The 72089-nt window shown below is 40.2% G+C and overlaps 1 protein-coding gene across 2 annotated transcripts; it reads right to left on the bottom strand.

Annotated features, from left to right (window-relative positions):
* Positions 1 to 20241: 20241 nt before the first annotated feature.
* Positions 20242 to 67496, bottom strand: LANCL1 (LanC like glutathione S-transferase 1). 2 transcript variants are annotated; one of them, XM_065930649.1, is made up of 10 exons: positions 67465 to 67496; positions 67058 to 67154; positions 63551 to 63668; positions 45820 to 46027; positions 35096 to 35231; positions 34404 to 34550; positions 31185 to 31367; positions 24313 to 24489; positions 23817 to 23889; positions 20242 to 23232 (listed from the first exon to the last, which is right to left on the bottom strand). In XM_065930649.1, exons 2-10 carry the CDS (start codon positions 67136 to 67138, stop codon positions 23156 to 23158), a joined length of 1200 nt encoding a protein of 399 aa, XP_065786721.1. In that variant the 5' UTR covers positions 67139 to 67154; positions 67465 to 67496; the 3' UTR covers positions 20242 to 23155. The 2 variants fall into 2 exon arrangements, with proteins under 2 accessions (XP_065786721.1, XP_065786720.1); XM_065930648.1 differs by having other exon boundaries at positions 67363 to 67466.
* Between the last annotated feature and the right edge of the window lie 4593 nt (positions 67497 to 72089).

The raw sequence follows: 72089 nt of genomic DNA, 5'->3' as shown, positions 1-72089 counted from the left end.
AATTGTTTCAGCATATGGCCCTTAGGGTTTGTGACTTCTGTGTCATGTCAGTGTTCCCACGACCTTTTTTCAAGCATTTCTTTGCTTTGTGGCATCAAAGGATGTTCCAGGATCTTCTTCTATTTCTTTTCCCCAACCCTGGAATTGATCACTTCCACAAGAAGCCCAATGTCAGGTCTTTTTGATTAGTATGTTATTTTTGTTCTTATGGTCCTGGGTCTTGGATAGGCTGTTTCCTAAAGCAGCACAAATACATGCATTATTGATCGCTGAGACTGGGCTTGCATAATCCTTTTCTAAATTGTAATTGCAAAATAAAAGAAACTGGGATGTGAGTTCTGGCCACACTATCAAAAACCAAGTGTGCTAGCCTCCACACAAGGTTCTCAAGGAAGTTAAAGAAACAGATTCTCCTTGACATTTTCCTTCCTTCCTTTCCCATGTCTGACTGGCCACGACCCATCCTCACAAATTCATTTCCTTCACTCATCTTGCATGTGGATGCATAAGTCTTCCATTTGCAAATCTAGCCTTATCTTTCACTCTGCTGAAGAAAAAAAGAGGATGGTTTTTCTACATTTTGATGGTTTTTCTGAAAACCTATGATTGGTGTTATGGCCCCCTAATATAGATCACAATGGTTCTCAAATTATTGTAAATTGGAATCAGCTGAAGGGCTTGTTAAACCACAGATTGATAGATTTCCCCCCCACCCCCAACTCCCCACTAGATTTTGGAGTTCATAGGTCTTTGATGGGGGCTTCCCTGGTAGCTCAGCTGGTAAAGAATCCACCTGCAATGCAGGAGACCCTGGTTTGACTCCTGGCTTGGGAAGACCCCCTGGAGAAAAGATAGGCTACCCACTCCAGTATTCCTGGGCTTCGCTGGCAGCTCAGACAATAAAGAATCTGTTTGCAATTCAGGAGACCCGGGTTGGGAAGATACTCTGGAGGAGGACATGGCAACCCACTCCAGTATTCTTGCCTGGAGAATCCCCATGGACAGAGGAACCTGGGGGGATAGTCCATGGGGTCACAAAGAATTGGATACGACAGAGTGACTAAGTACAGCATAGCAGAGGTCTGTGATGGGGTCCTAGAACGTGTACTTCCAACAAATTCCCAGGTAATACTGATGATACTGGTTCAGATAACCACTGGCAGACAAAATAATATCCAGATTCCTTAAGAAGAAACCTAAGACCCTTTTACAATTACGTCCTTGGACTCACCTCCCACCTGCTCCCTTTCCTCAAACATGCCATCTTTTTTCACATCTTTTATTGATTTATTTATGGCTGTACTGGGTCTTCATTGCTGCACACGGGTTTTCCCCAGTTGCAGTGAATGGGGGCTACTCTTCGTGTGGTGCACAGGCTTCTCTTTTTTCAGGGCGAGCACAAGCTCTAAAGTGATGGCTGAGTAGTCATGACACACAGGCTTAGTTACCCCATGGCATGTGGGATCCTAGTTCCGTGACCAGGGACTGAACCACTGTCCTCTACATGGGCAGGCAGATTCTTAACCCCTGGATCACCAGGGAAATCCTTTTTTTTACATATTTGCATGGCCCCTGAATGTCCTAACCCCCTTGACTGCTCTGTCCATCCCTCCTTGTCTTCCACATTTCTCTACATTTGTGATAACTATCCTGGCTTTCTTTTCTGCAGTCATCCTTATTCCTCCAGCCTCAGAAGGACTGTGTCTCTTATACTTAGTATTATTAGTACAATAGTACCAGTAGTAAAATAGTACGATCGTGTTTAATAATATTTACTAGAGAATTACAAATTAGTGTTGGATTTGTTTGCTTATAAATTTGATTCTTCCAGTAATTTATGAGCTCTCTAAAGGCAGGGTAGCACCAAAGTCAGCTTTCACTCCTTAGCACTCAGCCCTCACAGCATCAGCATAGAATAGGGACTGAATTAATGTGGTTGAATGAAATACCACCTTTTCTAGGATGGTATTATGCTGTTTACACTAAAGAAGGTAATAAAGAGTTTATAAGAACACTTCCAGATTTATTACTGCTTCATTACAGGTGAAAAGGATATTTTAAATAAGAGACTACCCTAAAATATAGAATTAGCTAAATGACTTAGGGATTCTGATCAGTTCTTTAAAACAGGTAATTAGCATCAGTCTGGGTTGGACTACATGACACAAAGTGAAATAGAGATTTCGCAATTCTGTGATCAAGATGGGTAATTTAGCCCTCATATCTGTCCAGCTTGTTAATTAGCTAACTAAGAAATTGCCAGTCCACATTTGCATCCTAATTTTGCTGTCAACATGTGCCAGCAAGCATCCCTTAGTCCTCTTAACTGCCTCATACCCATTTGCTTTACTATAGAATCAGAGTTCTTGACCAACCCTTAAAAGTGTTAGTGGCTCAGTCCTGTCTGACTCTTTGTGATCCCATGGACTGTAGCCTGCCAGGCTCCTCTGTCCATGGAATTCTCCAGGCAAGAATACTAGAGTGGGTAGCCACTCCGTTCTTCAGGGGATCTTCCCAACCCAGGGATCGAATCTGGGTCTCCTGTATTGCTGGCAGATTCTTTTCCACATGAGCCACAAAGGTAGGAGACAGGTTTGATTCCTGGGTTGCGAACCCCTGGAGAAGGAAATGGCAACCTACTCCAGTAGTCTTGCCTAGGAAATCCCATGGACAGAGGAGACTGGTGGGCTACAGTCCATGGGGTCAGAGTCAGATACAACGGAGTGACTAACACTTTTACTGACCAACCTTTGGTGGTCATTAAATAGATTTGTTGATCTGCAAACATGGATTGAAAAGATGCATTAATTTTCATGCATTAATTTTCACCAAGTTCTAACTGAAATTAAGCATTTCTTTCAGTTGTTAATGTAGACAACAGACACAATTGTCTTCGTACTACCTGAGGTCTTATAATTGATCAAAATCACCCATATTTTTATAGCATATGATAGCAGTTATTTCTATTCATCCATGCTTCAATATTACAATAGTTTTTAGATGTATCACCAGATTTTGTTATTAGATATCTTAATGTAGAAGCACATGTACTACATCACATTTAAAACTCTTGTTATCTATATTTTGGTGTAGTCCATTTCCTTTGTAATCCTATATATTAAAATGTTACTTACATATGTTTTAAAAACCTATATTTTTTATTTTATATATTTAAAATGTTATTCTGAGAAGGAATCCATAGCCTTCAATAGACTGTGAAGAGCATCCATGACATCTGAAAGGTCAAGGCCTCTGATGCAGGAGGTAAGGTTAGGATTGAATTCTGTCAACGTTTACTTTGCAGCATAAATCTGGTAGAAGAATTTTTAAAAAGCAGCAGAAAAAAATTCGAGTTTACTGGATGCTCACATTTCCATTTAAGGACTTCATAAGAGAAGAGAACATTTAATGCATTGTAGCGGAACGTTTTCTTCTATTATTGTGTACAAACTGCAAGTGAAACATTCTTTGATTTCTTGGGTTGCATGGTCACAGAACAGTAATAGTTGGATTAATTTCTAATATGTCTCATCTCATTATAGACCTATGCAATTGTCTCTTTCAATTTAAATTGAGCTTCAGGGAAGATTAAATACTTAGGTATTTATTTCAGTTTGTATAAAATTTCTGGACCCATACAAATTAAACTTCCTCTGTCTAAATGACCCTAATCATTCTAATTTAACTAGATAGAGCTTATTTCCTTTTGACAGAGCTTGTCATGTTGAATCTTATCCCTGGAGATGAACAGCATGCCAAATAGGTAATAAGTATTCCAGATGTCGCCTTGCCTCTTTTCAGCAAAGTTATTAATAAAAGTCAGTTGCTTCCTGCCTTTTAAAAAATCTTCTAATATTGCTGAGAGTACAAACTTCCTTTCTCCTTATTAAAATACAGTAATTTAAAAGTACAGGAACTGGGCTGCTGCAGAGGAAGGTGATTTTTATAAAGTTGCCTATCTATCGTGCATGGTACGTCAGGGACTCAGGGCAATCTGAGGGACTGAGGGCGGGAGAGAGTGAAGGAGGGAATGAAGACAACTGTGATAGAGCTCTGAGTGTGACACTGCGTGTGTATTGGAGGGCTCTGAGTAGCATCAGGAAAACTGTTTCATTTACTTTTGGCTGGAAATAAGCCAGTGAAATAGGAACAGCTACCATAACAGCCACTGGGTTAGAATGGACCTGCCTAATCAAAGGGCTTCCCCGGTGGCTCAGAAATAAAGAACCCACCAGCAATTCAGGAGCCTCAGGAGACTCGGGTTCAATCCCTGGGTCAGGAAGATTCTCTGGCAGAGGAAATGGCAATCCACTCCAGTATTCTTGCCTGGAAAGCATTTCCCATGGAGAGAGGAGCCTGGCAGGCTACAGTCCATGGGTCACAAAGAGTCAGACATGACTGGGCAACTAAGCACAAGCATGCCCTTTAGTTAAAGTGAGGCAGGATGCCTGAAAGACATTTTCTTTTTAAATTAAAAAAAAAAAATCTGTGTATTTATTTTTGGTTGCATTGGGCCTTGGTTGCTGCTTGTGGTTTTTCTCAAGTAGCAGCGAGCAAGGGCTACTCTCTAGCTGTGGTGCATGGGCTTCTCATTATGGTGGCCTCTCTTGTTGCAGAGCAGCTTCTAAAGTGTGCAGGCTTTGGTAGTTGTGACAGGTGGGCTTGGTTGCTCCCCAGCATGTGAAATCTTCTCTGAGTGAGGATCAAATCTATGTTTCCTGCAATGGCAGGCCGATTCTTAACCACCGGACTGCCAGAGAAGTCCCTGAAGGTCTCTTAATCCACCTTCTAACTATTGATGCTTCCTAAGGCCCACTTGACTTTGCACTCCAAAATGTCTGGCTGTAGGTGAGTGATCACACCTATTGTTGTTCAGTTGCTAAGCCTTGTCTGGCTCTTTGTCACCCCATGGACTGCAGAATGCCAGGTGGCTCTGTCCTCTACTCTCTCTCAGAGTTTGCTCAAATTCATGCCCATTATGTTGGGATGCTACCTAACCATCTTCTGCTGCTCTCTACTCCTCTGCCTTCAGTCTTTCTCAGCATGAGGGTCTTTTTCAGTGAGTTGTCTCTTCACATCAGGTGGCCAAAGAGCTTCAGCTTCAGTTTCAGCTTCAGCATCAGTCCTTCCAGTGAATATTCAGGGTTGATTTCCTTTAGGAGTGACTGGTTTGGTCTCCTTGCCTTCTACCTATACCTCTGCCATGTCCCCGAGGCAGTCCTGATAGATATCTATGTAATGACCACCATGTTGATGAGATTTCACGTAGTATCTGTCCTCAAGGCTCTGAAAGAAAGGTGTAGTTGGAGTGGGGAGAGAACCCTGGAGGATGGTAGGGAATAGGAGCCTGAAAGAGTCAGAGGCCAAAAGATAGAGGCCTGATTCCAGGACACAGTGTTAGATAAAGGTAGGCTTTTCATGCTCACTAGAAAGATCTAACTTTCTTAGGCATGAACAAATTAGATATTCAGAACTAAGGAATGTATAATAATGCAAAGGATACAATAATTTTTCCTTGTGATGGCTTTATAAGTCTCTTTTGGGTTTGATGAATTTTCCTTCAATTAAAAAAATGGTATTTAGGGCTCCCTTTTACCTTGCCCTCTCTCCTTTTAAGTAAAGTCATGGAAAAACCTTTGGATTTCTTAAAGTATAAGAGTATGGCTTAATATTACTCTCAAGAAAGAAGAATGATCCAAATAAGTGAAAGTGAAAGTCAGTTGCTCAGTCGTGTACCACTCTTTGTGATCCCATGGACTATACATATACAGTCCATGGAATTCTCCAGGTCAGAATACTGGAGTGGGTAGCCCCTTCTCCAGGGGATCTTCCCAACCCAGGGATCGAACCCAGGTCTCCCACATTACAGGTGGTTTTTTACCAGCTGAGTCACGAGGGAAGCCCAAGAATACTGGAGTGGGTAGCCTATTCCTTCTCCAGCAGAAGTGAAATAAAGTCTGATCTATAGAACCTTAACCAGCATCATAACCCACATTATATAATCTTCTATATACTGCCCTGCACTCCCTCACCTCTCACAATTTTGGCTGTGCTTAACAATAAGTTAATGCCCAATTTAAACTGCTTTGAACTTTGAGGTGGAAGAAATTCAACACTGAGGCAATATTTGTTTTAAAGTCAATACTTGCAGCACTTCCAAGATGCCTGAATGGTTGTATGGGTTTTTTGATGTAAAAGTCATCTCCTCAAATGTCAACAGAAAAAATGCTACTCTGCATGTATTTTCTCCCTCCCATCATCTTCATTAATTTTTCAAGTTCATTAACAAGTGAAATTATTAAACTGAGCTCTACTGACATCTGCTGGACAAAATCTGTTTTTCATTATATTAGTAACTCATTACTGCTTACTATTTAATAGTTATTAATAGATGATTTCTTGTGCTTAGTCGCTCACTTGTGTCTGACTCTTTGTCACCCCATGGACAGTAGCATGCCAGGCTCCTCTGTCCATGGGATTCTCTAGGCAGGAATATTGGAGTGGGTTGCAGTGCCCTCCACCAGGATATCTTCCCAACCCAAGGATCAAACTCACATCTCTTCTGTCTCTTGCATTGGTAGGTGGGTTCTTAACCACTGGGAAGCCCAACTAGATGGTTACTACCAATCAAACAAAGCTGTGTTAAACAAAATAGAAAACAGAACTCAGCTAAACACAAATCATTCATCAACAAGCAATAAATCTAAGTAAAGTTTTCTAAGTCCATTTCTCCAGTCGGTTGAACCAAGTTCAGTTTGGTGGTTTAATACACACTTTCTGAGGGCCCTCTATACGTTGCCTTCTCTATATACACAGTGAGTTCAGTACTTGGACAGGAACTTTTGCAAGAAGTGGAGAGTCTGGTGGGGAAAAACACATCTAAACAGATGATTTCAGAATGTGTTTTATCCAGAAGGCTTCCTTTTTTTGCAGCAGGGCATTCACATGGTACACATTATTCCAAGATCATCTTTGCAGAAAGATTAAACCAGAGCAGTATCATTTTTCCCATTAGGCAATACATAGTTCCTTGGGCCTAGGTATTTCCCCCTTTTTATTTGTTTGTGCCCCTTTCACCCAGGCCTTTTAAATTTTTTTTTAAATTATTTTAATTAGTGGCTAATTACTTTATAATATTGTGGTGGTTTTTGCCCACTTCGACATGAATCAGTCACGGGTATACATGTGTCTCCCTGTCCCAAACCCCTCTTCCACCTGCCTCCCCATCCCATCTCTCTGGATTGTCCCAGTGCACAGGCTTTGAGTGCCTTTTCATGCATCAAACTTGAACTGGTCATCTATTTCACATATGGTAATATACATGTTTCAATGCTATTCTCTCAAATCATCCCACTCTCACCTTCTCCCACAGAGTCCAAAAGTCTGTTCTTTACTCTGTGTCTCTTTTGCTGTCTTGCACATGGGGTCGTGGTTACCATCTTCCTAAATTCCATATGTATATGCATTAATATACTGTATTTGGTGTTTTTCTTTATGACTTACTTCACTGTGTGTAATAGACTCCAGTTTCATCCACCTCATTAGAACTGACTCAAATGCGTTCTTATTTATAGCTGAGTAATATTCCATTGTGTTTATGTACTACAACTTTCTTATCCATTCATCTGTCGATGGACATCTTGGTTGCTTCCATGTCCTAGCTATTGTAAATGTGCTGCAGTGAATATTGGGATACATGTGTCTCTTTCAATTCTGGTCTACTTGCTGTGTATGCCCAGCAGTGAGATTACTGGGTCATATGGCAGTTCTATTTCCAATTTTTAAAGGAATCTCCACTCTGTTGTCTATAGTGGTTGTACTATTTTTCATTCCCACCAACAGTGTAAGAGGGTTCCCTTTTTCCCACACCCTCTCCAGTATTTATTGTTTGTAGACTTTTTGATGGCAGCCATTCTGACTGATATGAGGTGGTACCTCACTGTGGTTTTGATTTGCATTTCTCTGATAATGAGTGATGTTGAGCGTCTTTTCATGTGCTCATTAGCCATATATATGTCTTCTTTGGAGAAATGTCTGTTTAGTTCCTTGGCCCATTTTTTGATTGAGTCATTTATTTTTCTGGTATTGAGCTGCATGAGTTGCTTGTATATTTTGCAGATTAATTATTTGTCAGTTGTTTTGTTTGCTATTATTTCCTCCCATACTGAAGACTGTCTTTTCACCATGCTTATAGTTTTCTTTGTTGTGCAAAAGATTTCAAGTTTAACTAGGTCCTATTTGTTTATTTTTGTTTTTTACTTCCATTACTCTGGGAGGTGGGTTATAGGGGATCTTGCTGTGATTTATGTCAGTGAGTGTTCTGCCTATGTTTTCCTCTAGGAGTTTTATAGTTTCTGGTCCTACATTTAGATCTTTAATCCATTTTGAGTTTATTTTTATGTATGGTGTTAGAAAATGTTCTAGTTTCATTCTTTTACAAGTGGTTGACCAGTTTTCCCAGCACCACTTGTTAAAGAGATTATCTTTTCTCCATTGTATATTTTTGCCTCCTTTGTCAAAGATAAGGTGTCCATAGGTGTGTGGATTCATCTCTGGGCTTTCTATTTTGTTCCATTGATCTATATTTCTGTCTTTGTGCCAGTACCATACTGTCTTGATGACTGTAGCTTTGTAGTATAGTCTGAAGTCAGGCAGGTTGGTTCCTCCAGTTCCATTCTTCTTTCTCAAAAATGTTTTGGCTATTCAAAGTGTTTTGTGTTTCCATGCAAATTGTGAAATTATTTGTTCTAGTTCTGTGCAAAAATACCATTGGTAGCTTGATAGGGATTGCATTGAATCTATAGATTGCTTTGGATACTATACTCATTTTCACTATATTGATTCTTCCAAGCCATGAACATCGTATATTTCTCCATCTATTTGTGTCATCTTTGATTTCTTTTTATCAGTGTTTTATAGTTTTCTATATATAGGTCTTTTGTTTCTTTAGGTAAATTTATTCCTAAGTATTTTATTCTTTTAATTGCAATGGTGAATGGTATTGTTTCCTTAATTTCTACTTCTGTTTTCTCATCATTAGTGTATTGGAATGCAAAGGATTTCTGTGCATTAATTTTATATCCTGCAACTTCATTATATTCATTGATTAGCTGTAGTAATTTTCTGGTGGAGTATTTAGGGTTTTCTCTGTAAAGGATCATGTCATCTGCAAACAGTGAGAGTTTTGCTTTTTTTTTTTTTTTCCCCCAAATCTGGATTCCTGTTATTTCTTTTTCTTCTCGATTGCTGTGGCTAAACTTCCAAAACTATGTTGAACAGTAGTGGTGAGAGTGGGCACCCTTGTCTTGTTCCTGACTTTAGGGGAAATGCTTTCAATTTTTTACCATTGAGGATAATGTTTGCTGTGGTTTTTATTGTAGATGACTTTAATTATGTTGAGGTATGTTCCTTCCATGCCGACTTTCTGGAGAATTTTGTTTTTTAAATAATAAATGGGTATTGAATTTTGTCAAAGGCTTTCTCTGCATCTACTGAGATAACCATATGGTTTTTATCTTTCAATTTGTTAATGCGGTGTATCACATTAACTGATTTGAGAATACTGAAGAATCTTTGCCTCCCTGGGATAAAACCCACTTAGTTATTATGTATGATCTTTTAAATATATTGTTGGATTCTGTTTGCTAGAATTGTGTTGAGTATTTTTGCATCTATGTACATCAGTGATATTGGCCTGTAGTTTTCTTTTCTTGTGGCATCTTTCTTTGGTTTTTGTATTAGGGTGATAGTGGCCTCATAGAATGAATTTGAGAGTTTACCTTCCTTTGCAATTTTCTGGAAGAGATTGAGTAGGATAGGTGTTAGCTCCTCTCTAAAGTTTTGGTAAAATTCATCTTTGAAGCCATCTGGTCCTGAGCTTTTGTTTGTTGGAAGATTTTTGATTACAGTTTCAACTTCCATGCTTGTGATGGGTCTGTTAAGATTTTCCATTTCTTCCTGGTTCAGTTTTGGAAGGTTATGCTTTTCAAAGAATTCATCCATTTCTTCCAAGTTGTCCATTTTATTGGCATATAGTTGCTGATAGTAGTCTCTTATGATTCTATTTCAGTGTTGTTTTTCCATTTTCATTTCTAATTTTATTGATTTGATTCTTCTCCCTTTTTTCCCGTGATGAGTCTGGCTAATGGTTTATCTATTTCACTTATCTTCTCAAAGAACCAGCTTTTAGTTTTGCTGACTTTTGCTATAGTCTCCTTCATTTCTTTTTTATTTATTTCTACTCTGATTTTTACAATTTCTTTCCTTCTACTAACTTTGGGGTTCTTCACTTCTTCTTTTTCTAGTTGCTTTAGGTGTAAGGTTTGGTTATTTATTTGATACTTCTCTTGTTTCTTGAGATAAGCCTGTATTGCTGTGAACCTTCTCTTAGCACTGCTTTTACTGAATCCCATAGGTTTTGGGTTGTAGTGTTTTCATTTTCATTTGTTTCTATGCATATTTTTATTTCCTTTTTGATTTCTTCAGTGATATGCTGGTTATTCAGAAGCATGTTGTTTAGCCTCCATATGTTTGTATTTTTGATAGTTTTTTTTTTTTTTCCTGTAGTTGACATCTAATCTCACTGCATTGTGATCAGAAAAGTTGCTTGAAGTGATTTCAATTTTTTTGAACTTACCAAGGCTAGATTTATGGCCTGGGATGTGATCTATCCTGGAGAATGTTCTGTGTGGACTTGAGAAAAAGGTGAATTTCAATGTTTTGGGGTGAAATGTCCTATAGATATCAGTTAGGTCTAACTGGTCCATTGTATCATTTAAAGCTTGTGTTTCCTTGCTAATTTTCTGTTTGGTTGATTTAACCATTGGTGTGAGCAGGGTATTAAAGTCTTCCATTATTATTGTGTTACTGTTAATTTCCCCTTTCATACTTGTTAGCATTTGCCTATGTATTGAAATGTTCCTATGCTGGCTGCATATATATTTATATTTGCTATATCTTCTTGGATTGATCCTTTGGCCATTATGTAGTGTTCTTTGTTTCTTTTCACAGTCTTTATTTCAAAATCTGTTTTGTCTGAGTATTGCTACTCCTGCTTTCTTTTGGTCTCCATTTGCATGAAATATCTTTTTCCAGCCCTTAACTTTGAGTCTGTATATGTCCCTTGGTTTGATTTGGGTCTGTTATAGACAGCATATATAGGAGTCTTGTTTTTGTATGCATTCAGTCAGTCTTTGTTTTTTGGTGGGGGCATTCAACCCATTTACATTTAAGGTAATTATTGATCATTGTTTTGGGTTCAATTTTATAAACGTTTTCTGTGTTTCCTGTCTAGAGAAGATCCTTTAGCATTTGTTCAAGAGCTGGTTTGAACACCAACCCCAAAAGCTGGAATTCTCTCAGCTTTTGTTCGTCTGTAAAACTTTTGATTTCTCCTTCATATCTGAATGAGATCCTTTCTGGGTACAATATTCTTGGTTGTAGGTTTTTCTCTTTCATCACTTTAAGTATGTCCAGTCATTCCCTTCTGGCCTGAAGAGTTTCTATTGAAAGATCAGTTGTTATTCTTATGGTGATCTGCTTGTCTGTTGTTTGTTGCTTTTCCCTGGCTGCTTTTAATATTTGCTCTTTGTGTTTGATCTTCATTAGTTTGATTAATATGTGTCTTGGGTGTTTTGACACCCAATGATGACAGAGGATGAGATGGTTGGATGGCATCACTAACTCAATGGACATGAGTTTGAGTAAGCTCCAGGAGTTGGTGATGGACAGGGAAGCCTGGCGTGCTGCAGTCCATGGGGTTGCAAATAGTTGGATATGACAGAGCAACTGAACTGAACTGGGGTGTTTTGCCTTGGTTTTATCCTGTTTGGGACTCTCTGGGTTTCTTGGACTTGGGTGGCTATTTCCTTCCCCATTTTAGGGAAGTTTTCAACTATTATCTCCTCAAGTATTTTCTCATGCCCTTTCTTTTAGTCTTATTCTTCTGAGACATTCATGATTTGAATGTAGAGGTATTAAACATTGTCCCAGAAGTCTCTGAGATTGTCCTCATTTTTTTTTTTAATTCCTTTTTTTTTTTTTTGCCTCTCTGCTTCATTTATTTCCACCATTCTATCTTCCACCTCATTTATCCTCTCTTCTGCCTGGGTTATTCTACTGTTGGTTCTCTCTAGAATGCTTTTGATCTCAATGATTCCATTATTCATTATTGATTGACTCTTCTTTATTTGTTCTAGGTCCTTGTTAAACATTTCTTGCATCTTCTCAGTCCTTGTCTCTATCTGTAGCCCATTTTGTTTTCAAGATTTTGGATCATCTTTACTATCATTATTCTGAACTCTTTTTCAGGTAGACTCCCTATCTCCTCCTCTTTTGTTTGGTTTGGTGGGTATTTAAAATGTTCCTTTACCTACTGAATACTTCTCTGCCTTTTCATTTTGTTTATATTGCTGTGTTTGGGGTATCCTTTCTGTAGGCTAGATGTTCATGACTCCTCTTTACTGTGGAGTCTGCTCCCTGTGGGTGGGGTTGGATTGGTGGCTTGTCAAGATTTCCTGGTTAGGGGAACTTGTTTCTCTGTTCTGGTGGGTGGAGCTGGATCCCTTCTTTCTGGAGTGCAATGAAGTGTCCAGTAGTGAGTTTTGGGGTGTCTGTGGGTTTGGCATGGCTTTGGGCAGCCTGTCTTTTAATGCTCAGGGCTGTGTTCCTGCTTTGCTGGAAAATTAGCCTGGTATGTCTTGCTCTGGAACTTGTTGGTTCTTTGGTGGAGCTTGGTTTCAGTGTAGATATGGAGATTTTGGGTGAACTCTTGTCTATTGATGTTCCCTGGAGTCAGGGGTTCTCTGATGTTCTCAATTTTTGGAGTTAAGCTTCCTGCTTCTGGCTTTCAGTCCTTCTCTTACAGTAGCCTCAAGACTTCTCCCATACACACAGCACAGATGATAAAACTTCTAGGTTAATGGTGAAACAATTCCCCACAGCAAGGGACACCCAGAGAGATTCACGGAGTTACATAGAGAAGAGAAGAGGGAAGAGAGAGATAGAGGTGACCAGGAGGAGAAGAGAGGGAGTCAAAAGGGGAGAGAGAAATCTAGCCAGTAATCAATTCCCTAAGTGCTCTCCACAGCCTGGAACACCCAGAGAGATTTGTAGAGTTATACAGAGAAGAGAAGAGGGGGAAAGGAGATAGAAGTGACCTGGTGGGAAAATCAGTTGAGTCACTCAGTCATGTCCTGACTCTTTGTGACCCCATGGACTGCAGCATGCTAGGCCTCTCTGTCCAACACCAACTCCTAGAGTTTATTCAAACTCATGTCCTTTGAGTCAGTGATGCTGTCCAACCATCTCATCCTCTATCATCCCCTTCTCCTCCCACCTTCAATTTTCCCAGCATCATGGTCTTTTCACATGAGTCAGTTCTTCACATCAGGTGGCCAAAGTATTGGAGTTTCAGCTTCAACATCAGTCCTTCCAATGAATATTCAGGACTGACTTCCTTTAGAATTGACTGGTTGGATCTCCTTGCAGTCCAAGGGACTCTCAAGAGTCTTCTCCAACACCACAGTTCAAAAGCATCAGTTCTTTGGTGCTCAGCTTTCTTTATAGTCCAACTCTCATATCCACACATGACTACTGGAAAAAACATAGCTTTGACTAGACGGACCTTTGTTGGCAAAGTAATGTCTCTGCTTTTTAATGTGCTGTCTAGGTTGATCATAACTTTTCTTTCAAGAAGCAAGTGTCTTAATTTCATCGGTGCAGTCACCATCTGCAGTGATTTTTGAGCCCAAAATAATATTTGTCACTGCTTCCATTGTTTCCCCATCTATTTGCCATGAAGTGATGGGGCCGGATGCCACAATCTTAGTTTTCTGAATGTTGAGCTTTAAGCCAACTTTTTCACTCTCCTCTTTCACTCTCATCAAGAGGCTCTTTAGCTTTTCTTCACTTTCTGCCATAAGAGTGGTGTCATCTGCATATCTGAGGTTATTGATATTTCTCCCGGCAATCTTGATTCCAGCTTCTGCTTCACCCAGCCCAGCGTTTCTCATGATGTACCCTGCATAGAAGTTAAATAAGCAGGGTGATGATATACAGCCTTGACGTACTCCTCTCACAGTCTATTGTTCCATGTCCAGTTCTAATTGTTGCTTCCTGACCTGCATACAGATTTCTCAAGAGGCAAGTCAGGTGATCTGGTATTCCCATCTCTCTAAGAATTTTCCACAGTTTGTTGTGATCCACACAATTAGGATTTGACATAGTCAATAAAGCAAAAATAGATTTTTTGGGGAACTCTCTTGCTTTTTTGATGATCCAACTGATGTTGGGAGAGAAAAGGGAGAGTCAAAAGGGGAGAGAGCACTCAAGCCAGTAATCAAATCCCTAAGTGAAAAATGGATACTTGAAGATTAGATTTTTAAAAGTTCTAAATTGATAACAAATATCAAAAAGCAAAGATTAAAAATCTAGAATAGAGTTTAGACTTTCAAAAAATACAATATAAAAACACAAAACAAAATCACAAAAATTAAATATATATATATGAAATTTGCTTTAAAAATAGGGTCCTTTTTGGCAAGGTAATAGTAGGTTATAAAAATGAAAATTGAAGGAGTAATAAAGAACTTAAATTAAAAAAAATTAAAAGTGACAATGGTAAAAACATATTTAGGAATTTCTCTCGAGCTGTTGTGGGCAGTGTGGTGTCAGTTCAGTTTCAGATAGTTCCTTGTTCCAGCCTGTACTTGTTCTCAAGGACTATAGGCCCCCTGCAATGCACAGTGTCAACTACAGGATCTTAGTCTGCTGCACCTGTTGCTTCCAGAGCAGTTCCTTCTTCTTTATTTTGGCTTCCTCTGTCTGCCAGTCTCTTCAGTGTCAGATTTCTGCCCTGACACAATGGGGCGAAGGTGGTCACTTATTTAGGATCAGTTGTGCTGTGGGGAGGGAGGGGCACCGCAAACAAATGTTGCTGCCCTGTGTGGAGAGTGCTTGCAGTGTATGGACCACACTGGGTTTGTCTGCCACATGCCAAGGCGGCGTGTGCGTCCCACGTCTACACTGCTCAGGCTTCAGGGTGCTCTGCAAGGGCACTGTCGCAAGTGGGCCCTGCATTTTGTGCCCTTCCCAGGTCAAAGCCGCTCAGGGTCTTGGGTACTCTGCAAGGGCTCAGACGCGGTTGGGGTGTGCATTTTGTGCCCTTCCCGGGTCTGAGCAGCTCAGGTGACCGGGTGCTTGGCAAGTGCACTGCCCCAGGTAGGCCACGCGTCTCAATCACCTCCCTGGTCCAGCCGCTTGGTTTCCCAAGTGCGCCATGAGAGCTGCCTCAGGTGTGCCACGTGTCTCCTCTGGGGAGCTGATCTCAGGCTGCGACCCTCCTGGCAGATGTCAACCATCCAGGACCCAGGAAGACATGGTTGGCAACTTGGAGCCTGCTCACTGGTGGAGGATGGCTTTTCTGGGGCCGAGATTGCAGCAGCCCTTGTCTTCTGGCGCTGGCTTTCGCAAGCCTGCCTCTCTGCCTCTAGCTGGAGAGGGGCCTATATGCAGCCAGCTAGCTCTCTTTTGGTATTCGCTCAATCCTTTGTTCTGTGAGCAGGCCAGGCTGCGCCTTAGAACCTTTTGTGGCAAAGAAGTTTTTTTTTTTTTTCTCTCTGGATCCCATGCTTTGGGTTGCTATCTCACGTTAGCTCCCTCAGATTGTCCTCAGGGAAGTCAGGCCCGGGTCTTACCCTAAGGACTGATGCTACAACCCCCGACTCCCTGCCCAGCCCCTGCTCACTGGTGGGGGACATGGGCCTCTGGGCTACTTCTCCGCTGGCAGTTGCGATTAGGCATGTATTCTGTGGGCTTTTTTTTTTTTTTTTCCTCCTGGTTATGTTGCCCTCTGAGATTCCAAAACTACCCCCAGACCCGCCTGTCAAAGGGTTTCCTATTGTGGAAACTTTTCCTCCTTCAGAACTCCCTCCCCAGGACGGGTCTCCATCCCTGACTTTTGTCTCTTTCTTTTTTTTTCTCTTTTATATTTTGTCCTACTTCCTTTTGAAGAGAATGGGTTGCCTTTCTGGGTGCCTGGTGTCCTCTGCCAGCATTGTTTTGTGGAAGTTGCTCAACATTCAAATGAGCTTTTGATGAATTTGTGGGGGAGAAAGTGGTTCCCTGTCCTATTCCTCCACCATCTTGGGACCACCCCGCAAGCCTAGGTGTTTTTCATGGGCCAACAGATTAGTGTGTGTGTTGTAAAATACAACAGGAAAACAGAAAATTGAAAACACTAAAGTTTAAATTACATTGCTACAGAATATGTAATGTTAACCTCATTATTTTAAAATTTTTCTCAAGCTTGATCAGAATCATCTGCGGTTGTTAAAGCAGATTGCTTTCTATGCCAGCATATCTGACTTAGTTTGTCTTGGTTGGGTCCTAGAGTTTGCATTTCTAACAAGTTCCAGGTAATGCTAATTAACCTTGTTGAGACAGAGACTGAACTTTGAGAAACAACAATCTGAGAAGTTAATTCACGTTTTTTGGCTTGAGCACTTAGGTAATAAGTGAATTAGGAAATCATTAAGTGAATTAGGAAACTCAGCAAAAAGGGCAGTTTGAAGTGACTGGTAGAAAGATGATGAATTTGGCTTTTTCAAGGAAACAGAAGAAAACACCATCAAATCAGATCTACAGAGAGTCATTAATATATTTCAGTAATATGCAAATGAAGCTAAATCTTAACTGGACAGGTGAGAACTGGTGAAAGGTAAAATACAACATGCTGTTCTTTCACTATAGTAAGTGGTAGACAATGCATTGGCTATGTGAGTCATCTAATCTTACATCAATTCCTAGTACAGAACATCCCCTGCAGGAGGAAACTGGCAACCCACTCTGGTATTCTTGCCTGGAAATAATCCCATGGAAAGAACGGCTTGGTGGGCCACAGTCAATGGGATCACAACGAGTTGGACACGACTGAGTGACTAAGCATGATCACACGCCTACGTACAGAACGTGGAGGGAACACACGAATGTGAATAAGAGTGTCTGCCCAGGCTCACTTGTATCAGTGTTTCAATTTAGAAGTTAAAAATGAATGAGTTTTTCCGATTTCTAGTGACATTTCCAAGCTTCCTGGTTCAGCTCTGTTCTCATGCACTTAAGTGTCCCTGGATAAATGATCTCTGTGACACTACAGATCACTTTATGAAATTCTCATTTAGGAAACGTGGCAAGTGACAGGTGCTGGCAAATAAAGTGTAAATGACATCTCCGGTGTATATTTACTACTCAGAAAATGATAAGAAAAAAAAAAAAAAACTGAAGAAAGGGACATGATTGATATTTTTTTGTATTTAAATACCTTTAACAAATAGTTGACCAATCGTGGCTCCTTATAAATTCTAAACAATGGCAAGGGTCTAATTTTCCTCATGCAAATCTTGATTCCAGATGACTCAAATTATTTAGTATAGATTATCTTCCATATGATTCTCGTATTACCAGAAGCTTAGGACTCTGAGATTCCAAACCCTTGGCAATTTTTCCATTAAAATTATAAATACATATTTGTTCCAAGTCCATTCCTTTACCTTGCTACAATCACTATCACAGACAACTGATCTCTTCTAGGCTGTACCCTTTGCTTTGACATTGTTTGGAATTGTGTCACATCAGTAATCAGACTCCAATCATCCCAGCTCTTTGATGCTCTTGCTATTAGTGCATGTGCTCTTTGATCACAACATCAATCAGTTCTCTCAATTCATCAGCCAACTCCTGACCTTCTTTCCTTCTTCTCTAGAGTCAGAATTCTGTGATGCATTATCTAGTCCCACGGTACTCAAATGCTCTGTGGCCATCGTCTGGGAGCTTGTTAGACATGCAGACTCTGAGGGCTCACTAGACTGGCATTTTAGAATCTTTTTTTTTTTTTTTTTAGAATCATCTTAACAAGATTCCTAATGATTTGTATGCAGATAAGGTGGGTTTCCCTGGTGATTCAGACAGTAAATAATCTGCCTGCAATGTGGGAGAGCCAAGTTGGATCCCTGGATCTGCAATATCCCCTGGAGAAGAAAATGGCTACCCACTCCAGTATTCTACCCTGGAGAATCCCATAGACAGAGGAGCCTGGCAGGCTGAAGTCCATGGGGTCACAAAGATTTAGCAACTAAAAATAACAACTCTGGAGGAGTACTGAACTCAGTTATCTACAAATACAGATAGAAACCATGGGTCACAGGAGAAACTTGGACACACTTGAAATTTGTGGTATAAGGGAAAGACTAGTTGGAAAGTGAACAGGACTATTTGAAAATGTTTCCTTGTAATCAGTTGTCTCCTCCCCCATCTTCTTCACCAGGCTGAGTTGCCAGGGTGGGGACGTGTGTCTCATGCACACAGAATCCTCCACCAGGCATCTTGCTTATAACATACATGCTTAATGAATTTGGGGAATAAAATGGCTTTAAAGCATTTCTCGGGCATGATTAAATAAAATGGCAGTCTGAAGCATATGTATATTGCCAGCAGTTCAGATAATACCAGCAAGGGGGTGATGTTAATACCTGAATGCCAGATACTCAATCAAAATTAACCATCAACTTTCACCATGAGCCGTTATCAATGTTTCTCTGGTTACAGATAACTTTCTTAATACCCCAGCTCCATTAGAGAAGAGAAATTATGCAACTACTTTATAAACTGATTTATCAAAGAGTCCTGCTTTTCCCTGCATAATGACTAAGTGCCTCACAAATACTTTCTCTGCTGCTTACTTGTAGAGTGACAGAACATTAGCTGCAGATTTAATGTCACCATGGTTGTGATTTGCATGTGGATGAAAAGCTAACATAATGTAGAACTGTGAAATTAAACTGGTCGACTATGAGCAGCAGTCCTGCTAAGATCCATTCATCTATCCTCATTATTTTACCTTGTGGCTTATTGTATTTGCTGCTTTCTTTCATTACTCACAAAATTGTCAAATAAGTCCCAGAGGATGCACTGGCACACGGCTTCTTCTGGAAAAGTGTTTGCAAAGCTTACATAATGAGACCAACGAAGCCAACATGTGAAAAAGTCCAATGTTCTCTTGCCTTGTTAACTGACCTGTGGCATCAGAAGGAAGAGGGTGAATCTGGATAGGAAACAGAATGAGAAAGCAAATTATCAGGGGACTGACTTGTAGTTTTTTTACTTTAAATGATGCCCGTTAAGAGTCGAGAATACATGAGACTTTATGACACTGTCCACAGTGAGAACTATCTTGGGGAAAAAGAAATGACACAAACTGATTATTCTATTCAGAGAATATGGGAAGCAGCGGGGCAAAGGCTTTTTCTGATGAGAAGTGTAGGAAAAAATAAACTACTCTGGGTAAGTTGCAGGAGATGAATTACTTCTTCAAGCTTTGTTTGCTTGGGAGGTTACAACTGTGGTGCAACTGAAAGCGCTTGTCATTGTTTTTCTTCCGGTAGGAAGATGAGCCAGGAACTGGCTCACCAGAGAACAAAGCTAGCTGCCTTGCCAACTGAAATGTAATTTTTCGAAGAGGTAGGGGGAATGCTCCACACATCACATGGGAGTCTCTGGGCGGCCTCTGCAAAGCATTGTCCTCTCCACAGCCCTGAAGATGGCGTGCCTTCATCTCTACTTTCATTCGATCAAAGGAGCAAAATAAAAATAACTGAATTTAGCCTTAGTAATATAAGTCATTCAAACGATAGACAAGGGGAATGAAGGGCATTTTAATCAGAGGTACAGGGAACAAAATATAACTTGGGGATGGAAACAAGTATTTTATAATCTGGTGTGCCAAGTGACACTAAATGGCTGAGTCATGAAAGGAAGTAGCACAGTCATGCCAGGTGACTGAGCAGAACTGTCCAACCTCTGTACATAAATTTTATAATTATGCCTCATTTAATCTCCCCCTCCATTCAAAGTTCCCTTCAGAACTGGTCAACAGGGAAATCAATTTCTAGAATGAGACTTTTATTAACCACAGAGTGGATTCTCATATGTATGGGATGGTTAATATACTGCCCTGCTTGAAGCCTAGTAGATTCTTCCTAATTCTCTTAATGATCAGATTTTAAAATGTTTTCCTCTAATAAATCTTTATATTCATAAAGTATTTCCAATCTTGTTTGGCTCGACAATGAACAAAATGTCAGCAGCAAGTCCTAGGGAATGAGTATAAAGAAAAAGCCATCATTTACCACTGAAAGAAAATATTTCTTAAGTTTAAACCAGAGCGGACAAGAAGCAGAGGACAATGTATGATCGTCATAAAATTTTATTGAGAACCAGTACGTTAAATCCTTTATAGAACATAGAAATACACACAATTCCAGCCCTTTCCAATAAATGGCAATGTAACATTGGCGTAGGATTCCTGAATATCCCAAACGCTTTGTTTTGTACCTGCAGGAGAGAAACAGTTCTTCTACAGTTTAACAACACAGAAGTGGGGTGCTCTGACCTATTTAGGGTGGGCAGCACTGGAGACAGAATTCGGCATGAATGAAGAAGGACTACAAATGAGTTCAAGTGGCTGAAGCAGTAAATGTTCACGCTTCTCATTTTGTATTTCAAACTCAGTCAAGAGAAGGCAAGGCATTATAAAATCAGACACAAATTAACTCGAGGACATATGAGCGAAGCATCTCTCTCAGTTAAGTTATGCAGGGACGCTATAATAAAAGAGAGAAAATGGCCACTTTTACCTAAAGCTCTACCTGCCGTGAAGGCTTTTGATGCCAAATAATCGGAACTGACATCAAAGAGGAAAAGGGAGTCAAATGACTGTAAGGATTAAAGACTGACTTCTTGATGGGACCACAGATCAATAGGATTGATGTAAATAATTGATGTGACATTCACAGAAACACACGAGAGGATAAATGAATACTGCCTGACACAGTTTTAAGGTTTTACTACCTAGTTTTTACATAGAGATGAAAGATACTACTGAGTTTTCTGGAAAGCAATTTTGAGAAGTTTTTCATTTTGTTTTGCTTTTTTAACAAAGAGAAAAATATCTGAGGGAAAAAATGATATAACAGAAACAGAACTGAAATGATGCCTCTTCCTTTCAAAGCTAAGAAGACTAGTATAAAATTTCAGTTTCTACCATGCTGCAAGGTTATTAGTCTGAGTTTTATACCCTTTGCCTGAGTTTAAAATCCTATCAAACTTTCTGAGCTCGTAAACATAAATAAACAATGGCACAAGCATAAAATCTTGCCTGTTTAATAACTGATAACTTAATCATGTCAGTAGTGATAAATTTGCTAATGGATGGCAGTAGCTAAGCTGCAATCCAAATACAAACAAGAATCTTATTCAAAATGTTCTACTCCCTGCCTTGATGTCTTCCTGGAGTTAAACTAATTAAGATGTTTGATGAAGCACTGTGATCAGTGTCCTCTGGTTAGTAGAAAGTGTTTTTTGTTTTTTCCCTTGGTTAGTAAATATAGTAGCTAAAAGTGCAGGTAGAGTAGAGTAAGACATTTAACTAAACCATACGGGCTCTATTCTTTCAAGCTGGACACCCATTCAAAGGCAAACTAGCTTTACAGTGAATGCTGACATCTTTGATGTGAAATGCTCACACTCAGGAGAAAGGCAAAGCTGGCACACAGCTTACCAGCAGCACTTCAAAATCTGAGAAGCACAAGGCTGTCCTGACTAACACAAGTCACAGAATAAGCTAATCCTGGGGACTGAGCCAGTGGGCTGTGTCTTAGATCCCACTGTCATTAGCCTTTAAAGGGTCAGGCAGTTTCCAATAATATTAGCTATTTTGGTGCTACCTGGAAAATAATAGGGGATTTCTACCCACAGGAACCAACATACACTCAGTGGGAATTTGGTTCAAAGTTCCAGTTAAAAATAGCATATTTCTGTGACCAAGAGAGCCATGAAATAGGCACATTTAAAATTCTTAGATCCTGTTTTTTAAAGTGGCGAAATGTTTCAAAATCAGTCAATAAACATAGAAAAAATGAAACAAGCCAGGGAAAATCAGCAATGGAAAGAGGAGGAATGGGAGATGATAAGTCATAACATTGGTATGGAATTTAAAGCACCAGGAATTCTTCACCTACCATATAAATAACCAATCCTGAGGGCTCAGAAATTGATGAGTGTTAGAGCCTAGAATATGCAAAGAGACAAAAGCCATTTGTTCTAAGAATGATAACTGGGTAATACTGTCTCAATAAACAGCGTTTCTATCAAAAGCTTAGCGATTCTGCCATATAGCATCCCTCCCCCTCTTTAAACAAGTAAAATGCTCTACTGTTTAGTGAAAAGACCAACATCTAGATAGACAGGAAGGAAAATATTTTATGGCTTGTACCAAGCAGGCAACACTTTATAAAGCGTAGTCTTTGCGAGATAAGTAAAACGAGTTAAAGTTTAGAAGGTCAGTCAGAAAGGGTGGACTCAAATCCTGGGTCGTAATATACTCACACATAGAAATCTCATTTCCTGATCTTACTAATTCCAAAGGAGAAACACATTTATATTAATTGTAAAACATATTAGCTTATCTGGAAAAAACAAACTTTTTGTTAGCTTATCTTGAAACAACCATCAAATCAGAATTTTCCTGTAACAACCATCCCATTTTAGAAGTTTTTGATAAAGGCATTTGATTATACAGCCTGAATGCTCTCCTAAAAGTGGCAAATTTGAAAGTATGTTTATCTCTAGTTTAGATAAACATTGTCAATTTGAAAAATGGTGTTTAGTTGACAACTTTTTCAAATTTTGTCCCCTTTCATAATCAACCACTTAGAGAAAAGCATAAACTGTAAGAGAAGAGGTGGAAGGCAATATCAAACAAGAAGCATGTCTTTATCTACATTTAGTTTCTTTTAAATATTTTTAGAACAGTAACAGATGATTATATTCATAAGCTTAAGTAAGAATACAATTGCCCCTAAGTTTTGAAATATATACATATATGCCCTCAAAATACTATACATATCACCTACCCTCCCTTTAGGAGAAACTGAAGTTACTTAAGATTTCCTTGGATGTTTTAAAATAAAAGTCAATAACAAAAAGGAACTGAACTAAAGACAAATTCTGAAAAAAAGCAGTCAACTAAATTACATACAGTTGCTTTAGCCAAGGTTTGGTAACAGAGCTTCATGCAGTGAGCTGCAGAGGGGGCACTTTCCGTTTACAGTTCAAACGCAGGGAACCTGGCTTTCGTGGGCACTAGGAGGTCAGCCAAGAAATATATTGTTCCAGCCATCCCTGAAGGAAAAGAAAGAGTCAAAAGTTATTATACCAAAAGATGATACTTTTTATAGAGTGGCTTCATTTTGCAGCATAAACATGATGATATAATTTATATGATTTAAATGAAGTAGGTGTCCGTTTTTATATGTTGCAGCTCATTAGAGGGGATCACTAGTAAGGTGGCCAGCCTCTCTGTGCAGGTAGGAGACAGGAGGGAGGAGGGAGAGTGGGGCCAGGCTGGTTTAAGGCACAGCCCTGCCATCGACCATATGTGAGCTCCTTCATCATGGCCCCTCAGAGATCTCATCCATGACATGAGGATAATAATATGTATTTCAGATGAGATGGTTTATGATGACATCTACAAAATGCCTAGCATGTGCCTGGCTCCATAAACAGGAGTCACCATAATTACTACTATTGGATCCACGGTGGTCTGGGTGCTAATGGGTTTTTAATACTGAGTTATCATATCAGGAAATAAAGAAGTAGTTTAAGAAACAACAATAAAATTAATTTGTTGATAAAATGCAACATATTACTAAGCAGAAAAGTGGATGCTGATATTATAAGGCAAATAAGCAATGTGTGGAAAATACCTTCAAAGAGGGAGAAGGGGGTGTCTGGTGTTCGGCATCCGTGTTCTCCATAATCTAAGCACCATTCAGCAAACTGAAAATGAGACCAAGTTAAATTATTGAAATGATTTCTTCTAGAGACTCCTAAATGTTGACAGAGGTTGTCTCTAAGATTTACTCAGAAAAGTCAAAAACTATTCTCAAGGCAGAGAAATGGATGGTCTAAAAAGAAACTACAAAGCATGGGAGGAATTCAATGAGCTTCTGAGTCACGTCTCCAGGGCTATAAAAGAAGAAAGGAACAAAACCACCTTACAGCTCCCAGCAACACAGCATCCCCCGCCAATGCTGTTAAGTAGAATTATAAACACCTAATTCAGCTGAATGGCTTTTCTTAAACTGTGTTTGTTCTATAGACTTAGGGTTTAAAAAAATAAACGAATTAAATCAGATTAGCCAGAGCCACTTCTATGACCTCCTGGGCAAAGGCTGCTCTGTTGGCGGCCCTGAATCCCACCTTACAGGCCCTGTACAGGTACTTGGCGTCCTGCGTGAGGTTGTAGAGCGACAGGAAGGCGTAGGCATTCCCTGCGGTGCCGTGGCACAGCCCATACCCCTTCTTCAGCAAGCCATACTGCCAGATCACGTCGGCACACTGATAGGCATCGTTGAGATACCGTTCTTCTCTGAACACCTGCAGAGTCAAGGGAGAGTTTCTTACAAGGGATATAAAAGACACTTCTACTGACCTTCCTTCCTGATGGGAGAGAAAAGGAGATGGGAAAAGGGAGGAGGAGAACGGGAGGTGGCTTAGTAAGAAAGGGTAAAGAATTCAGAGACACAGAGATATGTTATATTGGGGGGAAAATTTACAATAGTTCACTAGCATTTCTTTTGTTTTTAAATACATAGCTGGACATGACCTCGTCTGTATGATCTGAGTTTTATATGCATGTGTGTTTGTGTTGTTATTGTTTTTCAGTTGCTGTCTTTTCAGACTCTCTGTGACCCCAGAGACTGCAGCCCACCAGGCTCTTCTGTCCATGGGATGTCCCACATAAGGATGCTGGAGTGGGCTGCCATTTCCTTTTCCAGGGGATCTTTCCAACCCAGGGATCAAACCCATGTCTCCTGCATTGGCAAGTAGATTCTTTATCATGGAGCCATGGTGTTTGTATACCTGAATGTTTCTGGTGAAGTAGACTTATTTACTTGCAACTTGCTATTATCCTTAGTCACTTTGCAAAGGATAAACACTATCTTCTCCGTAACATGATGTTCTTCACTATTAGAAAGTTTCTTTATACCCTGGAGAAGAAACTGTTTATAAAACTGATTATAAAACACTACACTTTGTCAGAAAAATAGAGATACATCTTTACAATCTTTTGTGACCTCCTAACTCTTTATTAAAGATGTGAAAAATATGTGTGTGTGTGTGTGTATTTTTTTCCCATGCCATATAGCTTGTGGGATCTTAGTTCCTCAACCAGGGACTGAACCCATATCCTCTGCAGTAGAAGGACACAGTCCCAACCACTGGTCTGCCAGGGAATTCCTGAGAAATATTTTCTGAGTAGATATTTTTAATATCTCATTGCAGTATAAAAGTAGAGCAAGACAGTTTTAAAAGTTTTTGTATTATAATTGACTTTCTGAAGGCAAAATCTCATATACTAAGAGCTTATGCAGACCATAAGATGCCAGAGACTATTCAGAGTCTATAAAACTGTAATGTGTAGAACACGTACCAGTGAACATCGATATCTTGGTTTACTTCCATTTTTTTTACCCTCAAATAAAAACCTTTGCTTCTTTGATTATGGCTCTGTCATAACATGCTTTTTAGAAGTGATACTTGCATTCTTAAAACTATGGTAAAATATGTGTATCAAAGTTACCATTTTAATCATTTAAAGTGGACAATTCAATGGCATTAATTACATCCCCTGTGTTGTTTCAAGATGGTGAAGGAACAGGACGGGGAGACCACTTTCTCCCCTCCAAATTCATCAAAAGAGCATTTGAATGCTGAGCTACTTCCACAAAACAACTTCTGAACACTGGCGGAGGACACCAGGCACCCAGACAGGCAGCCCATTCTCTTCAAAAGGATGTAGGACAAAATATAAAAGACAAAAAGAGAGATAAAAGAGTTAGGGACGGAGACCTGTCCTGGGGAAGGAGTCGTGAAGGAGCAGTTTCCATACAGCAGGAAATCCTCTCACAGGCGGGTCTGTGGGGAGTTTTGGAATCTCAGAAAGCAACATGACCAGGAGAAAAAAAAAACACCACAGAATACATGCCTAACTGCAACTGCGGAAAAGAACTTTCCTGTGAAAGGCTCTAACCTAACACCTAATGCAGAGTCTGGCCTGCTCACAGAACAAAGGAGTGAGGGAATACCAAAGGAGAGCTAGCCCCTGCACACTGGCCCCTTCCCGCCCAGAGGCAGGCTTGAGCCAGAAGGCAAGCGGCTGCTGCAATCTCAGCCACAGGGATGGCAGTCTCCACCACACTGTGAGCAGGCTCCCAGCTGCTAAGCAAGTCTTCCTGAGATTCTGGATGGCTGACACCTGCCAGGAGGGTCGCAGCCTGAGATCAGGTCTCCAGAGGAGACACGCGGCACATCTGAGATGGTGCCCTCGTGGCACACCCGGGAAACCAAGCGGCCGGGACCGGGGAGGTGACTGAGACGCACGGGCCCCCGGGACAGTGCGCTCGCCAAACACCTGGTCGTCGGAGCCGCCCACATCTGCGAAGGGCGCGAAACGCACGCCCAACCCACAGAGACTGAGCCAGAACTGTGTGTGAGGGTCTCCTGAGGAGGTGCGGGTCAGCAAGGCCCGCTGCAGGGGCAGGGGCTCTGGGTGCAGCAGACCTGGGTGTGGCATAGGTCCTCCTGGAGGAGGCCGCCGTTAACCCCACCATAGAGCTGCCAGAATTTACACAGGACTGGGGAAAGAGACGCTTGGAGGGCACAAACAAAACCGTGTGTGCACCAGGACCCAGGAGAAAGGAGCAGTGACTCCACAAGAGACTGACCCAGACTTGCCCGTGAGTGTCCAGGAGTCTCCAGAAGAGGCGTGGGTTGGCGGTGGCCTGCGGCAGGGTCCGGGCGCTGAGTGCAGCAGTGCCCAAAAGCATGGACCTTCTGAAGGAGGTCACCATTATCTCCATTACCTCCACCATAGTTTGGCCTCAGGTCAAACAACAGGGAGGGAACACAGCCCCGCCCACCAACAGAAAACTGGATTAAAGATTTACTGAATATGGCCCCACCCATCAGAACAAGACCCAGTTTCCCCTACAGTCAGTCTCTCCCATCAGGAAGCTTTCATAAGCCTCTTATCCTTATCCATCAGAGGGCAGACAGAATGAAAATCACAATCACAGAAAACTAACCAATCTGATCATATGGACCACAGCCTTGTCTAGCTCATTGAAACTATGAGCCATGCCCTGTAGGGCCACCCAAGACTGATGGTGGTCATGGTGGAGAGTTCTGACAAAATGTGGTCCACTGGAGAAGGGAATGGCAAACCACTTCAGTATTCGTGCCTAGAGAACCCCATGAATAGTATGAAAAAGGAAAAAGATAGGACACTGAAAGATGAACTCCCCAGGTCGGTAGGTGCCCAATATGCTACTGGAGATCAGTGGAGAAATAACTCCAGAGAGAATGAAGAGATGGAGCCAAAACAAAAACAACACCCAGTTGTGGATGTGAAGGGTGATGGAAGTAAAATCTGACACTGTAAAGAGCAATATTACATAGGAACCTTGAATGTTAGCTCTATGAATCAAGGCAAATTGGAAGTGGTCAAACAGGAGGTGGCAAGAGTGAACATCAACATTTTAGGAATCAGTGAACTAAAATGAACTGGAATGGGTGATTTAACTCAGATGACCATTATATCTACTATTGCGGGCAAGAATCCCTTAGAAAAAATGGAGTATCCATCACAGTCAACAAAGAGAGTCCAGAATGCAGTACTTGGATGCAATCTCAAAAACGAGAGAATGATCTCTGTTCGTTTCCAAGGCAAACCATTGAATGTAATGGTAATCCAAGTCTATGCCTTGCCAGTAATGCTGAAGAAGCTGAAGCTGAATGGTTCTATGAATACCTATAAGACCTTCTAGAACTAACACCAAAAAGAGATGTCCTCTTCGTTTTGGGGTCTGGAATGCAAAAGTTGGAAGTCAACAGCTATCTGAAGTAACAGGCAAATTTGGCTGTGGAATACAAAGAAGCAGGTCAAAGGCTAACAGAGTTTTGCTAAGGGAATGCACTGGCCATACCAAACACCCTCTTCCAACAACACAAGAGAAGACTCTACACATGGACATCACCAGATGGTCAACACTGAAATCAGACTGATTATATTCTTTGCAGCCAAAGATGGAAAAGCTCTATACAGTCAGCAAAAAAAAGACTGGAAGCTGACTGTGGCTCAGATCAAGAACTCCTATTTGCCAAATTCAGACTGAAATTGAAGCAAGTAGGGAAAACCACTAGACCATTCAGGTATGACCTAAATCAAATCCCTTATGATTATACAGTGAAAGTGACAAATAGATTCAGGGATTAGAACTGATAGACAGAGTGCCTGAAGAACTATGGACAGAGGTTTGTGACATTGTACAGGAGGCAGGGATCAAGACCATCCTCAAGAAAAAGAAATGCAAAAAGGCAAAATGGCTGTCTGAGGAGGCATTATAAATAGTTGAGAAAAGAAGAGAATCTAAAGGCAAAAGAGAAAAGGAAAGATATATTCATTTGAATGCAGAGTTCCAAAGAATAGCAAGGAGAGATAAGAAACCCTCCTTAGTGATCAATGAAAAGAAATAGAGAAAAACAATAGAATGGAAAAGACTAGAGATTTCTTCAAGAAAATTAAAGATACCAAGGGAACATTTCATGCAAAGTTGAACATAATAAAGGACAGAAATGGTATGGACCTAACAGAAGCAGAAGATATTAAGAGGTGGCAAGAATACACAGAAGAACTATACAAAAAAGATCTTCATGACCCAGAAACCATGATGGTGAGATCATTCACCTAGAATCAGACATCCTGGAATGAGAAGTCAAGTGGGCCTTAGGAAGCATCACTATGAACAAAGCTAGTGGAGGCAATCGAATTCCAGTTGAGCTATTTCAAATCCTGAAAGATGACACTGTGAAAGTGCTGCACTCAATATGCCGGCAAATTTGGAAAACTCAGCAGTGGCCACAGGACTGGAAAAGGTCATTTTTCATTCCAATCCTAAAGAACAGCAATGCCAAACAATGCTCAAAACTACCCCACAATTGCACTCATCTCACACGCTAGCAAAGCAAAGCTCAAAATTCTCCAAGCCAGACTTCAGCAATACGTGAACCATGAACTTCCAGATGTTCAACCTGGTTTTAGAAAAGGCAGAGGAACCAGAGATCAAATTGCCAACATCTGCTGGATCACTGAAAAAGCAAGAGAGTTCCAGAAAAACGTCTATTTCTGCTTTATTAACTATGTGGGGTCACAATAAACTGTGGAAAATTCTGAAAGAGATGGGAATACCAAACCACCTGACTTGCCAAGAGAAACCTGTATGCAGGTCAGGAAGCAACAGTTAGAACTGGACAGGGAACAACAGACTGGTTCCAAACAGGAAAAGGAGTATGTCAAGGCTGTACATTGTCACCCTGCTTATTTAACTTATATGCAGAGTACATCATGAGAAATGCTGGGCTGGAGGAAGTACAAGCTGGAATCAAGATTGCCGGAAGAAATATCAGCCTCAGATATGCAGATGACACCACCCTTATGGCAACTAAAGAGGAACTAAAGAGCCTCTTGATGAAAATGAAAGAGGAGTGAAAATGTTGCCTTAAAGCTCAACATTTAGAAAACTAAGATCATGGCATCTGGTCCCATCACTTCATGGCAAATAGATGGGGAAACAGTGTCAGACTTTATTTTCTGGGGTTCCAAAATCACTGCAGATGGTGATTGCAGCCATGAAATTAAAAGACGCTTGCCTCTTGGAAGAAAAGCTATGACCAACCTAGAGAGCATATTAGAAAGCAGTGACATTGCTTTATCAACAAAGGTTCGTCTAGTCAAAGCTATGGTTTTTCCTGTAGTCATGTAAGGATGTGAGAGTTGGACTATAAAGAAAGTTGAGCACCAAAGAATTGATGCTTTTGAACTGTGGTGTTGGAGAAGACTCTTAGAGTCCCTTGGACTGCGAGGAGATCCAACCAGTCCATACTAAAGGAGATCAGTCCTGGGTGTTCATTGGAAGGACTGATGTTGGAGCTGAAACTCCAATACTTTGGCCACCTGATGCCAAGAGCTGACTCACTGAAAAGACCCTGATGCTGGGAAAGATTGAGGGCAGGAGGATGAGATGGTTGGATGGCATCACTGATGCTATGGATGTGAGTTTGAGTAGGCTCCAGGAGTTGGTGATGGACAAGGAAGGCTGGCGTGCTGCAATCCATGGGTTTGCAAAGAGTCAAGCGACTGAATTGAACTGATTATGTGTTAATACAGCCATCACTCTTATCTATTTCCAAAACAGAAACTCTGTACCCATGAAGTAATCATCCTCACCTTCCTAGCCCTTGGTAGCTTTTACGCTACTCTCTCACTATTTATGCCTATTTTATACATCTCACATTAACCATCACAGCATGTAAGTGGAGTCACACTGGGTCTGCCCTTTTGTTTCTGGCGTGTTTCACTTGGCATCATGTTTTCAAGGCTCATGCATGTTGTAGTATGGATCAGAAGTTAATTCTTTTTTAGGGATAAATCATATTCTTTTGCATGTAGACACCACATTTTGTCCACCCATTAATCTGCTGATGGACACTTGGATTGTTTCCACTTTTTGGCTACTGTGAACAATGCTGCTAGCGAACACTGGTGTACATATATCTGTTTGAAACCTCATTTTCACTTCTTTTGGGTATATACCAAGGAGTGGAATTGCTGGAGCGTATGTTTAACCCTGTGTTTAATTTTTTGATGAACTGCCAAACTGCTTTCTATAGTAGCTGAACCATTTTATATTGCCACCAGCAATGTCCAGGGAGAATCCTTTCTATTTTTAATTGAGCTCCTGGGATATTTATCTTGTCTTCGCCACTAATACTATAGATCTTGGCTACTCTACCCGTCAGTGAAGCGGTTCCTTGTTCTGTGAAATAATGTGTGCTATGGTATAAATGGATACTGTGAGAATGAATTATAATTCACATAGCCAAGTGAGTTTAGGTCCAACGAATGGTTTGTCTATGTATCCTTGAAGAATTACACAGAAAACTAGTTAAGGTGATAGAATTTTATATTCTGTTTGCTAACTTGTTTCTAAAAACAAGAAAATTCCCATCACCTTATAGGCCTGAAGGAGCATGTAGATTACCCCGGGGGCACCATGGCACCAGTGGACCAGCAGATCACGACTGTCGTCCACACAAGGAGGGTAGTTGCCTGAAGGGAATTTCAGTCGGCAGACATAGTCCACACTGGGCTTGACCAAAGTATGTAGCTTCGTATGGCTCACTTGAAGGCTGGGCTAAAAACAAGAATGGGAATTTATTAGTTTTGCTGCAACAAACAGTCGTTCTTAACGCTCAAAGTGAAACTGTTAGTCACTCAGTCCTGTCAGACACTTGCTCAGGGATGGGTTTAAAAAGAGAGGAAAAGATGACCAAAATGAAATGGAAGTCATTAAATGGTTTCGGATTCCAGCCAATTTTTTCATCTACTGGCACAAACCAAAATTAGGCTATCGGTTTACATCTGGAACCTTATATACATATTATTTTCAATATTTATTTTTATCTAGATATATATAAAAATTCCCAAAGCCAATGCTTAAGAATGTGAGCTAAGAGAAACTTCCTAAGGTCTTAGTACCTTAAGCACACTTTAAGGACCACAAACAGATTCATTAGACAAATCAGGTACAACTTTCATCTAAAGCAGTAGAGGTGGTAGTTTAGTCGCTAGATCGTGTTTGACTCTTTGAGACCCCGTGGACTGTAGCCCATCAGCCCCTCTGTCCATGAGATTTCCCAGGCAAGAGTACTGGAGTGGGTTGTCATTTCCTCCTCCAGGGGATCTTCCCAACCCAGGTATCGAACCTGAGTCTCCTGCACTGTAGGCGAATTCTTCAATGACTGAGCCAACAGTGAAGCCCATTTAGAGTACTGGTGGGTGATATTTCCAACAGAAGAAGATGCTAACAAGTTGGGAGACATAGGATCTAAATCTCCAGTTGGTGTGACTCTAGATTAAGTCTTTCTGCAAAAGATTTGGAACTGATACTTATGAAGGCTTATTTAGATACAATAATGAACAGAATTATAGGATTTGGTGCCATATGGCATATGAGCCTCTACTTTTGATAGAATTTTTAGTTTTGGTCCTAGTCCTAATTCAGTGTACTGCATACTTCTTTTAAACAACAAATTCAGTGTTGTCTTTGCCAGGCAGGGGCTGGGCATTTGGGGTGGGAGGGAGGCAGTGTTGTGAAGTCAGGAAGGAGGCAGTGCTGGCAGGGAACATGCACGAAGTTCTGTAGACACACTCAGATTCCACTTGATGCACAGAATATTGTTCAAGCGCAGTTTAAAATGCGAGAGGTGAATGACTGGATTCTCTTCAAACTTGCAGAAGTTCTCAAAATGGCCTAAAAACTACATTTTATGTTGATACTCATGCACCTATCAGGATGGACTTTGAGGATTAAAAATTAAATCATTTCAAATAGATAATAATGTACAAATGGAAAATGCAATACTTGGGTTTCCAGATTTCTTATTATAAGCAAACACATGGAAGCGGAGGGTAAGACACCTCCTGATGATCTGCTTCAAAGAAAGGTCATGAGGCCATCCAGTCACTGACACGTATGACTAACTCACCTTGGCACGTCAAGGTTGTTCTTCTTTCCTGAAAACTTTCAAGAATCTGTATTTACTTCTGGAAATAGAGTCAGTGAGGGAAGTGTGCCAGAAAAATAAAAGAATTTAAGCTTAAAGTGTCAAAACCCCTAATTATAAAACTCTGATTTGAGAAGTGCAGAATAAACATCACCGTTGATCTCTTACTTCCAGTAACACTCCAAGTATGGTTATGCATTCAAAAGCAATAATAAGGTTTTATTTTTCAGCTCTGCTGTTCTTGTTTAGTTACAGGGAAATGACACGTGTGAGGTTGATTTGGCATTATTACAGCTGCTCAACCAGCTATGGGCATTTATATCCAAGCTCTCTTGTTGAACGTATTAATGAAACATTTTCTGTTATGCTACACTGTAGTTTGGGAAATTGAGGGGGGGCACCTTTACCATCATTAAAAATCAGTATTCTTTTGCCATGAATTCTTATTCTTAAGCACAAGTGCCGATTTCTCCTTCAGCAGAGTTAGACAAGCCCCTGGAAATGATGCTCTCATGAGGGGCCCTCTTCTGACCTTCCCTTCCCGGTTATGCTTGTTTTAATACTCTATTTGCCCTCGGTCTATCTGGCCCTGGCTGATGTCCCCAACAGTATTAGCACCAAAGAACTGTTGAACATGGCATGTGCTGTGCTTAGTCGCTCAGTCACATCCAGCTCTTTGCAACCCCTTGGACTAGAGCCTGCCAGGCTCCTCTGTCCATAGGGATTCTCCAGGCAGGAATACTGGAATGGGCTGCCATGCCCTCCTCCAGGGGATCTTCCCAACCCAGGGATCCAACCCAGGTCTCCCACACTGCAGGCAGATTCTTTACCGTCTGAGCCACCAGGGAAGCCCAAGAATACGGAGTGGGTGGGTTATCCCTTCTCCAGGGGAGCTTCCTGGCCCAGGAATCAAACCGGGGTCTCCCACGTTGCAGGCAGATTCTTTAGCAGCTGAGCTACCAGGGAAACCCTGGAACATGGCATATTCAGCTATTTTTCAGGTAAATTACACAAAATCCATTGAAAGGGCTCCTTAGTTTTGTTCTCTAACTTCGCCTTAGACAGCAGATCCTTCCTTGTTCTATTGATTTTGTTCTTACTCCTGGAACTTCTTTCAGTGGGCTGTGCCTTATAATGAGGAGCAGTATTAATTCAAGGCATCTGCTCGAACAGCAGAGCAGAGCAGAGGGCACTTCATAGAGAAGAATAGGTCAAAACACATACCCTGCACAAGTGGCATGAAGTGGGCAAGTGTGGTCACCTACAAATCAAACAGCATCTCAAAGTGCAGTGCCTGTTATGTTAACACACTTCAAACACACTTTGGCAAGCACTGTTGGTGTTTAGTCATTGCACTGTGTCTGACTCTTTGCAACCCCATGGGATCTCCCAGGCAAGCTACAGTGGGTTGTGATTTCCTTCTCCAGGGGATCCTCCTGACCCAGGGATCAGACCTGTATCTCCTGCACTGGCAGGCAGGTTCTTTACCATTGAGGCACGCGGGAAGCCCTTGGCAGGCACTACTCTTGTTTATCTAGGCCAGGTGATTACCAGGAGAGTGAGGCAGCCGTTGACCATGAAAAAACTGAGCCGGGGCACTTGTCTTCTCACCCTAGACAGTACAGTAGGAACCACATTCTAGTTCCATCATCACCACCTCTTACCTGCATCAGGTAGTAATAAATTCCTGCCAGGCCATGAGCAGCCCCCACATAATATTCTTGGTACCATTCATACATCAGTGGAGTCTTCCCTGTGAACCTTCTCTTCCTAGCTAGGTCTTCTCCAGAAGTTAAGACTGTTTCACAAACCTACAGAGAGAAACCCAACCAGAGTAAGGAAAGCATTAGAATGGAGACAAGGGATTTTTGCTAACAGGTACTGGGGAACACAGCAAGTTAGACATCATCTTGTGGCCATGAATGGGCACAGTTTGACTCTGTACTCAGAGAAGCACATGGGATTATTCTGTCTCAAAGAGGGAGAGTCTGGAAGATTTTGAACTCTTGTTTACTACAGCTCATAAGAATTCACCTGTCAAAGGAAAGCAAAACTCCCTCAGGTACAGAAGGAACACTTGCACCTCAGAGGTCAGCTCTGGCCCTTATCTTCCTCTGAATGGCCCCTGAAGTCCCAGATGGAGCAGCTGGACTCCTGACTGACTCACCCCCTTCAGTTTCCCACAGCACCCCACGTGAGGCTGGTGGTGCTGGGGTCATGCCTGACCTTCAGAGGTCAAGGTACATCTTCGCGGCCAGCTACCTGGGATGTGCTGATGAGGGAAACAAAACCAACAGCTTCGGCAGACAGGAAGTGGGATCCTAAAAAGACGCCAGAAAGCACAAAAATGTTGTACCTGCTGAATATGGCTCTGAGGAATCTTTTCCTCTCCAAAGTTCTTATTCACAAACAGAAGAGCACTGATGTAGCCCATTCTTCCATAGAGCATTTCACTTGGAGCATGGGGATCAATCTTGTTTAAGTGAATCAGCCTGGGAATAAAAATACATGCCTAAGATAATGTGAAAGGGATTGGGTCGAGATAGTTACTTAAAGATGGTACAATTAAAACATACACACGCAAATATATATAGAGAGTTATATATATACACATATGTGGGATTATTTATATTAAATGTATCAAATATAATATTTAAATATATTTACATATAACTTATATTAGTATACTCTAAATATTAAGTAGGCTGGGCCAGACCATAAATGGGTAATCAGGGGTCAGTGATTAACCATCAACTACATTTCTTTTCTTCAGTTCACAAGGGAACTGACAAACAAGAAATTCAAAGAATGCAGGGACACAGGATTATGGCTGGGACCACCTACAGTTTCCCGAGCCCCCCATGGCAGCACACCCGGAGGCCAGCAGTTGGCGTCCGAGAAGCCAAGAACTACTGGCTATCGTAACATTCAGTCTGAGGAAGTGTTTCCGTAACATGAAACGCCTGCGGCAGCCCAGTTATCACCTTTCCTGGTTTACCTCTGAAGCATGTCATCTGGCCTGGCTGAAGTGTTTGCTCAGCAGCCTGACCTACCACCATCGGTTACACATACAGACAACACAAAGGGATCAGTCAGGCCCCCTGCTTCCTCAGTCTCCCGGCATCTAGTCCTTCCTTTCAGAAATAGCCCTGGTTACCAATTTCTTGTGTATTCCAAGAATTATTTTATGCACAGGTAAGAATACATAAAATTATTTATAAACATGTTTCCCCAAATGTTTTGTGACTCAGCTACTTAACAATTCATCTTGACAATCATTCCTGATCAGCACACACAGAGTAATCTCTGTCTTTATCATAGGTGCATAGTATTCCACCAAATGATTATAATTTATTAGTTCCCTATTGATAGACTCAGTTCAGTGTACCCCCCAAAAAAGTTATTTTTGGTTCTGGTCCCAGGTGAGATGGAGTAAGCATAAGCCATCCTGCCTCTCACACCACATGTAGGACCAGAACCTACAGAGAACGTATGAAGCTATTTGAAAACCCTGAAAGGTACACAGTAGCCAGCAGAATGGGGATGACCAGAATTTGAAGTACTACTGCCAAACCAGTGGTGAGTTTACTACATTTTCCCCTCTGGTATTTCCCTGGCCTGAACTCAGGGCTGCCTGAAGCCTGGAAGTGGGCATCAGTGGGCTAGAAGACTCCTGGAAGAAGCCCTTCAGTTTTGTCTCAGAAAAGAAGAGGAAAGGGAACTCTTAATAGCATAGAGTGGTAAAACACTTCATTTTTCTGTTCACTCCCCAGGCCACCAGGAATCACATGCTGGCAGAAGTGAAGGCACCGGGAGCCCACAGGGGCCAGAACTCTGAGAGGGACCTGCCCACGAATACTGGAGAGGCTGTAGCCCCAGGAGTGTTGAGGGGGCAGAGGCCCTTTGCCTCACTTCTCTTTCCAGCCTCCCCATCACTTGACACCCCCAGATGCAGGCCCAAGCATGGGAAGTGTGTGGCTGAGTAGGGTAACCGAAGCCTCACTTCTTTCTGGAGAATCAAAACAGGAAGCTCCAGAGAACCAGAAAGTAGGTGGAGTTCACAGAGGGATACGAGTTCAGAGAAGCAACTATACTTGTAGTCTGAACTCTGAGAATGAACTTTTATCTTCTTTTTCTCTTTTGGTGGGGGGCAGGAAATAAGATAGCTAGGAAAAATGTTGTTGCTATTTTACATTTTTCATCACATGAAATTTTGAAAGCACATCCTGATCCCTAAATTATCCTACAAATTCAATGTGAGACCATTTTAATTATTAAAATGATTTAGGCTTTGATGAAGCTTGAGAAAATGATTTTAGTATACTAAAAAAGCATGAGGGAAAGAGTCAGGGGACTTTTGGAAAAGAGGAATGATGAGAGGACATTAGTCTTACCAAAAAAAAAAAAAGATCTTGTCATCAGGTAGCTTATGATGCTAAACATGCTATTTAATCCCTATATTTTAAATTTCTCAACTATAAGATGAATGATGCCTTCCAATTTAAACATTTATTTTTAAAGTAGTGAAGTATAAATAATGCCTGCATGTGTATATTATCTAACTTTAGTCTACATACTAAAAACGTTTAATAAGCATTTGAAGTAACAAAAAAATCATACCCCTGGAGTGATTGGTTATATCTGAAGTATTCTATAAAGAAAGCTGAGTTCCAAAAAATCTGATGCATTTGAACTGTGGTGTGGGAGAAGACTTGAGAGTCCCTTGGACTGCAAGGAGACCAAACCAGTCCATCCTAAAGGAAATCAGTCCTGAATATTCATTGGAAGGACTGATGCTGAAGCTCCAATATTTTGGCCACCTGATGCAAAGAGCTGACTCATTGGAAAAGACCCTGATGCTGGGAAAGACTGAAGGCAGGAGGAGAAGGGGATACAGAGGATGAGATAGTTGGATGGCATCACTGACTCGATGGACATGAGTTTGAGTGAGCTCTGGGAGTTGGTGATGGACAGGGAAGCCTGGAGTGCCGCAGTCCATGGGCTCACAGAGTCAGACATGAGTGAGTGAGTGAACTGAATTGAAGTATTCTAGTAAGGAATCAACACTCAGAGATACTTGGCACTTCAAATAACTTTAACAAAACTTACACTAGAGGACTTGATAACATGGGGAGTAAAGAATGTTAGGAAATATTGGTGGGGTGAGTGGTGAAGATGGGTGGGATGTTTGGGAAATGGTACAGGCTCTAGCCACCGTTTGATGAGTAAGATCCAAGAAGAATCAAGGAGGACGTGGCTTTATCTGAGCCACAAGAACAGGGCAGAGGACTGACTGTGTGTGGTGTCTTCTTCCTAATAAATGTAGAGTCTGCTTAACTGCTTTTGCCTTCACTTACTCAGTGGTAAAATGAAGGTTACAGCTGAGAGGGTGCACAGCCCCCTACCTCTAATTTCTGGAGGCTCCCAACATCAACAAACAACAAAAACACAAACAGGAAAACAAGAACCTAACAACTGCTACCACCATCAGCAGATAGAGAGTCCTAGCTCTGAAGGGAAGGTACTTGTGAAAAAGAAAACAACCCTCCTCTCCCGAACCCTCCCCAAGCACTTCCACAAGCCTGTGGTGGGAGGGGAACTCTCAGGATTAAAAATGAAGAAGACACACTTTAATAAGCAGAATGAACTGATTTTTTGTTGTTGTTTACAGCAGCTTTACTCATAATTACCAAAACTCGGAATCAACCAAGCTGTCCGTCAGTAGGTGATGTGGATAAGAGAACTGTGGTACATCCAGGGGAATGAGATGATTTCGGTGAGTGAAAAGGGCTGAAACAGTAACTGAGAAAAAGTTAGGAAAGCATCCTTAAGGGAACCTACTCCCCGACAGGAAAGAGAGATTTCAAAGAGCTTGGCTGGCTGCAGTTACTGACAAAGTTAAATGTTTCCATATTTATACCTGAACAAATGGAGTCATCTCAATCAAACTGGTTAAACATGCAAATGCTGGCTTATGCATTTCTTTTCTATTACAAACACAGGCATTAAACTCTCAGTGGAATAGTGGTTATTAATAGTAGGGACACAGTGGTCAGAGGTAGATTTCAATTTTCTCATAATACCTTGCTTGATTTTTTTCCCCCTCCAATGCCAAGAGGGTTATCTGTTATCTGGTCTATAACCACAGGGTGGTTTTTTCCTACTTTAATACCCTCCCTCATCCCCCCAAATCTCTAATAATTTAAAAAAGTTTATTAAGAAAAATTCTATTTTTTCAGAACTGGAAGCTCAGTAATGTTGAGAACTTAATAAAATGTTAACTAGATACAAACTCAACTGTTGTAGTAAACAGAATAAACATCCTAGAGTTCTCATGAGAGTTTATTATAAAGTATTAATATAAAAGCATCAAACTGTATAGAATTTAGAAATAGAAAAGCACTTCTCATTTTTGTAAAGGGTATTATTGAAAGAACTATTCAAAGAATGAAATGATTAGCAGTTTTTAAAATAAACACTGCTCTATGGAAGTTACTAAAAATAATTACTACATATTGCATTAATTCCAACGATGTTCTCATCTAAATAAAATGTGTTTGAACCAGTGAATTAGAAAATACCATTCTTTTATTTGCCGTTGTCATGACCTGCATCATCACTAGTGTGTGCTGCGTCTTTCAGTCGTGTCTGACTCTTTGTGACTCCATGGACTGTAGCCCACCAGGCCCCTCTGTCCATGGGATTCTCCAGGCAAGAACACTGGAGTGGCTTGCCATGCCCTTCTCCAGGGGACCTTCGCAACCCAGGGATCCAACCCAGGTCTCCCACTTTGCCAGCAGATTCTTTACTGTTTGAGCTACCAGGAAAGCCCAGTGGCTTCCACAAGGAACCAGTAGGTGGCGATATATAATCAGCATACCAATTATTTTGCAACCAAACATTTGGTTGTTCAAAGTAGATGGCAAGTACTTATTTTCAAATACTTGAAAATAAAGTATTGGTCAGTGCATCTCATTATAATGAGTACTTAAGAAGGAAGTACCTTATTTTTTTATGCATTTGAATTCAATTCATTAAAACTCATTAGTTGCATGTATCTAACAGTGTTCATAGAGCACTATTTACAATAGCCAAGACATGGAAGCCACCTCAGAGTCCGGGCATAGATGAATGGATAAAGATGATGTAGGACATATATACAATGGAATATTACTCAGCCATGAAAAGAATGAAATAATGCCATCTGCAGCAACATGGACGGACCTAGAGATTACCACATTAAATGAAGTAAGCTGGACAGAGAAAGACAAATATCATATGATAGCCCTTATATGTGCAATCTAAAAAAAATGACAAACGAATTTATTTACAGAACAGGAAAAGTCTCACAAACAGTTAACAAACATATGGTTACCAAAGGGGAAAGGGTCAGGGAGGAATTAATTAGGAGTATGGGGTTAAAATATAAACACTACTACAGATAAAATAGGCAATCAACAAGGATATGCTATGAGCACAGGGAACTCATATATATATATTGATATATAATTGTTTAATCACTAAGTCATGTCTGACTCTTTTGTAACCCCACAAACTGTAGCCCACCAGGTTCCTCTGTCCATGGGATTTCCCAGGTAAGAATACTGGAGTGAGTTGCCATTTCCTTCTCAAGGGGATCTTTCTGATCCAGAGACTAAACCTGTGTCTCCTGCTTAGCAGGCATATTCTTTACCACTGAGCCACCTGGGAAGCCCATATGTGTATAAAATCAAGTATACTTCAATAAGCGTTTTCCTAGTGGCTCAGACGATAAGAATCTGCCTGCAAACACTGGAGACCCAGGACTGATGAGTCAGGAAGATCCTCTGGAGAAGGGAATGGCTACCCACTCTAATATTCTCGCCTGGAAAATTCCATGGACAGAGGAGACTGGTGGGCCTGCAGTCCATGGGGTCGCAAAGAGTCGGACATGATTGAGCGACTAACACATGCTATACTTCAATAGAAATTAAAAACCAAGTCAGAAAGAGAGACTAAAACAATTACTAAAACTAGGACTTTTAACATCATGCTTTAGATGCTTTATTATTAAGACAAAATGAAGAAATGACAGCATTTATCAATCATGATGGTTATTTTATGTGTTTTCAGAAACTCTCACACCCAGAAGCACATCACTGCAGCTCCACTTATTTGTTTTGCCATGTGGATATTAACAGCAACCGATCTTTAGAGGAGACAAGTCATTGACATGTCACTGAAGCAAGAATAAAGACATAAAAACAGGATAATTCTGTTCCACTCCTAGCAGTATTTCCCCAGGGTGTTACTGGAAAGAGTTTTTGCCTTTTATCATCAAAAGGTTTGTAACTTTTAAAAAAGAAGTCTTTTTCATATTCATCGCTGCAAAAGAGAAAGGATATATATTTTCTGAACAGAAAGCCAAAGTTCTTCGTCACTCTAAGCACTAGCCTGAAAGCATGTATGTGTGAGGGTAAGTCACTTAACTGGGCACAAAACAGGCAATGCTCTTTATTCATGTAGTAGCACCAACTATCTCTGTGAAGAAGGAAGGGAGAAAACAGTATAAATCAAGCTGTGGGAAGAACTAGCACTATTTGTTATCTTTCTCTCCACTTGTCTCAGCCAAGTGCTGGACAATTTTGAACAAGAACACACACATGTACACACATTCCTTTTGGTGAGTCGCAGACCCTGCCAAGAAAAGTATAAATGTTCTCTCCATACTGAATATAATTTAAGAGTTTTCTATATACCTCTGGAAGCCCTAAGTTTCTCAAGATTTCAAAGCTAAGAAGCCCTACCTTTATTAAATAACTGATGTCATCAAGTAATTTTGGATTTCCTGAAGTTAAATTGAAAAGACTTTGAAATTTTTCACTTAAAAGGGAGGAGATGTGAAAGTAATTTATAAATAATTCTGCTTCTTTTTGGTCTGCCATGAACTTCAGGAATCTAAAAAACCAAACCTGAGGCCAAAAAGAGATATTTTTCTATCATACACCTGCATTCTATATTTTTAACCTTAAGTCTATAAATAAAATATTGCTGAAATGTTGTAAAACAAAAAATGATATAAATAACACTTTTAATACCAAGGTATCAAGAAAAAACAAATTTTATTCTAACTGTTTTATAATAAGCCATTATTAATAAATGGTATTATTCCCTAAAGAGTGTTACTTAGAACAACAGACCCTAAGAAGTCCTGAGGTTACCTAAGAGATAAGTGTGGCAAATTCTGCTCCCTAGAGTCACCTGAGTTTCCCCTGTGTTTAAAAGTTACTGAAGACTCTGAGAAGCCAGTAAAAGCATGCTGTAACTTTAATTAGTATTTCCACACTGCATCTGAATACACAAATCTTGTTTTCATTTAATACCTAATAACATTCATCATTTATGAAACTAATACTATTTGGCTGTACATATTTTGAGAGAGGCTGACATTATATGTAGAATATCAGTTCAGTTCAGTCGCTCAGTCGTATCCGACTCCTTGCAATCCCATGGACTGCAGCACACAAGGCCCCCGTGTCCATCACCAACTCCCAGAGTCTACTCAAACTCATGTCCATTGAGTTGGTGATGCCATCCAACCATCTCATCCTCTGCCGTACCCTTCTCCTCCCACCTTCAATCTTTCCCAGTATCAGGGTCTTTTCAAATGAGTCAGTTCTTCACATCAGGTGGCCAAAGTACTGAAGTTTCGGCTTCAGCATTACTCCTTCCAATGAGTATTTAGGACTGATTTCCTTTAGGATGGACTGGTTGGATCTCTGCAGTCCAAGGGACTCTCAAGAGTCTTCTCCAAACACCACAGTTCAAAAGCATCAATTCTTTGGCGTTCAGCTTTCTTTACAGTCCAAATCTCACATTCATACATGACTACTGGAAAAACCATAGCTTTGACTAGACGGACCTTTGCTGACAAAGTAATGTCTCTGCTTTTTAATATGCTGTCTAGGTTGGTCATAACTTTCCTTCCAAGGAGCAAGCGTCTTTTAATTTCATGGCTGCAGTCACTATGTACAGTGATTTTGGATCCCCCCCCCCAAAATAAAGTCTGTCACTGTTTCCATTGTTTCCCCATCTATTTGCCATGAAGTGATGGGACCAGATGCCATGATGGTAGTTTTCTGAATGTTGAGCTTTAAGCCAACTTTTTCACTCTCCTCTTTCACTTTCATCAAGAGGCTCTTTAGTTCTTCTTTCTGCCATAAGGGTCATCTGCATATCTGAGATTACTGATATTTCTCCTGGCAACCTGAGTCCAGCTTGTGCTTCATCCAGCCCAGTGTTTCTCATGATGTACTCTGTATGTAAGTTAAATAAGCAGGGTGTCAATATACAGCGATGACGTATTCCTTTCCTGATCTGGAACCAATCTACTGTTTCATGTCCAGTTCTAACTGTTGCTTCCTGACTTCCATACAGATTTCTCAGGAGGCAGGTCGGGTGGTCTGGTATTCCCATCTTTCAGAATTTTCCAGCTTCTTGTGATCCACACAGTCAAAGGCTTTGGCATAGTCAATAAAGCAGAAGTAGATGTTTTTCTGCAACTCTCTCGCTTTTTCGATGATCCAAAGGACACTGGCAAATTAGATCTCTGGTTCCTCTGCCTTTTCTAAATCCAGCTTGAACATCTGAAAGTTCATGGTTCAAGCATTGCTGAAGCCTAGGTTGGAGAATTTTGAGCATTACTTTGCTATTGAGTGAGATGAGTACAATTATGTGGTAGTTTGAGCATTCTTAGGCATTGCCTTTCTTTGGGATTGGAATGAAAACTGACACTTTCCAGTCCTGTGGCCACTGCTCAGTTTTCAAGGCTACTACAATTTATTTTTATGAAACTTAAGAGCGATTCATTGAATGAGACCTTCTTGCAAACCTCTAAAGCAGAGGCATCCTCAGCAAATAAAACGAGAAATACTAATGCTATTCTAACAGTAATTCATAGGAATGAAGAGTGAGAATCAAAAACCATGGTCGGTTCGGAGATGATCACTTACTAAAATCGTGGATCCACTTGAAAAACAGGCTAAACCTTTACCAAAGAAGATATTCAAATGGTGCACTGGGATGACCCTGAGGGATGGGATGGGGAGGGACGTGGCAGGGAGCTTCAGGATGGGGGACACATGTATTCCCATGGCTGATTCATGTCAGTGTTTGGCAAAAACCACTACAATACTGTAAAGTAATTAGCCTCCAATTAAAAAAAAATGACAAATAAGTATATGAAGTGATGCCCCTCAACATATGTCATTACAGAAATGCAAATTAAGACAATGAGATACCAGTACACATCTATTAAAATGGCCAAAATCTGGAACACTGACAACACCAAATGCAGACAAAGATGGGAGCAATAAGAACTCTTATTCATTGCTGGTGGGAATGCAAAATGTATAACCACTCTGGAAGACAGTTTAAGTTTTTTCTAAAATGAAACATAGTCTTATCACACAATCCAGACATTATGATCCTCGGTATTTTACTGAAAAGAGCTGGAAACAAATGTCCACACAAAAACCTGAATATGAATGTTTTTCACAGCTTTGTTTATAGTTGGTAAAACTTGAAAGAAACCAAAGTGTTCTTCAATAGGTGAATGAATACATAAACTATGGTACCTTTAGACAGTGGAATATTATTCAGTGCTACAAATAAGAGCTATCAAACCATGAACAGACATGGAGAAATCTAAATGCATACTACTAATGAAAGGAGCCAATCTGAAAACGCTATATACTATACGATTCCAACTCTATGACATTCTGGAAAAGGCAAAACGATGGAGATGGTAAAAAGAACAATAGGAAGAAGGGAGGAGAGATTAATAAGCATAGCACAGAGGATTTCAAGAGCAGTGAAACTACTCTGTATGATACTGTAACGATGTATACCTGTCATTATACGCTTATCCAATCCCATAAAATGTACAAAGCCAAGAGTGAACTACAGACTTTGGGTGATATGATGTGTCATCACAGGTTCATCAACTGTGGCTAGCGTACTCTGCGGGGGATGTTGATAATGGTGGGGGTGGGGGAGCGGTGGTGCTATGCATGTACAGACCAGGGGATGTATGGGAAGTTTCTGTACCTTCCTCTCAGTTTTATTGTGAACTGAAAACTGCTCTGAAAAGTCAGGTCTGTTAAATAACAAAACAAAAACCTCTGCTGGAATTGCAACTCTCTGTGTGTAAGAATATTTAGGGGGAGCCTTGGGATTCCCTGGTAGCTCAGCTGGTAAAGAATCCGCCTGCAACGCAGGAGACCCTGGTTCAATTCCTGGGTCAGGAAGACTCCTGGAGAAGGGATAGGTTACCCACTCCAGTATTCCTGGGCTTCCCTAGTGGCTCAGCAGGTAAAGAATCCGCCTGCAATGTGGGAGACCTGGGTTCGATCCCTGGGTTAGGAAGATCCCCTGGAGAAGGGAGAGGCTACCCACTCCAGTATTCTGGCCTGGAGAATTCCATGGACTACAGTCCCTGGGGTCTCAAAGAGTCAGACATGACTGAGTGACTTTCACTTTAACAGTACGGCACGCAGAGCTGCATGGCAGACCGATTTCTTAGTAGAATTCTGAAAGTGTTCAATAAACTTTACTAAAGCAAAAACTGCAGTTTGTTAGTATAAAAGTTTCATAATTCTTCATTATTCACAAGCTGCCCTGATTTATATTAAAATGAAACTGGATTTGCAAGTCATTATTTCTGTAGGAGCCATTTTGGCTCTGTGATCCCTTGGGAGGCCTCTTCCGCCCATTATAGCACGTGCACCACATTTCTTCGAATTATTGATGCTGGATAGCACCCTGGACTAGTAATCACATGACTAGGCTTTTGATCCCATTTACGTGAAGGAACTGAGGTTTGATCTGGAACATGTCAGTGTCATTACATCTTGCCATAAAAAAGGATTACAATGGTTGTTCCTTAACTACAACTCAGAAATAATGTGAGACTTGATCAAATGACAGCAGTAAGATTTACTGCTGAGAGAAAAGTAAATTCAATAAAATATTCTTCTGCTAGCACACACAGAGTTAAGGCAAAGTGTCTAAATAGTAATTCTCAAAAAGAAACACGAGTACCGGGTGATGCACTCTTCCGCCTGCTTCTCGTTGTTCATCTTGTGATGCACCACAGCAGCCGCCGCCAGGGGGCCCCCGTCCCCGCAGAGGAAGGTTATGGAATGCTTGCTCAAAGAGTTCAGACTCTGCTTTACGTAGCCATGTGCCATCTGTAGGTAGGCAGGGTCCCCGAACACATCGTAGAGGTGTAAGTAAAGCACAGCAATACCTGAAAAGCAAAAAGAAAATGATGTACAGATAAGGAAAGAGCAGTTGACTGTACTGTTCTGGGGTACTGTCTACTCAGCAGTGTTGATTTTTGATAAGCTAACAGCAAATATGTAAATTATCTGAAAATTCAGATGACCTTAGTTCTAGACTCAGCTTTACCACTAAGTAGCTCTAAGGAAAATACTTTTTCTGTTTCCTCATCAACTCAAAATTAAAATAGAAACTCTAAGAACACTAAACCCAAGTTTACTATGAATGAATCCTTGTTACGCTCCAGTTATTGTGTTCTTTTTTTCTTTTGAGAGTCCTCCTATTTTATTTATTTATTTTTGGCTGTCATGGACCTTCACTGCCGCATGGGCTGTTCTCTAGCTGCGGCGAGCGGGGGCTACTCTCTAGTTGCGGTGCACGGGCTTCTCATGGTGGTGGCTTCTTGTGCTGCGGAGCAGGGACTTCAGGCCACGTGAGTTTCGGTGGTTGCGGCACGTGGGCTCGGTAGCTGTGGCTCCGGGCTCTGGAGCACAGGCTCAAGAGTTGCGGTGCAGGGGCTTACTTGCCCCATGGCGTGTGGGATCGTCCCGGATCAGGGTTGAAACCTGTGTCTCCTGCATTGGCAGGTGGATTCTTTAACACCGAGTCACCAGCAAAGCCGTTGATGTATTGTTTTTGATGGCAAAAATTATACGTCACGAATTTTTGGTATAATAAATCATCGCCTACCTATTTTACAAATAACAATTTCCTTAATAAAAAACAAGAAATGTTTGTTCTTATGAGCTGAAAAAATTCAATAAAAAACTCAATTTTTCTTTGTATAGAAGATCATGTTTTGCATGAGAAGGTAGGTAGAGTAATAACCAAATCCTCCATCCCAGTACCGTTCCAGGTAGGGATTATATGAAAACTATTAAGCTATTTGAGATCTAAGAAAATAAATTCAGTTTCTCAATTTTTTTTTTAACCCTGTTGAAGTCACTTAAGGAACTATACTAGAAAAGCTGCCAGTAACTTTTGCTTTGGGCTTTCATTTGCTTCTTATCCTGCTCTTGAAGGCTGCTACATGTAATTGAGGCCTTGTGTACATGTCTGCATTGCAAATGCCTGTCACAGTAGATAGAGCCTTTTCTCGGAAGCCGACTGGTCTCAGGGCAGACTCAGAGTGGTGGGGTAGAGAGCCTGCCTGCCTGCAGCATTTCCAGAAACTCATTTCTTCCCTTAAAGTACATTTTCCATCTCATTTACCATTTTTAGAAGATACAGAGCGTCTGTTTAAATCTAAATTAATAGAGCCAATCTCTTCATGGATTTCGGGGTTGTAAAAATGCAGTTTGCAAAATTACTTTTCACTGTACTGAGGACAATTTTAAATTTAGATAGTTTTCTCATTTTGCATGGGTAACCTCCAAAGCTTTGTGCTACAGACAATTCAATTTCGCATGTATATTAAGGCCAAATTTTTATTTCCTGCCGAAGTTAATAACCTTGTCTGCTCTTTCAGAGTGGCCTGGTGTTAGTAATTCCATAAGATGCTGATCAAAAGTACCAATACTTAAGGTTTATAGACATAAGTGTATAAAGCCATGCATGTGGGTTAGAAAAAAAAATTCTCCTTTTCACAAATGATCAACGTCAAGAGCTTCTTCTAGAATTAGGTTCTTAATAGGCTTCATCTCCATCCATACCAGGCGTCTGCAGACAATCTGTTTAAACTGTTACTCTTTGATTTTGCCCTCCTGTTCCCATCACTGCCTGAACTCCCCTAATTAAGTTACGTAGGCACCAAAGCCAGATAATGACATGACTGAGGTCTGAGAAAATAAAAAGTGATTAAATACAAGCCCAATGATTGTTTTCCTTTTCAGACCTTTGTCTCCCATTATCAACAATTCCTCTTGGACTAAACATTTAACAAACAAAACACATTAAAGGTGTGTGCAATTTTAAAGTCTGATGCATTTCTCATGAAAAAATGTAATCATTTACAAGTCTCATGATACTTTACTTAGATGGAAATTTTCTTTATTTCTTTTGGATCAGCAGAAAATTAGCTTTCCACAGCTTCAGGTTCTATTTCTGTGTTTTCATTCTGGGCCTCTGTGTCCACATATTTTGATTAAGCAATCTTCTGCAGGTTTGTAGTTTACACTACCTACCTTCTTCCCTGCTATGAGACACTCAAGGAAGAGAAGGGTTTCGAGTGAGGAGTGCTACTGACAATTAGAAAAATCTACCTGGGCAAGCTTATTATAAGTCAGTCTGTGTGTGTGTGGGGTAGTCGTCAGTCATGTCAGACTCTTTGAGACCCCATGGAATGTAGCTGTCCACGGGGATTCTCTAGGAAAGAATACTGGAGTGGGCTGCTATTTTCTTCTTCAGGGGATCTTCCCTGACCCAGGGATCGAACCCAGGTCTCCTGCATTGCAGGCAGATTCTTTACCATCTGAGTTACCAGGGAAGCATAAACCAGTCTAGGTCAGGAAAATAAAGCAAGATGCATTAAGTCAAAGACATTTAATGTTCCATCAATATTTTATACCCCAGGGAACCTAATAAAAGAAAAAAATGAGGAAATTGTCTGTGACCAAACATCTTGAACTTGATTCTTATGATCTTCTAACCTTTGACAATAGTCATGTATACAACATCACCTCTGCATAATGCTGAAGGCTGACTGATAACTGGCAAGGTGGGAAATAAAAGATACAACCTCAAGGGCGCTCAGGGTAAACTCATCCAGTCCTTACATTTCCTCACAACCCTGGCCTGAATCCAGGCTTTTAAACTCTCTCTTCAAATGGAATTTTTAAATCAAAATAAATGTGTTCTTCATGGAAAAAGTCAAACAGTACTGCAATACTTAATATACATTTGCAGTCTCTTGCCCTACTTCTATTCCTGCCTCCCAGAAGCAACCACTTTCAATAATTTTAGTTATTTTCTGTTGTATCTGCCTCATATTTCCAATAATAAGCTATGTGCTTTGTCTCGATTTTTCTTCATCAAATACTTCTGATTCACATTTCACTCCAGAAAATAAGGGTTTAACTCTTGCAATAGAGACAGCTAAGTGGAACCCCGAAATTTATCTCCCTTTTCTGTAAACAATAATGCCTTGGATTTTAGCTAGGCACATGGTTACCCAGAACAGTCTCGGTAAGAACGTGTGTGTGGGTAAGTTCTGACCAATGAGACAAAGTGGAAATAATAGGGGTAACTTCAGAAAATGTTCTTGAAGGGAGCAGACCTGCTGTTTCTTTTTTCCTGGTTGGAATGTAGAGGTGATGGTGTACCTGGAGCAGCCACTTTAGGCCATGAGGTGGTAGTTCTGTGATGAGGATGGTAAAACATCAAGATCAAAGAAGTTTAGAAGCCAGAGGACTGTGAAGGTGCCACACTATGACTATCTTACACAAGATAGAAATTCTGTTGTGTTAAAGCCACTGTTATTTTAGGTGTATTCCCTTACGTGAGCAAGCCTAATCCTAGAGAACAAAGCTCTCTTCAAAGCTCAGGAGGTAGGCAGAAGGTAGACCACTTAGGGTCTTGTAAACCAGTTAAGGATTTGGGGCTTTATTTGAAAAGCACCATTTAAGAGCATAACTAAATTTGTGTTTTTAATATTTCACTGCAGAGGGAGGTGGGAAGGATGTTCAAGTGGGAGGGACATGGGTAAACCTATGGCTGATGCATGCAGATGTTTGGTAGAAACCAATGTAATACTATAAAGCAACTATCCTTCAGTTAAAAAAAATACATTAAAAGATATTTTATACAAAAAAAATTTCACTGCAATTGCACTGCAAGATTTGGAAAAGAATATATGGAACAGTGGATGCAGGAGGAGCAGTCAGGAGGATGGCTGAGGAGTACAAGTGACAGGCAGAGTAGCTGTAGCAGAGATGAAGTAAGACTGAATGGAAAAGACACCTGTCTGGAAGGTATAAGTCAACAGAACCTGTTGGGGAATGACTGAGAGGGAAATACCAAGAGGACTCCCAGGTGCCTAACTTCAACAGCTAGATGGGCGACGGTGCCATCCTCTGAGATGGCCAACAACTCGAGAGGAGGGCCACTTAGGAGGGAAGACTACAGCTGTATCCATTCATAAACTCACTCCCAAGTATGATTCCAATTCCTAATGGACGTTTGATGTAATGAGAAAGAATGTTTTTTAGTGGTTTCTAGGATAACACCATCAGAACTGGTCATGAGGCTCAATGCAGGATGATATATGGAGTTTAAACTTTTTAATGTTTTCATCAATCACAGAATATGTTACGGAATCAAGACTATTCTTGGGCTCAAATTTGAGCAGCAGATAAAATGTCCTTCTCTATTGTTTGGCAAGCAAATGGTTGAAGAATCAAGATTTCCTTCCTTTTTCTACCCTTTCACCTTTTCTTATAGACCAGAAAAGACTGAAATGAGATTTAAAATTTGTTTGCAGTTAATTGTAAAAATATGTTCCAGATTGTTTTAGACTTTAGAATTATGTTTTAAGAAAAAGGAAAGACTGTCCCACCTTTTATGAATCTGGATGAAGTTTTCATTGATATAAAATTTAAGTTAAAATATTCTTCTATTATTTTAGCTGGCCCACTCCATGATGACCACCGTCATTAAACTATGAAAACTAATGCTTTTTGGTCTTAATTTGACTATCTGGTTAGGAAACATACTGACCTAATTTAAAAGAGAAAATAACCCACATGAAGCTATACACTGAGATTATTAGTAAAGCAAAATCTAATCCATTATTTTCCCATTAATCTTCAAGTCATTAAAGGTGACTTTATAAGAAGTACTGGGGAAAATATTCTAATTCTGTCAAGCAATGAGTACTTTTCTTCAGGAAGAAGAGACCATTCCTGCTCTGGATGGTGTCTTTACTTCCCAAAGGGAACAGGAAAGCTGTTACTGGGCCGCCACCTCCAGTTTACATGTAAAGTCAGACACATTTAAGTAATATCAGTAAAAATGAATCAAGCAAGTGCCATTTAGAATGAAGCATGATAAGTCAGTAACTGCTTTAGAAACAGCATGTTAATTCTGTGGTTATTCATAGCCTCGGACGCTGACCTGGTGGAGGAGGAACAGACAGGTGGACACAGTACCCTCTTCTACCCCGGAGATAAAAAAACATCATCAGGAAGGAGGTATGGGCAGGGTGTGGACTGAAAGGGAAGCTTCATTTGTGGGAAGCCTGAAACAGAGCAAATGCAGAGAGTACTCCCAGCACATGGAATCATCTAAGCAAATCCACGTGGACAAGAAGACCAGGGGATGACCTGGCTAGTAAGACTGGACTCCTTGGGGGTTCAAATTGTTAAAAACGAGACACAGAAATTTAGATTTAATGCTAATCTATTGTCAATTTATGTGAAGAAGGAGTATTCAAAAACACTATTTTTCAAAGACAAATTCAGCCATATGTGTTAGTCTAGGTCCTGCAAGATGGGACTGAACATGCAGGGCTTCACTAGGGACACACATAACATGAAGGGTACCGCAGGGCCTCATGCCAGCAACTGCATGCTGCTTCCACACGCGGCCCCTGGACCAGAGGGGGTCTCACCTAACTAGAAAGAAGCTGAGAGGTCTAACCCTCCTGGAAACCAAGAAGGAGAGGGACAACCAGATATGAATGAGCACTAGAAGTGTCTGATACAGGGCCTGGTGGGGAGGTGGCAGAAAGGGGAAGCCAAATCTTGGACAGGTCAGTTCTGAGATGTTCATCAGACATCTCAGTGGAGATATCAAGTAGGCAGTAGGATGCATGGGTCTGAGTTTAGGGAAGACAGGTTGGACAAATGTCCTCCAGAAAATAAAAAAAAGAACCTACTTATCTCCTATGACCTCAGAGGCCGGTAGAAACCCAGATATCTATTACTTTGATCTAATAACTTGTGGAATCTGTCTGGTTGCTCAGAACTAGTGTGCACTATGACAGACTGCAACCGTAAGTATCTACAGAAACCTAAGTTAGTTAAAATTAACAAATTTAAAATTCAGTTTCCCAGTCACACTGGCCACATTTCCAACACTTGGAAATGTAATTAACATATGGCTAGTGTAACTAACATATGGCTAGTGGCTGCTGAATGGACAGCAAAGAAACATATTCATCACTGTAGAAAGGTTCAAGGACATTACTGCATTAGGGACAGATGTCCTTCTTTTATAAAAAGTTCAGGATGTCTGGTACTGCTTACAGATCATCCCAGGAATCTCTTGGTTTTAAATTGTTGAAAACTAATTTATTTGAAAGACAAAAAACAAATAAAACTTTGCTGTAACGGAATCCATCCTGGCTTTCAGTATAAATGCTCTGAACCAGATTTTTTTTTCTATTCTGTTTCCTTCTGTAGCTACAACTCTGGCAAGGGAGGGTGAATTGTTTAGGGGCACTTCTAAATCTGCAATTTCCTTACTCAGCTACTTATCCCCAGCAGTACTATAAATATAGCCAGCTGTTGAGAAGTAATTAATAGGAAGCCTTTGAATTTCTGAGGGATCATTAGTCCTATTCATCTTGACCAATCAAGACCTTGATGCATCTCAAATGTCTATGCAGATGATAAAAATCTCCACAGATGTATGAAGCTCTCAAAGTACTTCTCCGTAATTCTGCATTTGAGATTATTCCTTAACATTATTCATTTATTTTACAACCAGCCTACACTGACATAAAAACCTCTGCCTTGGTACTTCAGCTCTGCAAGTTATTTCCTTATAGATTAGGTGCTTTTGAAGACTCTTCTTCATGTATGCTCTGGTGGGGAAAATCACATTCAGATTATGGATACTGCTGCAACCACTGGAGATGTTTGGTCAATGCCCAAGAATGGGTCTTAATAGTTTTGAGTGATATGGAGACAAGAACTTCCTAAAGGAGGGGGGATGGGTTGCTTCACCCTAAGTTTCAAATGAACGGTTCCCTAGTTGAAATTTCAAAAGCTCATCAATTTTTTTTTTGTTCAGATTAATAGAAATATGAGAAATGAAAGTTTTCTCTAAATAACCCCATATAGTATGATCACCTGCTTTCTAAGCAGGCTGGTATTTTCTAATGTATTATTTTTAATAATTATCTTAACTATGTGTGTGTTTTGAGTGTGTGTGCTTCCATTTCCTCAGCAAAACGACAGCGTCTTAGGGCGGGGTTCCCAGTCCCTGCGGTCATTCCCCACAGAGCCTGGATGCGAGCACTGGACTGACCAGTACATCCAGTCTGTCTTCAGAGTGAAGCTGGGTGTAGCGCCGGCTTCCCAAATACTCCAGCACTTTTAATACAGGTAAGCTGAGGAGGAAACTAGTTGTGACTTTAAATCCTTAATTTAAAAATACCGACCCAAACGAAGAGGTGGAATTGTAAATAAAAAAAGGCAAATGAGCACGCTGAAGAGGTGTCTTCTTTTCTCCATTATCTATTTCCAGAAGCAAACAGGAAAAGAGATTAAAATTGAAAAAAAGGGGGATATTATAATTTCCTCCTTCCTTCCCTCAGTGCCCTGCAGTGTACTGCTTCCTAACTGTCAAATTAGGAAGCGCTCCTATTCGTTATTCAGATTACCATGAAAAGTGAAAGTGTTAGTCACTCAGTTGTGTCCGACTCTTTGCGACCCCATGCACTGCAGCCCGCTAGGCTCCCCTATCCACGGCATTCTCCAGGCAAGAATACTGGACTGGGTTGCCATTCCCTTCTCCAGGGGGTCTTCCTGACCCAGGGATTGAACCCGGGTCTCCCATATTGCAGGAAGATTCTTTACCGTTTGAACCATCAGGTAAGCCTTAGACTACCATAATAGGTGATAAATCCTTTAACACAATAGTTATTAACAGTACAGGTTCGTGACTCACTGCTTGAGATTGAAGCCTATCTATGCTACTTCCTAGCTGTGTGATCTCACTCCACTTACTAAACCTATCTGTGCCTGAGCATCTTTATCTATTAACTGGAAATAACAGTAGCTACTCCATATATGTGTGTGTGCATGCTAAGTCGCTTAAGTCATGTCCGACTCTTTGTGACCCATGGACTGTAGCCTGCCAGGCTCCTCTGTCCATGGGATTCTCCATGCAAGAATACTAGAGTGGGTTGCCATGCCTCCTCCAGGGGATCTTCCAGACCCAGGAATCAAACCTGTGTCTCTTATGCCTCATGCATTGGTAGGCAGGTTCTTTAACAGTAGCGCCATCTGGGAAGCCCAGCTACTCCAGTTAACTGTAAATCATTCTGATCAGTACAACAGTCTTCAGCACCCAGTAACTACTCAATGAATGCCCAACTCCCATTAGTCTGTGATTCTCTCTGAGTGCTGAATGAGCTGCTTTGTCTCATCACTGATGCCTGATCTAAAGGGACGGAAAATACAGAGGGAACCATATTCTTCTTCTTCCTCCTATCTCCTGCCTCTCTCCTCTCTCACTGGCTCCTCTGAGGAGGGTTAGCAAAGTGTTTCCTGCACATGTTCTGAAAATCTTCCCCGCATAAGGCTGTCTCTCTTCTCCTCAATCCTGTTTTCATGTTATCATCTACTCCTTGGCCATCCAGGGGCTAAGTCTAGGGAGTTCTCAGGTGGCATGGTGGTAAAGAATCCTCCTGACAATGCAGGACATGCAGGTGACTTGGGTTTTGATCCCTGGGTCAGGAAGATCCTCTGGAAGAGGAAATGGCAACGCACTCCAGTATTCTTGCTGGAGAATCCCTTGGTCAGAGGAGCTAGGTGGGCTATAGTCCACTGGGTCGCAAAGAATTGGACACAACTGAGCATGCATGCACATGACAGCAGGTAAGTTTAAACTGAGGGCAAGAAGGAGGAAGCCCACTTTATGTCCAGGTCTAAACGATATGCTCTTTATCCAACCCTGCCAAGTATAAAGTGAATATTATGTATGAGCCCTGTCTCATTGCTGAGTTCATTTCTCAATTGCATCAGAGGTTGAAGGGAATGGGATGTGATCGACTCTTTCACATCCTTGAGACATGAAATGAGTTGGATTCGCACTTTCCCCATTCTAGTTTTGCTTGTTACTGCTTTTAGTTTGCACAGATGGTAGCTAGAGTAATAAGACAGGTCATTTCCCTTTCACTTATCCATTCATTCATTCAACAAATATTTATTAAGCACCAACTATGGACTTGGCATTGTGCTAACTGCTAAAGTTAATGGAATGAAATTGACAAGACATGCCACCTGGTATTGGGGGTAAAAATCAAATGCTTAGATGTATGTCTTCTTTCTTTACCTCCTGTCAATTCTTCTGATCTATCTACAAACACTCTCATCCTGCTTCACCCAAGCACACTGGTGATATCTAAACCCTACAGCTGTTTCAGGCCTGAGTCTCAGCCATTTATTAGTAAGATCACTGACAGCGCAATGACGTCAGCACCTTATAAATTATAGGAACAAAGGAAGCAGGCAGCATTCACCGTGCATGCATCTATCTAGTGATCATTGTGAAGGGCTCTCACAGCCCCACTGGAGAGCCACGCCACTGATTCCTTCCATTTGTCCTAACAGTGTTGGGTGGGAGGCATCGATGCCTCTCATGACAGTGAAGGACACTTGGTCAAGGCTCAAATTAGACACTGAAATGCTGGCTTTGACAAAGAGCTACTTAGAAGAATATCAAATTGCAAAGAAAAGACACCTGGCCAGAGCAATTCCTTTCAAATATCTGGTATCAGCAGAAACTAAGACCCACATGCTAAAACTGTAGCTCAGAGGCTATACATTTGGCAGATCAGAGGAACAGCATCTTGAAACACTTTAATAACTTGCATTTAGAGCGTGAGTTAATATTACTCTAGGGATTATGCTGCACATCCTCTTATTTAAAATGTTATCTAATACTTGAAAAGAGGAAATATATGCCAATCTTAGCCTCATTAACTTTGCGAGTTGGTACAGAAGATTGGGTCATGTCTTATAGAACTAAAGCCGCTAGAGTCCTGTGTGTATTTTTCAAATGTGAGTCGATCATTATTTCCCTTGGGAATTATCATAGTTAAGAGTGGGGAAAAATGAAATTAAATGAGGGCTAGCACCTTTCCTCATTCCCTCTTAAAGACACTAGTGAGATCAGCCATCCCTTGGGTTTACTTTTCTTACTGTGTTATCTGCAAGGGAAGCAATCTTTCCTACTAAATGCTAATTTCTAATTCGAGAAAACTTCATCTGCTCACTAATCCTTTATAATAATAGTACCTCACCAGTGCTTCATGTTTTCCATTTTATAAAGCACTTTACAATCTTCTCCCTCCTAGAACAAATCTACTTGGAGCAAAACCCAGATGGCAAGGGGGCGTCATGTCCTCTGGTGAGTCCCCACAGATCCCTGGACACCACCTGTGTGCATGCAAGCTCAGTCCTGTCTGACTCTTTGGGACCCTGTGGACTGTAGCCCACCAGGTTCCCCTGTCCATGGGATTTCCCAGGCAAGAATACTGGAGTGGGTTGCCATTTCCTTCTCCAGGGGATCTTCCTGACCCAGGGCTTGAACCCGTGTCTCCTGCATCTCCTGCAGTGGCAGGCGGATTCTTCACCACTGAGACACATGGGAAGCCCACTGTCAAGGAAGTCCCTATTCATTTTTTAAATGCGAGCAAGTTATTAGGTGAGTTTTTTTAACTTAACTCATTTAACCATAATTTACTTAAAAGTTATTGATACCTTGCCTTCTGTTAGTCCTTCAGGATAGTTCAAAAAACAAGCTACTGAACAGAAATGGACTAACCCTTGCTGGGTCTTTGATCTGGAGTTATCTCTGAAAAATAACCTTTGAAAACAATCTCAATTTGTGATTAAGTATATTTACTAGGATAGGAATTTCCTGACAGTAAGTGGTTAGGATCCCATGATTCCACTGCAGGGAGTATGGGTTCAGTTCCTGGCAGGGGCATCACCTACCATCACTTAATAGCTGGACTTCAGATTTGATCTTAAGGGGTTTCCATGCCTGCTATGCCAGACAGACACACCGTCTGCTGTGTGCATGGGCACAGCGAACGGTTCTTGAAGGGGCACCTAAAGATCTGAACGGCTTCCCTTGCCTCCCAAGCTGGGAGTGTATAGCAAAGAGTTCTTGAAACTCCACTGGGAAAGGATTAAAGCTAAAAATGAACAACTCAATGCTTACTGCTGGTGTGTGTCATACATCAATATCATGATGCAGTACACTTCTGTGTATTCGATTTTACAGAGGAGGATTTCAGTGAAAAGAACTGAGGCTGTTCATGTCAAATATTGCTTATTAACAGTTGCAAGAGCTACTGATTGCTTTCAGACTATGGGTAATGTTTTGCACAAGAGGATCCTCAACAAGCCTTTTCAAATACAAGCAATTATGAGGAAAAGCTTCTGTTTTGGCCCAGTTAATTTTCTATCCTGAAGCCATGCTCTGAATATATTAATTTACGATTAGAAAGGGGAAGAACACTCTAAGGAACAAAGCTGCAGATTACACTTTTCTAGCTGCAAATGCCCTTAAATCTTTCTAGGGTTTTTACTCTATGTCCAGTCCCAAATAACTTTTTCCTGTAGACATTTTAATAGTAGTTATTCTTGCCTTTCTAACAAGCCATGATTCCCTCAATCTTTCCAAATTCCTGTCTTTTTTTTGCAGGGCTTATTCTGACTTTTTCTGAAACACTTATAATTGACTAGTCATTAGCCATTTCTAAAAAGTTGGTATGGCTCACATTACTTCAGCTCATAGCTTATGTGTTGGTCTTCACTTCTCTTTTTTATCTATCAAATGTATGGAGTAAACCCAATGTAGGAGTGGACAGTAAACTCCAACCACCCACCCCTGCCAACACACACACACACATTCTCAGGGACAAAGAGCAGGGCTCTATCTTTGTCACCAAATAGCTGTGTATCCTTGAACAAAGTACTCAGCCTCGCTTTGATTCAGCTTCTCATCTGCAAAATCAGGGTATGGATAGTATGCGTGCCATGGAGTTGTCTTGAGATGCAGAAGCGTTATTTAATGCACAGCACCTACCTGAAGCCTGGCATATAACATCGGTGACTGGCATATATGCACACACACACTCTCTCCTGTCATTCAAATGTAAATCCTATTAGCACTTTATTAATAAGAATCAAATTTTAATTTCTCCTCTTATCTTTCCACAGTCAAATGATCATGAAATTGCATACTGATGATCCTCATTCCTTTAGGAGCCAAAATTCATTCAATCAATGTATTTTATTATTAAAGTATTGAATTGTGTTTTGAACATTAATGTATAGTAATAATGTGTTAATTCTCAATTACTGACTGAAAAAATTGATTATTCACAACACTTCATTCCTGAATAAGTAAAAAAGAGACCAGAGGGATCTGTGGTAAAAATTGCTTCATTTGCCAATAAGAGATAGTTATGGGATTTTAAAATTATTCTTTCTTTCCTACCTAAGGATCAAAGCATATCACCTCTCTGCGGTGAATAAAAAAAGATAAACGCCAAAGAATACAGCTTGTAAAACTGCACTATGACAACCCACAGGTATAAATAAAGGCTTCAGAGATGATACCTGGATCCTATTAAAAGTTTATGTTCATCACTCTCATCACCATATTAAATCCTCTCCTTTCATTTAAAAATAAAAGCCAAGATAATTTTCGTTGTAAAAGTTTGTAAAGTTGACGTTAAGTACTTTCTAAAGCAAAGATCTGCTTCTTTTGAGTGTCAATTTAAACTTGTATATGTCACCCTTACCAGTAAAGCAGTATAGTGTCTTCTAAAGCACATACAACACACAGAGGTACTCTAGCAGAAAAGTAATCTACCACTATTAGTCTCAATTTTTGTTGGAAAATTAAAAAATGATGCGAGTCCCGTTTTTCAGTTTTAAGTTCATATGTAAACATTAAAAACATATGGGTGCTTTTTCTCTTCACTGAAACTCTTTCAAGATCAAGCTGAACAACTGAGATAAATCTAGGCATAGCATGAATGGAGTATCATGAAGTTGGGCAGCCTAGCTCTGTGGTTTTCTTTGGAATCATGAACCAGAAACACAGATACATGACTACAGGGTGTACTGAGGATTGACAAATGTTACAAACAAATTAAGGACTTTATAACCCTGTGACAAGCCAGCGAGACTTTGAGAGGAAGCGGAAAGGAAAGGCAGAGAGCTGTCTACTCGGGCTGAGAAACCACTAATGTTTCACAGTGTTTAGAACCTGCTGTAGCCCCATTTCTAAGTTTAAGTTACATTTGGCTCTAGAAAAATGATTTATGATTTGGCATTTCTAGAATAGTTCCTTTCTATGGCAGGTTTTATGAAAAGACTATTACTTATAGAAATTAAGGAACTTAAAAGTGAGTAAGAAATTTTCAATCAAAATCCAAATATTCATCTCCCTAGAAATACAGAGTAGGCAAAATATTGAAATTTTATTTCAAAATATTGAAATATTTTGAAAATATTGAAATATGCTTAGCATATTTGAAACATTTATCAATTCAGTTCAGTTCAGAAGTTCAGTCTGAGAAATAATCAGACTCTTTGTGACCCCATGGACTGCAGGACGCCAGGCTTCCCTGTCCACTGCCAACTCTCGGAGCTTATTCAAACTCATGTTAATGATAAATTTATCCATATAAAAATTCTCCCAAATTAGACAGCCAGGTTAGAGAGCCTTTTGCAGATGGAAAAATTGCGCCTTACTGTCTACATGCCTTGTGAGAACAAAGGAACATAAAAGGATCCTTTTTCATGTTGTACAGAACTTAGAGACTGCTAGGTCTTACCCCAAATCCATGCTCCTCTTTCCTTCAGTAACAGACCCCAGCTTAGTCTACATTCACCATCCTTCCTTGTTAAGGGGTATGACCATGTGACTATGCTCTACCTAATGCAAACAAAGTAGAATTGAAATGCTGAGTAGGATTTCCTAGAAGTCTTATTTTAAAGGAAGAAATCCATTTTTTTCTTTGCCCTTTTCCTCCTTGCAGCCTTGAAAAGCCCATATAATGGCTGGATATTCAGTTGTTATTTGGTCAAGGGACAGAAGCTAGTGCTGAGGGATGTTGGAGCTATTGCTGAGTCACTAAGTGGCGTCTGACTCTCTGAAATCCAAAAAAGGGCAATGCCAAAGGATTGGCTGAGGGACGATGGAGAGAAAGAAATGAGCCTGGGTTCCTTTTGACATCCTGAGGCTATCACCATAGTTCTGGACCACCTCCCTCTGACTTTATTTTTTTTTGTTTTGTTCAGTTGCTAAGTCATGTCTGACTCTTTGCTACCCCATAGACTGCAGCATGCCAGGCTTCCCTGTCCTTCACTATCTTCCTGAGTTTGCTCAAACTCATGTCCACTGAGTCAGTGATGCTATCTAACCATCTCAACCTTTGCTTCCCTCTTCTCTTCTTGCCCTCAATCTTTCCCAGAATCAGGGTCGTTTCCAATGAATCGGCTCTTCTCATCAGGTGGCCAAAGTATTGTAGCTTCAGCATCAGTCCTTTCAATGAATATTCAGGGTTGATTTTCTTTAGGATTGATTGGTTTGATCTACTTGCTGTCCAAGGGACTCTCAAGAGTCTTCTCCAGCACCATAGCTCAAAAGCATCAATTCTTTGGCACTCAGCCTTCTTTATGGTGCAACTTCACATCCACACTTGACTACTGGAAAAACCAAAGCTTTGACTATACAGTCAGCAAAGCGATGCCTCTTCTTCTGCATCAGAGAAAAAAAAATTTATCGTGTTTGAGCCACTGTAATTTTGATTATTTTGGGTATGTGAAACTGAACCCAATCCTAGTCCAAAAACAATCCTATCCAAATCAGCAAAGAAATCAGACCGTATTTCTACTGGGGAGTGAAACTTAACAAAATAAGACAGAAATTTAAGGTTCTAATTGTAACAACCATGTTACAATCATAGTTTCTCAAATAAACCACATATTATATGAAAAGAGTTTTACTGCATATGATAATAAATATTTAATAGATGTGAATGCTGAAGAAGGAAATAAAGTTTTAAAAAGTTTCTATAATTAGTGTTTCCCAAAGGAATGTTATTTTGGCAAAATTAATAACAAGAGCAAACAATAATATTTATAGAAATATGATCCTAAATTTGGTGACCAAAGTTAAAAATATACAATCCTCTTTTCCTCAAAAGAATTACTTTTTGAAAGATACAGAGGCACAAAAGTAACATACAAAGCCACCCATTATTATGTAAACACTGCTTTGAGACAGAACACAAAGTATTTTTATTGTATTAAGATGCTCAAGAATGTATTTTTGCTAATAAAATTGCAGTTATGAATAGATGATAGTTGATAAGACATAATATGATATTATGATATTCTGTGGTTGAATCAGCTTTAGTTTCTCCCGCAACAAATTTTATGTTGTTCAGATGGAATATTTGCATAGGAAAGTATTTTACTTAGGAAAACACTGGAGGAGACAATCCATTTTATGTGGCAACAACGGCTTTATAACAGTGCTTGATCAGGAGGCATTAGGAACTTTGCCTTGAAAACCATTATCAAATTTATCTAGAAAATTTAATGCACATCATAAAATAACCAGGAACTGCAGAAATCCTTAACTGCTTACTATGCCAATTTGCCCCTGCTTTCAGGAGACAGCAATGAATATCACAGATGCGGAAGGATAAAAGAGTTGAAGGACACAGGCAATTCAAAGAAAATGATGCCAAAAACTCCATACTACCAGAAAAATTTTAAACAAACTTGCATTCTACTTTGGAGTAACTTTTTCTTTTTTCTATTTCCAAAGAAATTTTAACTTTGATTCTCAACCAGCTCTGCCAATAGTGAAGTTTTTCCTTAGGTTGTCAAACGATCAATTCAAACTTGAAATCAATCACCACTTCTTTTGCTCCTAAAGCAAGGTACCTTATGATATATAATAATATAAGCTCACCTGAAGGAGGTGAGTTACAGATTTATGTCATTCTTTTAACAATCAGTTACGGAATGAGATCCAGCCATCTGTCTCAGTTGTCCTGTTCTGTTCAAATCCTCATAATTTTAAATAAAGAAGAGCAATACTAATCAATAAGATTTATTTACCAATGACTGCACACCTGAAACACAGTATAGCTACTCAATAAATGACAGCTGTTGCTGTAATGTCTCTCTTGAAACAAAATACTTTCATTTTATTCTCATCTTAACATTTCTGGTGTTAAGCTTCTAAATCCACAAAAATTATAACACTATACTATAAAAGGGAGGGTCCAACATGTAGCTCAGACGGTAAAGAATCTGCCTGCAATGCAGGAGACCCGGGTTTGACCGGGTTCGACCCGGGTTCTGGGTTGGGAAGATCCTCTGGAGAAGGGAATGGCAATCCCTCCGGTATTCTTGCCTGGAAAATCCCATGGACAGAGGAGCCTGGCGGGCTATAGTCTGCGGGGTCTCAAAGAGTCAGACACAACGGAGCAACTAACAGTAACACTACCTAGACCACTCCTTCTGTTTTATAAAATACTGACCTTAAACGTCCCTGAGAGATTAAAATTTTACTGATTTTCTCTGCCTTCCCATACTCAAGAGAAGGAACAGAATCACTTGCCATAACAGGATTACTAAGAGACTGCTACTATTAACAGTAAATTCCTCTACTAGAAAAGCTCTCAAAGCATGCTCTGAGAAAGACCATCACCATCTGCATCAGGACCATGGAGGCTTGTAAACTGCGGATTCCTGGGTCCTGCTCAAGAGTACTGAAGCAGAAGCTTGCCATGAGGCCTAAGAACCTGTGTTTTTATAAGCACCATTGCCTTAAAATCAAATCCAACCTTCTTAAGCTAAAGACCTATTCCTCCTTGTCTGCTTTTCAGAATGACTGGAAACACTAGGTCTCTAAGCTGTGTTTCCTTCAAGATTAGAAAGCTGTCTTCTCTCTCTCTGCAATTGTAAGCTAGCTGCAGTTCAACTTGCCTTCTTTGGTTTCCCTCTTTCTCACTTTTTTGACATCTATGTACAGTTTCCCCCCAAACTTTCTCAACCTCTCAATGGCCAGCAAAACAATGAATGCACATCAATGAGCAATGACTATAATGGAGGATTAGTTCATGGAATCTATACTCTACCCTGAGTTCCCGTATGGACACCTGTTATATGGTAACTTAAAAAAAAAAAAGACAATTTTGGACATGTTTTATTTTCCATGGGTAAATTCTCCTGTTTCATGCACTGCATTTTGGGATTCTTTCCAACTCTTCTCAAATAAATTCCGTTTCTGAATTAACTATGTAACACTGAACATCAATTTTTCGCCCAAGTATGAAAGTCACCCAAATTTGTGTCAGGCACGAATTCTAGGAATATGCTTACTCTAAATTCTGGACACTGTTAAAGATCCAGAAGATACCAGGTTAGGCTGAGAGCACAGCCTTCTCCCCAGAAGCAATTACTCCTATGCAGATGCAGGAAGCACTTAAGGGTGTACCATTCAGCCAGGCAGCTCTCCTCTCCTACGCTTGAGCCAGCTCCCCGTCAGCGCTTCATACCTGCCCAACCAGTGTAAACAGTGCTATCCCGAGGGTCTGCTGACTTCAGGCCTCTCTCCATTTGCTGAAGAAGCTCTCGAATCTTATTGTTCAAACGTTGTGAGAACTCAGGAGTCAGCTGTAGATATTAAAGGGAAAGCAAGTGTCAAAAAATATAGGCCACTTGGTGTCCTAGACTATAGGCTGTTAGAAATAGAAGGGTACTTCATTTCCTTTCAAGCTGCAGTTTTTTTGCCTGAGAGAACAGGACAATTATTTTATTCTTAAACAACAAGGATGAATTAACAAAATGTAAAAGTGCTACTGTATTTTCTTACTCAAGTAAGGAAATATTTTTAATGTAATTTAAATGTTTTACATACAAATTTTAATTAAATATTAGACTGCCAATGATAAACAGGATCAAAGTTATTTCCATTTACTAGGAATCATCTATTATTTAACTCAATATTTCTTTTTATAATAAAAACCATTTTATTAAACTAAGCATAAAACAGAAGATATTTGCTGTTTTCAAGCAATTGGATTTTTACTATTCAGGCAGATGCAATGTTAATTCCCTAAAAAAATACTAATTGCTTCTGTTGTTTAAAAAATGATGATAAATATTTATAAAAAATCCATTTAGAAAAAGATGTATAAACATTTAAAAAAAACTGTAGAAGTAGCATAAGAAAAGCTAAATAAATTCACAGATATTAGGAGCCTTCAGCAGAGTGGAAAGAACATTGTATCAAAAACCCACACAAAAACCCACGCCCAGCACAGTGCCTGGCAGGCTACGGGCCTCACAAATATCGCTCAATGAATGAGCCAGGCTACATTTTTGTCTGCTATTAGCTTAGTGACCATGCTCAACCTGTAACTTCTTTATGCTTCAGCTGCCTTGTAAAGTCAGGATAATAACACCTGACCCACCAATGTCAAAGGTGCACTGAGGACCAAATGAGATCATGGGTCTCATACCCTTTGCATTCAGGGATTTAAATGCTGACATTTTTACTATTTTAAGCAATCCAATGGTCTATAAAAATATTTTGGATATAGACTGAAAACACACTAAGACTGGGGTGTGGGGTTGGTGACATCCATGTAAAGGACCACAGATGAAGGGCAAATGGTGAGGCTTACCAAAAAGTTATGTTATTTGTTCTAATAACTGAAAAACATTTAGAAAGTTCTGGATATGTTGAATCATTAAGTGTCTTAAAAGGTCACTTTAATATATACCTCTATTTTTAGTAATCTGCTCTGATTCTCAGACTTGGATTTCACAAAGCATTAAAATAGTGAAATAATGTTGGGGAACATTACAAAGGTACAAATATTTCATCACATAAGGATGGTAAAAACATATGTAACAATGACCTGCAAGCATCATAACCTCATTTTTTTAAAAAGGGCATTTTACAAAAATGTAGGAAGGCAGTAGGAAAAAAATGTAGGAAAGAAAAATGTAGGAAAGGCAGTATCAGAATTATTATGGTAATAAAAGACATTAAATTTTACTGATACTTTGAAGAGTACCTCTGATAAGGCAAATTAGAAGATCAACCATACCTGGGTTATTTATTCTAAAGCATCACTATGATCCCTTATTTCACACTCTGAAGAAGAAACCACACTGTTTGACGGACACACTCCCATCATTTAACAATGTCTGCCAAGACGTTAAGATTTCAACAAACCTTAAAAACACATTTAGTAAGATAAAATATACTTCAGTATTAATATAAAAGGCCTATAAATCTTAACTAGATAGAAAAGTGCATCTACATAAGAACATGTCATATTCTGTTCGTAGATCATGGGTAATTTATCATCTTGCCTGACCTTACTGTAAGCGACCAAGAATAATGAGAATGCCTCAGCCTCAAGAAGGGACATTACCTTCCATTTGGCACATAATTGCATTTAATAAAAGCGACCTGCCTAAGAATATTGATTGCTTGTGGCAGACCAAAAAATTATTCAAACCTAGCAATAATATGAAGAGTTTCTAAAAGCCCTTTTTCAATAGATGCCAGAAAACAGAGCAGTTCCTTATTGAAATATTCGCATTAACAAATTAAGGAGGACAGATCTCCAGGGTCTGTTCCTTAGTGTTCAACATTAAACAATTTTAGAAGTGGGAGGAGGATTGTTCAAAAACCATGTGTCAGGCAATAAATTACACTATTGTTTTGGTGCCAGAGTTCAAATTTATGAGTATTGTTATTTTTCTCCCTTAGATACAGACTTAAATTTGTAATTAGCATTTACTTTATAAGCAGCCTAAACAGCGAGCTACGTTCCACTGAAGGCTTCTGTCATTAGGATCTATACTCAACTGTTCTCTATGCCAAGAAACATGAAGCTGCAGATCTTCCTCCAAAAAGACAAAACAAGACAAATGCTTCAGCTTCAAGATCTGCAGAGCTAGGCAGAACCCAGGTCCAAAAAGTCAAAAGGAAGCCATCTGGCTTCAAGGTAGTGATTAGAGGCCTTGTTTCGGCGGTTCAAGTCTGGTCTTAAAAGAATCATATTGATTCCAGCTCTATATACACTTAGGCAGCTGTCTATCTTACAACTCTCTGCCATCTCTTCCATTCCTCCTACTTGCACTACCCAAGTTAAACTACAATGCTTAGTGTTTTAAAGAATCAACAGAATTACTGAAAGTTCACTTGGCAGATATGGAATCTCTAAGGCCCTTCACAAGCAAAATGCTTTTTGTATGGCTGATGAGCCTAGAAGAAATTAGCTGGTAAAACTTAAAAATGTGTGCACATTTAAAGAGATCACTCTTCCCACCTAACACTTAACACCCAACACTTTCTCGACTAGGTGTATACCCTCTTAACAATTATGTTCACAGGCATGAGAAAACACAGGCCTCTGGAATCTCAAGCCCAGGTTCTCTTTGTAACCCTACAGTGACTTGTGAGTTGCCCATCAGTTTAACTGACCACTTTCAGGTATTCATTCATTTATTTATTTTCCAGTTGTGGGGTTGAGTGGAAATGGGACAAAGATTTCAGGCCTGTGTCCCAAACCTCTCTTAGCAGCTGCAGTTTAAAGATGTCTTCATTGCATTCTGGTTTACCCTCATCCTTATCCTGTCGGTACTCCTGTTCAATCAGGAAACAGTAACACTGCCCATGTGAAAAGCCAGCACGATTTCTCACCTCTCTTGAAAAACAAACCAAAAATGATTAAAAAAAAAAAAAAAAAAAAGGCAAGATTACACAGTAAATTGCAGAGCTGCCAATTTTGATAATTTAAATACCAATGGCTGAAGTTATTTCAATGATCAATTACTATTACAAATATTATCAACAACTTATGTTAGAGCTCAAACTATTTTCATATGTACTTTATATATTTAAAGTATTTTATATGTTTATACTGAAATTATGTATTTTTTTAAAAAGGGATGGTCATCCCTTTCTTTCAGGCAAAATCGAACTCCTTTCCAAACACTGGGGTTTGGAGGTAGGGGTGGAGGCAGATATTTCCCAAACTCACCCTCCCAGCAGAATCAAAGTAGCCTTCGGCCAGGGATTTGTTATAATCGGCATAAGGATTCGGGAAGGCCCTTTGCGCCATGATGCCAGAAACGAGCCTGCAGAACAGGGGAAAAAGAGAATCTACGTTGAGATACGGGCCAAGGCCGCGTTGCGAAGGCGGCGGCCAGCGCCCGGGGAACACCTTCCTTCCAGTCCCTCGGCCACTGCGCTGTCCTGGCCGTTCGAGTGGACCCCTGGCCCCCCGCGGCCCAGCCGTCAGGGTGTGGCACCTCCGCAAAAGGGCTGCCAGGGCCCCTAACCCACCGCGACGAAGGGGATCCGTTTTGCACCCCACGTTCACACTCGCGATTTTAAGCAACTGCCCGTCCAAAATCCGAAAGCCCCGTTCGGTCTCTGGCCACTCACCCCGCCGCCTCCGGACAAAACTGAAGCGACGCTTTCACTGCCCACTTCCTGCCAGCTGGACCAATCAGAGCCTTCGCTACTCCGGAGGCCCGCCCCCTTCTCATTTTCAGTTGTTAAAGAGACAGAAGTGTTGTTTCTAAAGGGTGGGACTGGTGATTTAATTCCTGGAGAGCTGGAAACGGAACAGATCTTAGAGTAATGTGCAACTGTCGGCAATGTTTCCTACCTTTATTCTCCTTTAAATTAAAAAAAAAATAAAGTAAACTAATTTAAGTCCAGATGATTCTCAAGAATTCTTTTTTTTTTTTTTTAATTTGGAGAAGAAAACTTTGAGATCTAAACACATTCATAGTCCTACTGCTAGGACTGAAGGACTGAATAAAATTGAGGAGGATTATGTCTCTCCAGAGATTTGCCAAGCTTTTTTTTTTTTTTTTTTTTGTTAAACAAAAAATGTAATAAAACACCATCATCACTCTTAGTGACAAAGATCTTTGGAGATAATTTATGATAATTTAACCTCAAAGGCACCCAGTCAATGTGAGTGGCCAACGGCAAGGTGTCACATGGCCGCTGCTAAAACTTCAAGGAAAATAACATGAAAGCACAAATCACAGCTCTTAAGAACTTATCCTGCTCCTTTAATTTAAATTAGACCATAATACTGTATTCCCAAGCCCTTTAAAAAGATAACAACGTCCAATAGAGCAAGACGTAACATTCAATTTCAATGTTTAACAGTCTCTAGTATTTGAAAAATTTTACTTTCATTTACATCCCACCCGGTACACATTAGGCCCATTCTGTTGCTTAGAGAATTCTGAATTTCAGTTAAATGATTAAAACAGTCACTTTCTCTTCTCTTTCCTTCCTCATGTTCCAGTGAAGGTCCCTGGCCCCAAACCTCTTGTGGAAGCTCAATCCCCAGCCCACCCCCACCTTGGCCTAAGCTTGTTCCTCTGTGGCTGTCATCCCAAAGTCTCTTGCCCTTGCTCTGGCTCAGTTTGTTCTTTTGAACCACTGCCCTACTAGGACACTTGTTAGCTCCTTCATCAAATTCATGAAAATTTAGTAGAAGAACCTCAGTGAATCTTAAATTGGAACTCTTCTTATTATAATAGATGGGTATGTGGAGGAGCAACTTGTAAGAGGAAAGAAATGGAGTGAGAGCCATTTTCAATTATTTTACTTTAATTATTTAAGGCTTACTATCAGTTTATCCTATTCACAGTCTTTGAGCAATTAAAATCAGAGTGATATTTATTTATACTCATGATTACTAGAGGAGTCGGGCTTCCCAGGTGGCTCAGTGATTAAAAAATCCACCTGCCAATGCAGGAGACTGGGAATCTATCTCTGGGTCAGGAAGAGTCCCCTGGAGAAGGAAATGGCAACCCACCAGTATTCTTGCCTGGGAAATCCCATGGACAGAGGAGCCTCCTGAGCCCCAAATCATGGGGTTGCAAAAGAGTCAGAGACACAACTTAGCTACTGAGAAGAAGGAAGGCATCATAAAACAGTAGATTGTGCTTGAGCAGAAATGTAAGAAGAGCGGAAGGAGGATGCAGGGAGAGATGGCAGAAGAGGAAGATGGGAAAGAAGAAAGAAACATTTTAGTCAGCTTGAAAGGCAGCCTCTCAACCAAAGAAGGGAATAAATAATGTGGTGAGATAGTGTAGGGGCCCTCATGCTCACACTATTGACATTTTGGAAGGGATGACTCTTTGCTGTGGCAGCTATCCTGTTCACTGTAGTGTATTTAGCAGCATTCCTGGCCCCTGCCCGTTAGATGACAGTAGTACCTTGTCCCCGAGTGGTGATAGTTAACAATGCTTTCAGACTTTGCCAAATGCCAAGTATCCCTGGAGAAAGGGAAGTACAAAATTGACTCTGGTTGTAAACCACTGAAATGCATGAAAGACCATATTCTATTTCAATTTTTCCCTTAATTCCCTTTTCTCACTCATTTTTCTCCTTCAGGAGGCAATCATAATATTATGTTTACTTTAGATAATATTTGGAAAATATGTCATGGGTTGTGTAGGTATGCATTTTTAATAAGTGGAGTAGTGCTATAAATAACAACTTGTGTTTTATATCTGTTCATGTTGCTCTATGTACACTTGGTTGTTTTAGATACTTGTATACTTAATATTTTTATGATATGTCTCCAACTCATCCTACTTATCCTTTCCCTCAAGGATAAGCGTTGATTCTAACTTCCATATCACAAATAATACAGCCAGGAATATCCAAGTACTTATGCTTAAAAGGATCTGGTTGTGATTTTTTTCTGAGATATGTAGCATAAATGAATTTCTAGACCATAGGATGTCTTCATATTTAATTTTCGCAGTACTGTTAGATTGCTCTCCAGAACTAATGGACAAGTTTATATTCCCTCGAACAGTACCTAATAGCTTCTGACATTCCCATGTCCTCTCCAACACTTGATATTATCTAGAATTCTGTTTTTTTACAATTCCAATGGCAATGTGGAATCTCATTGATTGTTAAACTTTCAGTATTTTTATTGCTAATAGTGTTGAGTTCTTTGTATACTTGTTAGACAATCTGACCTTTCCCTAAGATTTACCTACGTACATATTTTACCCATTTTTCTTTGGACATTGTATTATTTTCTTGTTGATTAACAGCAGTTGTTTTTTGTTTTTGTTTTGTTTTGGTTTTTTTGGATGGAGGGAGAGTTTACTCCAGTTATTAATCTCTTTTGGCTATAGATGTTTCAGATATCTTCTTATCTGTTAACTTTTTCTAAGATTTTCTCCATTGAACCACAATTCTTCATTTTAATGAAGGTAAACCAAATCAACTTTAATGCTGTAATTTCAGGATTAACTTCATGCTCAAAAAGTCTTTATCCATTCCTAAGTTTCAAAGGTGACTTACATTTTATTTTATTACCTTTTTACTGTTTTTTTGTTTTTTTTTTTTTTTTTTTTTTTTAGTTTTTTACTTTTATGTTTAGGTCTTAAATCTATCTGGAGTTCAGTTATGAATATAGTATAAAGCCTGGATCCAAATTATTTTGGAAGGGTATAGGATTGTTTTGAAAGTTCAAATATAGTCAAAACAGGACAAGTCCTCTCTTTGTTAATCAGAAAAAACCCAAAGATTGGAATGACCGGAAATCAAATAGAACTCATTTGTCTTGTTTTAGAAGCAACCCAAAGAATTTCTCCTTGGCTCTGACTCAGAAGAAAAGTGACTGACCCTGATGTACTTGTATAAGCCTTCTGGGGTGGCCATAACAGAGTACAGACAGATTGGTTTAAACAACAGAAATTATCATCTCAGAGTTCTGAGGTTGGAAAGCCAAGATAGTTCCAGCAGGCTTAATCTCTCCTGAATCCTGTCTCCTTCCTGGCGCATGGTTGTTTTCTCTTGTGTCTTAACATGGTCTTCTCTCTGTAAGTGTCTGTGAATTAATCTGCTCTTGTTATAAGGACACGAGTCATATTGGATTAGGGCCCACCCCATGACCTCATTTCACCTTAATTATCTCCTTGAAAAGCCTACATCTCCAAATTTAGCCTTGTGCTTAGGTACTGGGAGTCAGGGATTCAACAAAGGAATTTGGGGGAACACAGTTCAACCCATAATAGTGCTTATGTTTTCATATATGGCAATGATGTCTGCATACATCTGTGGTTAATACGTTTGATTGTTGATTATTTTTCAAGGACCATTCACTTTTGATAAATTTAGATTTTTTTTTTTAAAAACCATTATAGTGTTCTTTCTCTTAATTTGTGAATCTGTTTTGTGTGGACCCTTAGGAAACAGTTATTGTATTATTTCCTTTAAAAAAGAATACCTCTAGAAATCTGAGAAGTTATATTAAACTTCCTTGAGAAAACATGTATCATCAGTGAGCTCCTTAGTTCTCTTCTAAGATCTTAATTTCAAAATGCTATGATGTGTATTAGGGTGAACACTAAGTTACAGTTATAAAGAGGCTCAAAAACACAATCACTGACATAAATAGAAATTTATTTTTCTCTTACTTGAGTGTAGCCTTGCTCAGTGTAGCCATTTATGATCTTAGGTTCCTTCCATCTTGTTTTTTCCTCCATTAATGAGCCATCCTCATCTGCAGGACCCATGTTGGCCATAGGCATGTCTCTTCCAGGTTGTGGGAGGGTCAAGAAAACAGAGAAGTACCCATCTGATGCCTTCACCCTCAGCAGGAAGTGGAACTGATCACTTCCCACAGTATTCCATCTGTGAGAATCCAGGCACATGGCTACCTCCAGCTGCCTGGGTGGCTGTGGGATGAAGTCCTTTGCTGAGCTGCTTAATGCCCACCTAGAATAAAAGAAAGGGAAGACCCGCTGTGGTGGACAGTTGATCTCCAACGCAGAATGGAAATTCTAGTTATTGATACTCTGTGTCTCCCATCAAAGTGGCAACATGTTTAAATTTCTGTGGTGTTCCCTTTTCCTCTGACCTCCTAGCAACCACATCATCTGTGTTTCCTCCTGCATATTCCCTTGAACTTTCTGGGTCATTGACTGGGTCACTGACTTATGATAGAAGACAAACTGTAAGACTCCATATCTTTTTTTTCTAGAAAATTCTCCCCTTTCAAAACAAAACAGATT

This window comes from Muntiacus reevesi, chromosome 3 (genome assembly GCF_963930625.1).
Source record: "Muntiacus reevesi chromosome 3, mMunRee1.1, whole genome shotgun sequence".
NCBI classification, from domain to species: Eukaryota; Metazoa; Chordata; class Mammalia; order Artiodactyla; family Cervidae; genus Muntiacus; species Muntiacus reevesi.
Note: the sequence above shows the minus strand (reverse complement) of the source record. Positions and strands in the feature narration are given on the sequence as shown.

What these genes read in the sequence shown, in the direction of transcription:
- LANCL1 (XM_065930649.1), bottom strand. Translation starts at nt 67,138, where the DNA reads ATGGCGCAAAGGGCCTTCCCGAATCCTTATGCCGATTATAACAAATCC. An exon ending in CTCAGAGCCATATTCAGCAG is followed by an intron (nt 34,551 to 35,095) that starts GTACAACATTTT and finishes TTCTCTCTGTAG; the next exon opens with GTTTGTGAAACAGTCTTAAC. An exon ending in ACCTGTACAGGGCCTGTAAG is followed by an intron (nt 23,890 to 24,312) that starts GTGGGATTCAGG and finishes TCTCATTTTCAG; the next exon opens with TTTGCTGAATGGTGCTTAGA.